Source organism: Pistacia vera, unplaced genomic scaffold (assembly GCF_008641045.1).
Source record: "Pistacia vera cultivar Batoury unplaced genomic scaffold, PisVer_v2 Contig485, whole genome shotgun sequence".
NCBI lineage: Eukaryota > Viridiplantae > Streptophyta > Magnoliopsida > Sapindales > Anacardiaceae > Pistacia > Pistacia vera.
The window spans coordinates 352,130-424,218 of NW_022196318.1; the positions used below are offsets into that span (position 1 = coordinate 352,130).

General features: G+C 36.7%; 2 protein-coding genes, 1 non-coding gene and 1 pseudogene across 3 annotated transcripts; 2 read left to right on the forward strand and 2 right to left on the reverse strand.

The window, feature by feature from the left end:
- Positions 1-11,779: 11,779 nt before the first annotated feature.
- LOC116146931 (tropinone reductase-like 1) lies at positions 11,780-13,143 on the forward strand. Its single transcript, XM_031432357.1, has 2 exons — positions 11,780-11,932; positions 12,195-13,143. Exons 1-2 carry the CDS (start codon positions 11,898-11,900, stop codon positions 12,979-12,981), a joined length of 822 nt encoding a protein of 273 aa, XP_031288217.1. The 5' UTR covers positions 11,780-11,897; the 3' UTR covers positions 12,982-13,143.
- A 3,281-nt stretch (positions 13,144-16,424) lies between these two features.
- LOC116146957 lies at positions 16,425-16,531 on the reverse strand. Its single transcript, XR_004130590.1, has one exon. It is a non-coding gene; the product is annotated as a small nucleolar RNA R71 (small nucleolar RNA).
- A 6,252-nt stretch (positions 16,532-22,783) lies between these two features.
- LOC116146906 (tropinone reductase-like 1) lies at positions 22,784-33,812 on the forward strand. The gene is made up of 5 exons (XM_031432341.1): positions 22,784-22,895; positions 23,014-23,043; positions 23,313-23,315; positions 23,404-23,438; positions 32,946-33,812. The coding sequence occupies exons 1-5, from the start codon at positions 22,784-22,786 to the stop codon at positions 33,810-33,812; spliced, it is 1,047 nt and encodes a 348-aa protein (XP_031288201.1).
- A 930-nt stretch (positions 33,813-34,742) lies between these two features.
- Positions 34,743-36,370, reverse strand: LOC116146908 (annotated as a pseudogene).
- Positions 36,371-72,089: the final 35,719 nt, after the last annotated feature.

Below are 72,089 nucleotides of genomic sequence, written 5' to 3' on the forward strand. Positions count from 1 at the left end.
AACGCATGACCAAATAAGCTTTATCATATGAAACATGACTAGTCTCGTACTTATACACCATACGCATCCGTATCGAATCCGACTACAATGTCTCAGGTCAAAGTCTACATCGTGCACTGATATAACCAAATGATAAATCATTGACTACATACTTTTCCAAGTGATTTGTCGTTATTCGGCCACGTTCGAAAAAAATAGTTCACCAACCGCTAATCCATACCAATGCCCCAATGACAAGACTATCATCGTCATCCGTACTTATATCAACTCATGATATCTTTCAGAAGCACCCAATATGCCTACTATGCAATATGGTTGCCCAAATTATATTGCTTCTGTAGGGAACCTTTTTGATAATTCATTTACCGATTAAATGAATCATCTGGACAATTCATATACGTACTTTATTTTAAATGCATGTCTGAATAAAGGAAGCAATTTATATATATATGAATTGAAGAACTCTTTCTTTTATTATTTATAATATATAGACACAAGACAAAATGCTCTGAAATTGACAACACGAATGGTTCCTAGGGCATACACTAATATACACTAACAAAAGCGCGCTGGTGGTGAGCTTGGGGGAGGCCCAAGTGCAAAGAAGCCCACGATTGCCACTAAGGCATTTGGTGGGAAAAGCATTGCAAAGCCTCGAAAGGGGCCAATGAAGAAGGCATCCGAACCAACTGGAGGTTCAGGAAAAAATAAAGCACCAGAGCAGCAAATTGGCTCGGGCAAAGAGGTCGCCACCCAACCTAATGGCCTTCAAAAGGAAGCGGACAAAGGCTTGGCCAAGAAGAAATCCCCTCCTACTGGCGAGGCAGGTGCTTTTGGGGCAAGCAAACTTGGCCCGTCCTAGCCAAAGAATAAGGAAATCGATGAAGCGGTCCAAGCAGCAGTCGATGGGTTGATCGATCAACTTCCCAACCATATTGGTGTTGGGGCCGCCATGGCCAATGATTATGTCACCCTACGAACATTCACAGCCGCCAAGGACTCGTCTCCCTCCCAGATGTTGGCTTTAACCTACAGCTACGTGGCAAACGTCCTGGTAGTTCGCACCCTTTGTTTTTCTTTTGCAGGTTATTCTTGCTTCTTGCTGATTCCTTGTCTCTTCTTTTTAGGTTGCCATATCGAGCAGGCTTCTGTACGAGGAATGAAATGACACTTTAGAAGCGGACCACTAGTAATAGCATGCTACAGAGATGGTGAAAGAAGATGTTATGGCTAGGGCCGAGCTTATAGAAAAGGAGAAAGAAGCCATGCTTGCTAAGCTTGAGCAGCTGAGGGGGGAAGTTGTGACCTTCCAGGTCAAGGAAAATGAATTCCTTGACAAGCTCAAAGCAAGCGAGGCTATTCAGGCCAAGGCGGAGGCTAAGGCAAAGGTCATGGAGACTTTGGCGCAGCAATGGGGTGCCAATAACAATCTGAACTTTGAGCTATCCTCAGCTCAGAAAGCTTCCACGAGCTAGGAGGCCAAATCCAAAAAGTCTTCGCTTGACCTTGGTCGAGAGGTGGAAGATCGCCAAGAGGCCGAAGCTAAGGCTAGGCAACTCAGGCTTTAGGTTGATGAACTGAACGAGGCCATTACTGCTCGGGCCTAGGAAACATTCGTCTTCCTTGTCCGAAAATTGTGGGAAGCCCATCCTTCAATTGACTTCTCTTTCCTTCCTCGGCTTATCAGAGGAAGTTGAAAGGATGAGGGTTGAAGCTCGGGGGGAGACCTATGTTTGCTAGGACGAGTCTGAGGAAGAGGGTGAGGGTGAGGACCAAGGAGAGGCCGAAGAAGGCCAAACCCCAGCTCTAGGTCGAGGATCCAACTCCCCTGTACATGATGCCACCAACTAAGGTTCTCGATCTTGGAGTGGAAGTCACCGCTTCTCTTGTTGACAAGCCATCTCTTCCTTAGGGTGTCGACCTTCTTGGATAGGTCGACGATGAAGCCCAAGCTCCTCCATCAACCTAAAGAATTCCTTGTTTTGTTTTTGTTTTTGTTCTTTCTTAATAATTGCCTGTTTGTAATCAAGCTTCAATTAATGAAAGAAATTTTTTCATCATTTCTTTTTTGAGCAATGGCTATTATATTTCTGCGAAGTCATTTTATTCGTCCTAGTCAAACTTTGGGATCTGAATTTGCTCCAAGTTGTGCGTAGCTCGTGTCTTTAGGAGCTTTTCGAATTTTTGCAAGAAATTCTTTATGCGACGTTTAGCATCAATTTCAGATTTGTCTTCTTTTTCAGGCTTTCGTTGTTGGCTTAAGGCCGATTTTCCCCGACGTGCTTTTTCTTGGATTTTTCCAAGTTTAACCTCGTCGATTTGGGATTTTTAATCCTGATTTTTGCGAGGAAATCTAATGCGACGATAAACGTCGATCTTAGACTTATTGTCCCTTTCGAGTTCTTTGGTCACTGGCTTAGGGCTGATTTCCTTCGACGTGTATTTTCCTTGAAATTAATCTCAAGTTTAACTTCATTGACTTGGGGATGTTTCACCCTCAATGAGTTGGATTTTGGCGTGGCTTGTTTGAGATAAGCTGCCTTTCCTAGACTCTTGACTCCGAGTTTTTAGAATATCATCGCTTAGGTCGCCATTTAGTAAAACGCTAACGATCTTAAGATGTTAACAATGCATCGAAGAAAATAATTAATAGTACCTAGTTTATTAATCAAGTTTTTTGGCCGTGAATGGCCTTACAGTGAATATTGAACATAAGAACGAGTGAAACCTAAGCTTCTTATTGGTAATACCTTCACAAGTGCTCGGCGCTCTATGCTCGCATTATTGCTTTGCCATTGAGGCATTCTAGGTGGAAGGACCCTGGTGCGAGCTTTTCGGATATCCTGAAGGGACCCTCCCATTTGGGACCGAGTGCCCCCAAGTTCAGGTTTTGAGTACCCTAGACGACCTTTCTAAAGACCAGATCGCCCACTTTAAAGTCTTTGTTTTTGACCTTCGTATTGAAGTATCACTTGAGTCGCTATTGATATGAGGTGAGCCTTAGTTGAGATTTAGCCCGATGTTCTTCGATCAAGTCTAGCTTTAGGCGGAGAAGGTCTTCATTTGCTTCTTCATCAAAGACTTTTTTTCAAAACGAACTGATTCCTACTTCAACTGGGATCATAACCTCACATCTATAAGATAGAAAAATGGGGTTTCACCCGTCGAGCTTCTAGCGATCGTCCTATAGGACTATAAAGCATCTAGCAACTCGTCAGCCTGATTCCCTTTACGGTCGTCGAGCTTCTTCCTTATGGTGTGCTTGACTAATTTGTTCACAGCCTCTACTTGTCAGTTGACTTGAGGCCAATAGACAAGAGCGAAACTCTTCTTGATGCTGAGCTGCTCACAGAAGGTCCTGAAATCTTTGCTATCAAACTGCTTCTCATTGTCAGTTATTATTATGTGGGGAATCCCAAACTGACAAATTATGTTCTTATAGAAAAAATCCTTCAGCCTGCTCGACGTTATTGTTGCCAATGGTTCAGCTTCCGCCCACTTGGTGAAATAATCCACAGCAACTACCGTGAATTTAACGCCCTCTTTTCCCTAAGGTAATGGGCAGATAAGGTCGATACTCTAGATCTCAAATGGCCACAGGCTTGTCAGAGTGGTCAATTCTTATGGTGGAGCTTGTGCAATATCTATAAATCTTTGGCATCTGTCACATCTGCGGATATAATCCGCTACATCATCTTAAATTGTTGGCCAATGGTATCCCTAACGGAGCACCTTGTAAGCTAGAGATCTGCCCCCTGCGTGGTTTTCACAAATTCCCTCTTGTACTTCCCTCATAACATAATTTACATCCTCGTGGTCAATAAATTATAGCAATGGTACATTGAATCTATGCTTGTATAGTCTATCATTGATGAGGGTGTACCAAGCAGCCTTCGCGCAGAGTGCTCTAGCTTCGGTTCTGTCCTCTAGTAGTGTGTCGTTCTTCAAGTAGGCGGTGATTGCATTCATCCAACTATACCTTTAACTTGTGGTCAACATTAGGCCTTGTAGAGCGGGGATGCTTGGTTTTGGGAGGAATTTAACTGGGATCGAATCGGCCCTTTCATTATTCATTGCTGAGGCCAAGCGAGCTAATGCATCTGCCTGCGATTTTTTGTCCCCTAGGATCTGGTGAATGGAAAGGGATTTAAACTGTCCGAGCTCGATCTCTACTTGCTGAAGGTAGGATGCCATCCTATCTTCCTTTGCTTGGTATTCCCTGGTAACTTGATGGACCACGAGCTATGAGTCACTATAGATCTTGATGGACTCTACCCCCATTTCCCCAGCGAGGGATACCTGTGAGCAATGCCCATACTCAGCTTCATTATTGGAGGCATTGAACTCGAAGTATTGCAGCTTTGATTGGGTCTCCCTTTGGGCTTTCGAGTAATAGGCCCGCTCTTACTCCCTTTTTCATTCGAGGAGCCATCTACGTATAGAATTCATAGCCATAAGTCATCACTCTTTAGTTTCCATAGTTCGATCTTTGGCGGGCTTGGCTTGGCCTCTGGTTGATAGGAGAATTCGGATATAAAATTCGTCATAGCCTGGCCTTTGATCGATGTCCTCAGGATATACCTAATGTCGTGCTGACTCATTTCCACTGTCCACTAGATCAATCTAACCGATGCCTCGAGCTTCTGCATTATCTTCTTCAAGGAGAACTTTGTCAACACATGGATAGAGTGTGCCTGAAAATAGGGTTGCAGCTTTCTGGTAACAACAACGAGGGCATAGGCGAGCTTCTCCATCTTTGGATACCTTGTCTCTACGTCGAGTTGTCTCTTACTCACATAATACACTGGCCATTGTATTCCTTCCTTTTTCACGTACTAACGTCGCGCTGACAGCAAACTTTGATACTGACAAGTACAATAGTAGTGGCTCACCCTAGAAGGGTTTTGACAAGTTTGGAGGTGTTTCTTCAGCTCCTGGAAAGCTCTTTCACACTCTTCTGTCCACTTGAAACCTTTCTTCCCCTTTAAGGTCTCAAAGAATGGTAAACACTTGTCCATGGCTCAGGAAATGAACTTGCTAAGCGTAGCCACACGTCTAGTCAGACTTTATACCTGTTTTATGCTAGTTGGGCTTTTCATGTCGAATAGGGCCTGAATCTTCTCTGGGTTAGCTTTTATACCCCATTGATTCACGAGGAAGCCTAGGAATTTCTTGGAGCTCACCCCGAAAGCATATTTCAATGGATTGAGCTTCATTTGATACTTCCTGAGGATGTCGAACATTTCCCCCAAGTGCTCAATATAGCTTTCGACAACCTTTGATTTGACGAGTATGTCGTCAATGTACACATCCATGGAATGGCTGATTTGGTTGGCAAACATCTTGTTCACCAAGCATTGGTAGGTCACCCTTGCGTTCTTGAAATGGCATAATCCTATAACAATAAATTCCATGGTCAGTAATAAATGAAGTATGCTCTTCATTAGGATGGTACATTGGGATCTGGTTATATCCCGAGTATGTGTCCATAAAGCTAAGTAGTACATTTCCCGCTATCGCATCTATTAGTTGGTTGATCTATGGTAGTGAAAAGCTGTCTTTCGAACAGGCTTTGTTCAGATCCTTAAAGTCAACACAAGTCTGCCATTTTTCATTTGGCTTTTTGACTGGGACTGGGTTGGTGAGCCAATCTGGGTACTTGACTTTCTTGATGAAGTTGATTTCTAGGAGTTTGTCGACTTCATCCTTGAGTGCTTGAGAGCACTCTGCATCCATGGCCCTTATTTTCTGTTTTATGGGCCGAGTCTATGGGTCGAGGTTCAACCTATGGCACATCACCTCAAGGCTGATCCCAACCATATATGGGTGCACCCATGTGAATACGTCGAGGTTTTCCTTTAGAAACCTGACCAGACTATCGACCATCTCTTTGGTCAAGCTGCTGCCGATCTTCAGCATGCGAGTTGGATCCTCCTCGCTAACACTTTTTTTCTAGCAGCTTAGCTGGTCCCACCGCGGGCTCTTTTTTGTGGATACGAGGATCTATAATGTCCTCTAGCGGTTCGAGGTTCGGCTTGGATTCTGTGATGATCATTGTTTTTTGGTACGGCCATTTCTGTGCAACGTTTATAGCCGATTGTAGCATTCTCGAGATTCCTTGGTACAACTCTTGATCATCGTGACTCCTCTGGAAGTCAGAAATCTCATCGCTTGGTAGCACACCGATGTGACTGCGCTTAAATAATCCAGGATTGGCTTTCCAAGAATGACATTATACGTGGTCAAGTAGTCCATCACCAGGAATTCAACCATCATAGTTTTGACCTTTGGCTCTGCCCCCAGAATTACAGGAAGGTCGATAGTACCCCTGAGAACCAGACTGTCCCCGGTGAACCCATAGAGCGGCGAAGGACATGCTCGTAAGTTCCTTTCTATGAATCTCATTCCTCGGAAGGCTCCCAAGAAAATGATGTTTGTCGCGCTCCCGTTGTCGACCATAACCCTTAACACCCTTGCATTGCCAATCCTGGTCACGATTACAATCGTGTCATGATTATGATGAGGCGATGTTTCGCACTCATCGACTATGAACCCCACTACCTCGCTTTCCTATTTGGGCTGCTTGGGCAGCTTATGTTCACAACTCATTATTCGAGGAACCGAGTATGTTCTGGCCTCCCGAGCCTAATTGCTCGCGAGCTTGTCTCGAGATTTCCACTATATTCGGTCCTCTATAAATCATATTCACGAAGACCTCATTGGGGTTTGGTAGAGCCTATTGAGCCGGGGTCTGTACCTGACTTAGGACCTGGCTACTTTGCTCGCCAGGATTCTCTCGAGCTGGTTTTACCTTAACAAATTCTTTCAAAAGACCTCTTCTTATCAGGTCCTCGCTGGCATCCTTTAAAGCTCGGCAGTCAATTGCGTAGTGCCTGACATCCTTGTGGTATCGGCAATATTTATGCCGATCTCTTCTACCTGGTGCCCCCCTCATCCTTTCTAGAGCAGGCAGCCTCTTTGCCCCTCGGGATACTTCATAGATGTGGACGATGTCTTGAGTGAGGGGAGTGTACTCTGCATACCACGGGAAAGGTTGTCTGTCTTCGCGGTTATCTACTCTCTATTTCTTTTGAAATCCATTGCGATCTCTGTCACTACGGTCTTGGCCCCCACGCTTATCTGAGGAGCGATTCTATCTTCTATTCCCCTTCCCCACCATTCCCACCACACCCATCGAGCTTCTGGCTAATGTTGCTAACAAGCTCTTTACTCGCTGGTATTTCGCGACCATTTATTAGAATTTGGCCAGGCTAACATGATCTTCACTTTGGAGCTCTTTCCACAACTCCGTCTTAGGTTTGATCCCTGTGATCAGTAAAGTCCGAATGAATTCTTCGAGGGCTTCAGTGACATTTGCTTGCTCATTCTAGAACCTTGTTTAATACGAGGTCAGTGATTCATCCCGCTCTTGGCAAATGTTGCTTAAGTAGCTGAGCAACATTGCAAACTGTCTCTTCATCTGGAATAGTTGTAGGTACATTGTGGAGAATTGTTATCAGGAGTTTATGGAGTTTGCCTTAAGCTACTTATATCACGTCTTGGCATCTCCGACTAATGTGACTGTGAAGCACCGACATTTCGCTAAATCACTGACATGGTGTAGCTCCATCAGATCATTAAAGTTATCGAGGTGATCCTGGGGTCCCCTCTCCCGTCGAACTTGCTTTCTAGCACCCTAAACCCTTGTAGGAGCAAGGCTTGGTAAACTTCCTCTGTAAAGAGGGAACTTACTATCTCCACCGCGAAATTGTTCTTGCGAGCTTTTAGACCGTCGAGCATCTTTTGCATGCAATCTAAGTCTTCACTTTGGTTGTCCTGGTTGGCTCTGTTAAGTTGTACCTCGAGCAAATGAGTTCACAAGTCTATTGCGTGCGAACCTCCTCCGGCATGTGCATTGATACGCAAGGTCGAGTCATGATGGCTGGGTTGGTAGGTGTTATCATGCTCGTTAGTACGTTGCTCACAACGTCGGTCATAACCGAAACGTTGGTCATTCTCAGATTGTCGCACATGGCTCGCTTCATGAGGTTGCAAAGATTGATCTTGTCTTGGGCATGGGTTAAAATCAGCATGTTGACTCTGGGGATACCATTTAGGTTCTCGGTTATGTCTGTCGCTTTCGCTTTCCCTTAGAGGCTGCCTCCTTGGTCGCTTCCTGGGGTTTATTTGCCCGCAAGACACATGCTCGTGTGTGGAGTGCTACCTGCGAGGTTGGAGGTGTTGATCACCCCTTGGCGGCGATGAAGCAGACTATCCACCTGTAGAATTCATACTTGTTGGGGTGGCGTTGGCAAAGCGCGGCTGGTCAAGGTTATGGGCAATTGGTTGTTGGTTGTTGGTTCCTCAGCTTATCCACGTTTTGTTGCACCGCCTTGCAAATATTGTCCTGATCATCTCCATCAGCTGGCTGTTCTCGGGATTTGATGTCCTTGCCCCCTGGTTGTTTGCGGCATGCTAATCTGGCAGCATAGGCGGTCAACATCCAGCGTTCTCCTGTGTGTGTGATTAGTAAAAATCAGCAATGAATATGAACAAAATGAATTAAAAACAAAGGGATTTTTAAAGTGGTTCGGCGAGGTTAACAGCCTATGTCATTGAGTTTTTTGTATTTTCGGTGAGAGCTTACAGTGTCATTCTTATCTAAAAAAATACCCCTTCCTCATCATTCAAGGGGGTTTTTTATACAAGATTAGTACAGAGAAAAAGCGAAATTTAGGGGATTACAATCGATCTAAATCGTAATTTTGATACCCTCATGATTTGGTACTGTGATTGTGCAGTGATTGCTGTTGATTGAGTCATTCCTGTAATATCTAGGATCTGAAATAATCTGAAGGTTGATTGAATGATTTCTTAAACTGTCCGTGACTAGCTTATGCTGGATCGAGCTACAGCTCGACGAGCTGATGCTGGGTCGATTAATCATTGTTGCTGAGCTCATTTTGGGTCGAGCTATATCCTCGTGTTTGTCTAAGCTTGGTGGAAAAACCACACACAACATTACCCTACTTTTTTTACTAATAAAAAATTTTCATATGATCAATGTTGATAATTTTTTTTTTTTCTTACCTACATTAATAATCATAGAGAAGAATATTTCTCGATTATGACATGAAACTACTTAATATTTATTACAGAAGATTATGGGACATGAAACCACTTAGTATCGATTAAGAAGAAAAATCTACGAAAAAAAATTAAAAAACATGCATTTATTAATATTAGACTTGTTATAAGATGCGAATTCAATCTAAATCATGGGCCACGTTTTGGGAAAATTTTCAATTAGTTGAAGCATATTAAAATGACATATTTCTTATTTAATGTAAATGCTCCGTCCAACATTTTACACATAAAATATATTTGCCTAATGATGATGATGTTAATGCTCTAACTGTGACTTCCTGGGAAAAGGAAAATTTTAAATAATGTTATGCTCTAGGACTCAGGAGGCAGTTTAGGAATTATGATGTTGATGGTTGTTTAATCTCTATATAGATGATGGTGATTCAAAGGCATTATTGCAGTGGAGTGAAGGTGTACGAAGGTGCACATAAAAGAGAACTAAGAACAGAAGAATTATAGGAACGTGAAAAACTTAATTAATGATAAAGTCATCTATTAGAATTCAAACACTTTAGAATTTTAAAATGATTAATTAATTATTTAGAGATCCCTATAGGCTATAACCATGAAACAAATTAATGTTTAGTGGGAGAAACAAACCAGAAAAAAAACTCCCCGAAGAGAGTTACAACGTATTAGGGAGATAAAAAGTCCAGTCTAATATTTGATTCACATTTATGGGTAATTAATTAATAATAATGAAAATCTATACTAAGTGTACACCTAATCCAACACATATGGTAAGAATCTGCAGTTGGAGTGGCAAGAGAGGTAGCTGGACCACCGAAGTATACCAGGAAGAAAGCTAGAGAGGTAAGAGAAGCAACTTGGTTGCTGAGTATGCTAAAAAAAAAAAAAAAGAAACAAGACAATAGAGAGAAGGCTTTTGCATATTTTATGTACAATTTGTCTTAATTTATACAAGTAGAAATGTAATTTATAAGGAAACAAATAAAGAGGAATTATAATTAAATAATCAATACATACAACTACAAGGCAATAGTATAATTTCAGCAAATTATACTATAATTTGACCATATCAAATCTTCCATTGATTGCGGCACATCATCACTCTATTCTAATGTCAACACATATTAATGTGTTATACAGACAAATTACATATAAATAAATTAATACGATAGGCATATAGAGTGATGTTATTGGCATCCATTTAATTTCTATAATACACCCATAAAATATTTTTAATAAATCCATCATCTAATCACACTTAACTTACATTGACAATTTGGTACATAAACCAAAGTGTCAAGAGATTAAATCCAAGATTGAAGAGGCAAGAATTAGTCACGAGATTAAAATCCAAGGTTGAAGAGGCAAGAATTAGTCACGAGATTAAAATCCAAGTTCATATATTTAGAGTTAAGACAGATATTAGCTGACTGACAATGACAAAAATTATAAATCTATTATCACCTGGAGGTTTCTCAGTTACTTACATCAAAACACAGGCATTACCAAACCAATTAAATTTCTACATTAAAAAATACATCAATCACGCAACAATATTTATTCTCTTGCCCACCACTTTGAATTAAGAGAAACAAACCTAAAATGTCCTTTTTTCTTGGATTAATATTTTAAAGTTCCTTGTGTGAATTTACAAGAAACAAAATTTAAAAAAACAGTCGAAGAAGGGAAAAACCAGAGAGCTTTTGTTTTCGTTTAACTGACTGATACAAAAGAGTAAAGTGCTTTTATGTTGAAGAAGAAGACTAAAGTTAGTGTAAAACAAAACGGTGTAGTTTTTGGCTATATAATTGAGTCAATTTACAGTTTTAGCCTTTTTGACTCACACCTTGTACATAAGATAGATTTTATGGTTTCAAATTCGTCATCATCAAGACTAGGAAAGTTAAACTAAAATATATTTACAGGACCACAAGTTTAAACCTTAAAATTATTTCCACATTAATATTTTAAATACATAAAACATGAAGAAAGTGTGAGAAAATGAATATCAAAAACCTTAAAAAATTGTGAAACCTTTTGCAAGGCTAAGAAAGTAATTGCAGGGTGTTGGATTATTTTACTATTAAAATAATCAAAATCGAACCATATATTAAAATTACTGTGAAAAATAAAAAAAAAAAAAAAAAAAAAAATAAAAAAAAAAAAAAAAAAAAAAAAAAAAAAAAAAAAAAAAAAAAAAAGGCAAACAGTGCCAGCACTGCCGGCCTCAATTTCGTCCGATGTAGCCAAATCGTTAAGCGCAACTATTAGTGCGTCATCACAAGCACTAGGGCCATCGGCCTCTGATTTTCCATTTCTTTTTCTTTTTTTTTTTTTTTAAATTTAGAATTCTAAAACTAAATTCATATTGAAAAAATAAATAAAAAAACTGCAATTCTTCTATTTTTAAACCAAAAAAAAAAAAAAATTGTTCCCTTGTTTTCCTTTAAGAAGAAATCTATAAAATAAAAATCGTGAAGCATGGATTTGTTCCTAAAGCAATAAGTTGAAAGTTAGGTAGCCAAATTAAACTGGGTTTTTTTCGCACTAACATCGGGGAAAATGGAAATCAACCAATAATCACATAATATTCAACTTGAAATCATGTTTTTAGACGACTCAATTCTCAACTTCCATATTTTTTTCATATAAAAAAAATGATTTTTCTTACTCTATAAATTAGTACCATGTAACACTCTAAGGACTTCAGAACCCAACCCACAAGCCAAACTAGCCTCCTCTTTATTTCTCTAATTCCTCTCTCCCAATTTTCATAAAAGATGAACAGCGGTTCCTCTTCAGCTCCCTGCAAAAGGTAAGTAATATGTTGATATGTTCATTTGTATGATTAAACTAAGATAGCTATGGTTTTTAAAGTATGTTCAGGTGAAATACTGTTGAGTTAATTCAGATGTATTTAAGTATGATTTTGACAAAATTAATATCAGGACATATTAACCAGAGAATTTTTGTATTATACTTCTGTTATGCACTATGCAAGCCTCCATCTAGATTTGTTATGTACAACCTTAACCTAAAAATTTATCTATATATTTTCCATTATCCTTTGATATCAGGTTAGAAGGGAAAGTGGCAATCATCACCGGCGGAGCAAGCGGGATTGGAGCATCCGCCGTCCAAATTTTCCATGAAAATGGAGCCAAGGTTGTTGTAGCTGATGTACAAGACAATCTCGGCCAAGCCCTTGCTGAAAAGCTAGGGGAAAACGTCTGCTACATCCACTGTGATGTATCAAACGAAGATGACGTTATCAATGTTGTCGACACAGCAGTCGCTAAATTCGGAAAGCTCGATATCATGTACAATAATGCAGGAATCATCGACCGTCCCTTCGGGAGCATTTTGGACACTCCAAAGTCTGATCTAGAACGCGTACTTGCTGTTAACACAATCGGAGGTTTCTTGGGAGCCAAACATGCCGCCAGGGTGATGGTACCTCAACAAAAAGGCTGCATATTATTTACAGCCAGTGCCTGCACTGAAATTGCAGGACTTTGTTCTCCGGCTTATGGGATATCAAAATATGGGATTTTGGCAATAGTTAAAAATTTGGCAGCTGAGCTTGGACAGCATGGTATAAGAGTAAATTGTGTCTCGCCTTATGCGGTGATCACCGGAATCTCGTCTCGTCCAGAGGGTATTGATCCAGCTATTATAGAACAACAATTGAGCCAGATGGGAAATCTAAAAGGGCAGACTCTGAAACCTGAGGGCGTTGCAAATGCAGCACTGTATTTGGCTAGTGATGAAGCAAGTTATGTAAGTGGACAAAACCTCGTTGTTGATGGAGGATTCAGCGTTGTGAATCCTACATTTATGAGGGCCTATAAACTTATCAAGTAATTCTGATGAAGCTTGGAAAAATATTAATAATGCTGATTGAGAGTCAGGAAATAAACCCATCGGTACACTGTAACGTGTATTTATGCTTTTTTCTGTTTTCTTTTTCATATGTAATGTGTTTGCTCTTCATGCATTAATCCATAATGTTCTAATTTTACTCTCCTTTGTGCATAATTGCTTTTTTTTTTTTTTTTCTTTTTAATTGAAGTATTTACATTCAAAATTACAGAGTAACTTTGATTGAAAAAGATATAATTACAAAACGATAAACAAGTTGTCTACACAAAAGTAGGATCGACTGAAAGAATAAAAAAAAGGATTAATTTATATAGTTTAAATTGCCTATGAACACTCAGATATGAATGTCAATAGCAATAAATTAATCCAAAAACTCTTACCAATCTAAGTGAATAAAGAAAAAAGATGTATCCTGAAAAACTTTAGAGATTTGAGTCCGAAGAAGCAAGAAAACAAACTTTGTCATTCAAAATTATCGGCCACAAATACAAGGAGGAATCTCGAATCTAAACAACTGCAGCTTAGCTCAACGGGAAGTGTTGGTCAAAGGTTGAAAAGAGAATTAATCAAAGGCTGAGGGACCAATCAGAATTTCTCCTTCTTCTCTTACAAAGACGATGTCATTTTCTTTATACTTTGTAATTGTAACTCACAACTCTTAGCTCACTCAGCTCACTAGGTACAAATATGAGCTAACTGTGTAAAGAACTATCTATCGCCATAACAAATTTTTTTCTCCAAAAGTGTTCTAGATTTTCTTCTTTCATCCCACTATCTCTCATGGCATCAAAGCCAAAGATGAGCGTCAATGGCAAAGACTCCTGGTAACAATAGCTTCAATATGAGCTCAGAGAAGATGTCTAGTAGCTCAACAAGCATTCATTCTTCAATTTTCTCATCTAGTCTTCAAGTAATAATTAGTCCGAAATTGACAAGAGACAATTACCGAGATAATTATCACTTCTGGAGATCACAAGTTCTCTATGCCATAGGAGCTCATGACCTTGAAAAACACTTAACAGGTCAAATTTGGTGTCTCGAACCTCTTATTTCTTTAGACATTGATGTGTTGAATGAATTGGGTGAAATTTGAATTAAAGAAACCCTAGGTAAAGAAAAAATTAATCCAACTTATCTAGCCCAGAAAAAGACAGATAAGTTTCTTGTCACATAGCTCTTAGCATCAATTTCTGAATGCATGTTTAGTAATGTGTCAATTTCTGAATGCATGTTTTCATTCTGGTTTTACTAACAATGGCCAATAGAGTATCTTTGGTACTGGTCAACAGAGTATGTTTGATACTGGTCCTGTTCCTGGCAATTCCAATTCTGGCATTTTTACTAGTGGATAGAATCCTAGTATTTCTAATGGTGGTCAACAGAATATTGGAATGTCCAGTGGTAGCCAACAACACTTTATCCCTTTAGTAACCATTTTGGATCACATTCTCATCAGGATGGGAACATTATAATACAACAACCAACTCAATAGTTCTCTGATCAGCAGCAATAGTAGCAACATTTATCCTTCCCAACTCAGCAGCAAAGGTCAAGAGTCCCTAGTCAACAACTGCATTCTCCTAACAAAGTTTATTTTGCCTCTCATTCACCCTCACCTCTGTCTCATATGCAGCCACCACATACATCAACCATCACGCCAACTACACCTCTTGATCTAGCATGGTACATGGATACAGGTGCCACTGATCATGTCACACCTGATCGACACCAGTTAACAACCAGTAGGAGCTATAATGGTAATGAACAACTACAAGTGGGCAATGGTGAGTCTCTTTATATCTCTCATATTGGCCTTACTTTGTTACCTAGTTCTTTACAATCCAAATGTGTGTATTTGAAAAATGTACTTTGTGTGCCTAGGATTAAAAAAAATTTACTTAACATTTTAAAACTAACTACAGACAATAAGGTTGTTGTTGAATTTGACTTTGATTGTTGCACTGTTAAGGACAAAGCTACTAGAACAGTGTTGCTCAAGGGAGGACTTAAAGCTGGCTTATATCAGTTGCACATCCCCTCTAGTCTGCCATCCTGCCCTGGTGATTTGATTAACCAATCCAATCCACCTGAATCCTTTGCTACAACTTTAGAACATAAGTCTTTTGCAACAGGTCTTAGTCAGCCTAGTTGTTATAATAAACAGGTCATCAAACCTGAGTAGAATAATTGTACTTCAGTCTCACCTGTATTGAATTCATGTACTTCAAGACTTAGGTGTTCAGAGTATCCTAAAACAAGTCTTAGTAAGTCTAGTGGTTTACATAAATAGGTTATCAAACTTGAGCAGAATAATTGTACTTCAAGCTCATCTGACCTAAACTTGTGTACTTATTTTCTGTCTAATTAAAATACTTAATTTCTATCTCATAAAAATACTCAAAATTTACTTTTATCTTGCTGTGATTCAAATGACACCACCAACAAAACATGCCTGCATCATAATCAATTAACCNGTATCTAGGTGAAATCAACACCCTAGCATTTTTTAGCATTGTTTAATTAGTTAAGTTGTTGGGTTTTGCTTTAATTTCATTATCATTCATTTATATTTTGTTAATTTGTATTTAGTTTGTTAATTTTCCATCAATCCAATTTATTGTTGCTTCAATTAGGACTTAAACTAGAGAAATCGGTACTTAGTAACACTATCCTCGTGGGAACGATACTCACTCATCACTTTATTACTTTGTGCGACTAGTGTACTTGCTATTTATGCATGTTGTAGTTAAAACGCATCAAGTTTTTGGTGCCATTGCCGAGGATTTAGTTTTGTGTTAACATTAAAATTTTCTTGTGTTAGCTAGATTGGAGTGTTATTTTTACTTGATTGTTGTTTGTTTAATTTTCGTTATTCTTTTAGGTTGGTGTGATCTCACTCTTTCTATTTGTCTGTGTAGTTTATGCGAAGAGCAAGACGTCAGCCAGTGGTTCCTGTTGATCCTGAGATTGAAAGAACCACCAGAAGACTAAACAGAGAGAGAAGAGAACAAGAAGCCAGAGTTGAACATGAAGTCATAGTTGTAGAGATGGCAGAGAATATAACACTGAGGGAATTCTCAGTTTCGACAGTTGAAGGCCGTGGGTCAAGTATTACTAGACCAGTGGTACAAGCCAACAACTTCGAGATAAAGTCGGCAATCAGCCAGATGATCCAGCAGTCAGTTCAGTTCAGGGGTGATTTGAAGGAAGATCCAAATCTACACATTACAAATTTTTTGGAGATTTGTGATACTTTCAAGTCAAACGGAGTGTCAGATGATGCAATCAGATTGAGACTATTCCCATTTTCATTGAAGGATAAAGCTAAGGGATGGTTACTAGCACTACCATCAGGAACAATCACCACATGGAATGATTTAGCACAGAAGTTCCTGACCAAATTCTTTCCTCCAGCAAAGTCGGCAAAGTTGAGAAATGATATCACATCATTTATTCAAGAAGAGTCAGAATCATTGTATGAGGCTTGGGAGAGATACAAAGAATTATTGAGAAGGTGTCCACATCATGGGTTACCAGTTTGGATGCAAGTCCAAACATTTTATAATGGATTAACAGTGAATGTGCAAACTATGGTGGATGCAACATCGGGAATAGCACTATAAAATAAGACACCAGAAGAAGCTCATAAGTTTCTTGAAGTTCTAGCAAGCAACAATTATCAAAGACCTAATGAGAGGGTGCAACCAAAGAAATCCATGGGTCTTCATGAAGTTAATGCATATACAGCCATCTCAACCTAATTGACAGCACTTCAAAAACAGTTGGGAAGTATGCAGGTAAATTCCATTTAGGCACCTCAACTAACTTGTGAATTTTGCGCAGGTACTCACGTGAGCAGTAAATATCAAGTAGGGAACACATTTGCCTCAGCATCTTCATCATCGGAGCAGGTTAACTACTTAGCCAGAAATCAAAGGCAACCGAACAATCCGTACTCCAACACATATAATCCTAGTTGGAGGAATCACCCGAACCTGTCTTAGGGCAATCAAAACCAACAGAATCAGCAAAACAATCAATGGAATCAACGGGCATTGCTAAACAACCAAACATGGGTGAACAACCAACAAGGAGAGCAAAGGATGACAAAATTGGAGGATATGTTTGGAAAGTTTATGCAAGAGACCACGAGTTTTATGAATGAGACGAGAACAAATTTCATAAATCAGGGGGCGTCCATTCGAAACTTGGAGGTACAAGTGGGTCAGTTGGCTGACAAGCTGAATGAAAGACCACAGGGCTCACTGTTGAGCAACACATTGACTAACCCACATGAGTAAGCAAATGCAATAACTCTGAGAAGTGGGACAATTTTGAAAAAGGTGGAGCAAACAGGGAACAAAGAAAAGCCACCAAATGAAAAGGAAGAAGCCGATGAGGAAGTAGATGAATAGATCATTGCTGAAGAGATGCCATCTATTTCTAGGGAAGAAGAACAGAAACGGGAAGTGAGGCAAAGACAAAGGAAAGAGAAATTGTCATTTCCCGAGATACCACCAGAATTGGCACATCACACTCCACTTGTGTCGTTTCCTCAAAGGCTAAAGAAAAAGAATCAGAATAAGCAGTTTTCCAAATTCATTGAAATATTTAGAAAATTGCATATTAATATTCCTTTTGCAAATGCATTGCAACAGATGCCAAGCTACACGAAATTTCTCAAGGAGATTTTATCAAACAAAAGGAAGTTAGAGGATGAGGAAACAGTGATGTTCACAGAGGAGTGCATCGCTATTCTCCAGAAGAAGTTACCCCCGAAACTTAAAGAACCAGGGAGTCATGTTTTCCTTAGTCTAGAGCAGCTTTTTCATCTTCTTAGTTTAGATTTGACAAATTTGTGTTGAAAAGTTAGAAGATTTGGGATTGAATCTGGTGGATTCTTCAACTAGGGGAGATCTCTTGTCTTTTGTCTCATTTTAATATGTTGAACTTTGTGTTTATTGTTTTTCTTGATTATTGTATTGATTTAGCTATGAACTAACCCATTTTGGGTTAGGGTTTTGATGTAGTTCGGATTCTCATGGATTGAGCAATTGATTTTTATTATTTTCATATGTTATTGCTTGGATTGTGTGGTTATTCTGAATTTATTGCTTTTAATTGATGAACATGATGAGATTGAGAAATGAGTCATGTTAGGCTTCTTGGGTAATTACCATTGTAGTATTAAATGCTAGAGATAGATTTAAGAATCAATGAAATCAATCTAGGATTCTATGTACTTAATGAGCTTAGATCTATTAATCTTCAAATTATTGGGTGCGGAAGTTTAATAGGAAAAAGTAGGAAAATATAGCCTGAGAAGGTATGTTTTACAATTTAGAGAATTCAATTTACAATCAATGCATGTGAATATGGAAATAGCATAATCTGTAGGTTTAATCCATAGAGTCCAAATGAAGTCAAAACCCTACCCGTTTGTTTAAATTGATATTACCTTGTTTGTAATCTTGCGTTCATAATTTAGCTTTGAATATTTAGAAATTTTTGTTTTAGTTTTAAGTTTAATTTTCTCCCATTAATCCAACCAAATTTGATTGCTCCAACTTGAGAAACACCTAGGAAAGTTAGTGCTTAACAAATCAATCCTTGTGGGAATGATACTCACTCATCACTTTATTACTTTGTGCGACTAGTGCACTTGCTATTTATGCATGTTGTAGTTTCAACGCATCAGCCAACGACACTCTATCCCTCTAGTAACCATTTTGGATCACATTCTCATTAGGATGGGAACACTATAATACAGCAACCAACTCAGCAGTTCTCTAATCAACAACAACAAAAACAACATTTATCGTTCCCAATTCAGCAGCAAGGGTCAAGAGTCCCTAGTCAACAACTACATTCTCCTAACCAAGTTTATTTTGCCTCTCATTCAGCCTCACCTCTGTCTCATATGCAGCCACCACATACACCAACCATCACTCCAACTACACCTTCTAATCCAGCATGGTACATGGATTCAGGTGCCACCGATCATGTCACACCTGATCGACACTAGTTAACAACCAGCAGGAGCTATGATGGTAACGAACAACTACAAGTGGGCAATGGTAAGTCTCTTTATATCTCTCATATTGGCCTTACTTTGTTACCTAGTTCTTTACAATCCAAATGTGTGTATTTGAAAAATGTATTTTGTGTGCCTAGGACTACAAAAAATCTACTTAGCAGACAATAAGGTTGTTGTTGAATTTGACTCTGATTATTGCACTGTTAAGGACAAAGCTACCAGAATAGTGTTGCTCAAGGGAGGACTAAAAGCTGGCTTATATCAGTTGCACATCCCCTCTATCTACCATTCTGCCTTGGTGATTTGATCAACCAATCCAGTCCACCTGAATCCTTTGCTATTACTTTAGAACATAAGTCTTTTGCAACAGATCTTAGTCAGCCTAGTTGTTCTAATAAACAGGTCATCAAACCTGAGCAGAATAATTGTACTTCAGCCTCACTTGTATTGAATTCTTGTACTTCAAGACTTAGGTCTTCAGAGTCTCCTAAAACAAGTCTTAGTAAGTCTAGTGGTTTACATAAACAGGTTATCAAACCTAAGCAGAATAATTGTACTTCAGGCTCATCTGACCTAAACTTGTGTACTTTTTTTCTGTCTAATTAAAATACTCCATTTCTATCTCATAAAAATACTCAAAATTTACTTTTATCTTGCTGTGATTCAAATGACACCACCAACAAAACATGCTTGCATCATAATCAATTAACCACTACTTTCATGAGTCCAGATCAAGACAAAAATGCATCATATGCACTTCAAGTCAGTAATAGCAAAGAGAATAAGTTGTCTCTCTGGCATAATAGATTATGCTATCCACACACTGATGCCCTTCAAAAAATCCTGACTCATCTTCATAAAATCGCCACTGAATTAGTTACAACCGAGTATCTATCCTCTTTACCTTTTTGTGATGCCCACAAATTAGGCAAGCTACACAGAAACCATTTTCCTTTATCACAATCTAGAGCAACAAAGCCTTTAGAGATTGTTCATAATGATGTTTGAGGACTAACCCCAATTATCTCCTTAGAAGGTTATAGGTATTACATTCACTTTATTGATGACTATAGTTGATTCACATGGTTGTTTCCCTTAAGAACAAAAGCAGAAGTTCAATTTATTTTCATTGAGTTCCATCACCTTGTTGAAGACAATTCAATTGCAAGCTCAAAGGCTTGCAATTTGATTAAGAAGGAGAATATAAGGGACAAATTTCTTATCTTACAACCGCAGGCATATAATTTAGACACTCTTGTGCATATGTCCATCAATAAAATGGGGGAAGTGAGAGAAAACACACACATTGTCGAAATTGGTCTTATACTATTAGATCATGCATTCATGCTTTTGCATTTTTGGTGGCTTGCATTCAACACAACTGTTTTTATCATTAACTAAATGCCCACTTCACTGTTGCAATTTGTCTCACCTTATCAAGTTTTATTTTGTAGACCACCAATCTATTCTTCTCTTAAAGTCTTTGGATGCTCATATGTTTTCCTTACTTAAGAGATTCACACAAACATAAGCTCGGTTTCCACTCTTCCAAATGTGTATTTGTTGTTTATAGTTTGATTCACAAAGGTTATAGATGCCTCAATTCTGAAGGAAAAATGTTGTCACTCCTAATGTTCATTTTAATGAATTAAAATTTCATTTTCCCAAAGAGTTTGTCTTACTTCTGATAATCCCAAGCAGTCGTCAATTTCTCCTATCATGTTCACCTATGAAGATATTGTCTCTCCAGTTTCCAGTTTTCCCTATAGTATTGTGCAACCAGCAACTGATTCCAGCAGCAAAAAAGTCTCCTTGAGCAAGACTTGTTCTGCAAGTGATTCTCCTTCAACTTCTTCTTTGCAATATCAGAGTTATTCTGACCATAATCCCTTGTCCAACTTTGATTTATGCAACACAAACCTTTATCACAACACCAATTCTCATCAAAAGTCTTTCCCAACAATAATTCATTCTTCTCCTTCTTGCTCCTAGTCTACTCCAAATTCGATTTCAAACTCTAATTCACACCAACTTTGACATCTTCCAAACTCTCAACCATCTTGTTCCCTTGAAATAGACCTTACCTGCTACAAACCAGATTCATCAGTTCCAACCACACTTAGGTCATCAAAACAGACATCTCACCTAAAATCTAAAGAGCAATTGCCTACTTGTCCACTTGTAGTTGATTTAACATCTTCACATCTCTCCAATCCCTCTACTTCCAATTTACCTTCCACATCAATCACTACCACAAATACTCATCCAATAAAAACCAGATCCAAGTTGTTGTTCCTACAAAAACAACAACTCTAATTGTTTCCAAATCACTCCTCATCCAATCTGAACCTAATTCAATCTCTAAAGCCCTTGATAGTGTTGAGTGGAAAGGTATTATGCAAGAGGAATTTGATGCTCTACTAAGAAAAAACACATGGACACTTGTCCCAAAAGAAGCTGATATGAAAGTGGTTGGTAACAAGTGGGTTTATAGGACCAAATTTCATGCTGATAGATCTCTTCAGAAGTATAAGGCTAAATTAGTTGCAAAAGGGTAAGACTACTTTAAGACATCCAACTCTGTCACTAAGCCTTGTAAAATTAGGATTATTTTCACTCTAGCTATCACTTATGGATGGGATATACCACAAATAGATGTTAATAATGCCATTTTGAATGGCACTTTGAGTGAAACAGTTTATATGAGACAACATGAAAGGTTTGAAATTTTTGCATATCCTTCTTATGTTTGTAAACTCTATAAGGCACTCTATGAGCTTAAGCAAGCACCAAGAGCATGGTTTGACAAACTCAAGCAAGCATTACTCAACAAATGGTTTTGCAATTCAGTTTCAGACTTTAGCCTCTTTATTCTCAAAGAATCTTGTCAAGTGCTCTATGTACACATCTATGTAGATGACATATTGCTCACTGGTTCCAGCAATTCTACAAAACTTCAGTTAGTTCAAGACTTGAATAGCCAGTTTGCCTTAAAGACTCTAGGGTTTGTTACATATTTCCTTGGCTTAGAAGCCACCAAAACTGATGAAGGAATTCACTTAAAGTAGACCAAATATATATCGGATCTTCTTGTTAAAACAAAAAATGTAGGATGCCCATTCTTGTCCTACCCCTATGACTGTTGGAACCAAACTCTTTACTTCTCACAGTGGGCTATTTAAAGACCCTAGCCTTTATAGAAGTACCATAGGAGCACTTCAATATTTGACTTTAACTAGGCCAGATATCAGCTTTACTGTCAATAAATTGAGCCAATTTCTTCAAGCTCCAACTGAGCTTCAATGGAAAGCATGTAAACAAGTATTAAGGTACATCAAAGGCACTCAATTTCATGGTCTTCAATTCAAACCAGCAGCCTCTATGTGTGTTGAAAGTTGTGCTGATGTTGATTGGGGCAGCAACTTAGATGATAGAAGGTTCACAAGTAGCTATTGTGTCTATTTAGGCCCCAACTTGATCCAATAGAGTTCTAGAAAACAAAAAGTGGTTGCTCTTTCATCTACAGAGGCTGAATATAGAGCTTTAGCTCAAACAACTACTGAATTGGCTTGGCTAGAATGTTTGTTCTCTAAATTAGGTGTATAATTAAGCTCTTCTCCTATCATTTGGTGTGACAATATTAGTGCTAGAGCTTTAGCAGCTAATTTTTTCTTTCATGCTTGCACAAAACATATTGAAATTGACACACATTATATAAGAGATCAAGTGTTGGCTAAGAAGGTCACTATGGAGTATGTTCCCTTCAAGCTACAAATAGTTGATATCTTGACCAAGGCACTCTCTATTTCTCAGTTTCAAGAATTAAAGCAAAAACTCACTGTTATTGAAGTCAAGTTACGTGCTCTGTTTGAACTCTCTGTCTGAAGACTAAATGTAGTCCAGATTTGTGAAGATAAGTGCTGAGCAAAGTTGTGTAATGGTGTAATCAGAATTGTGTACAGATGTGGTATATGCAGGTTTTCAATTGAGAGATGCAGTTTCAGAAGGTGTGCAGAATTGTTTTTTCAAAAGTGCATTGAGCAGGATTATGTTTTTCAGTTGAGAATTGTGTAAAGATGCAATTTCAGAAGGTATGCAGAATTGTATTTTCAGAAGTACATTGTGTAGGATTATGTTTTTCAGTTGAGAATTGTGTAAAGATGCAGTTTCAGAAGTTGTGCAAAACTGTATTTTCAAGAGTGCATTGTGCAAGATTAGGTTTTTCTTCATTATCTTTTTCATAAATGTATAATGATGTGCATAATGGTGTTATCAGGTGGTATGTAGAATTGAGCTTTTAGAAGTGCATAATGTAATTGTGAGAAAGTTATCTAATAAAAGCTATTTTGCTTGCATTAATTTTGCAGCTCGACTCAAGATATTGTTTGAATCAGATATAAGGGTAACTGATATTTTCAGTTCAAGTTGATTTTCAGTTCTTTAATTGATCAGTTTATTGGTTAAATAATTGTATTGATAAATTCTACTGAAGAAGCTTTTACTAAAGAAGTTCTTGAGTAGTTGAAGAAATACTCTACTGAAGAAGAAGTTCTCTAGTGAAGAAATTGAAATCTTAAGTCAAGTAGGCAAGATTGAAGTTGGCTAAGAGCAATCTAGTTTACGAGGGCATATTGGCCACAAATACAAGGAGGAATCTTGAAGCTAAACAACCGCAGCTTAGCTTAAGGGGTAGTGTTGGTCAAAGGTTGAAAAGAGCATTAATCAAAGGTTGAGGGACCAATCTGTAATTTCTCCTTCTTCTCTTACAAAGACGATGTTGTTTTCTTTATACTTTGTAATTGTAACTCTCGATTCTCAACTCACTAAGTACAAATATGAACTAATTGTGTAAAGAACAATCTATTGCAATAATAGATTTTTTTTTTCCAAAAGTGTTCTAGATTTTCTTCTTTCTTCCAACTGTCTCTCATAATAACAATATTTTCCTCGTGTCTATCTTTCAAAAATTAGTCATTCTTTTTCTTTCCAAATTACCATAAAAGTAGCTAAACATAGCATAACTAATTGACCTTTATCTATCAATTTTATCACAAGCAAAAGTATTACTAATATTAATTATAAGATGAACTTGTGCAGTTTTCTCTCTCTCTCTCTCTCTCTCTCTAAATGAACTTGGTTTCAAATTGTTCAGGGAAAAAAAAGATTAAAACTAGTACGATAATGTTCTAGAAAACTCAAAATTTCCAACTAAAAAGTACATTCATTTTCACATTAGTTTCTTTTATCGTGTGCATTAAGGTCAATATATATCTACCATATAATGTAAATTCATTTTTACTTTGAAGAAAGTTTCTTAGGAGTTGCAAAGTAAACAGAAAGGTAGCAATAAGTTTCACATTAAAAGTTAGTGTGATGTGATATATGTCAAAATGTGATAAAGAGGCAAGAGTGGTAGAGACTAAAAGGAGATGCCTGAGTATGCCAAGAGAGAAAGAAAATGAGAAGAATATTTATTGTATTCTATATTATGTTTCTTACATGTATTATGTCCAATTTATACAAAATATGTAAGTTCAAGAATGAAAAATACCTTATAATGAATGTGCAATTACAGAAACTCAAGAAATTGATAATTGGAGTAAAGGCACAATCTCTGCGTGATCAATCAGGGCATGATTTCAGCACAAGAATCACTCATATGATTGCTGCATTCCATCACTCCCCCTTAAGCTTGTGGTTTGTATATGTCATAAACTCTAAGCTTGTGAAGCATATATGATCGTTGTCTACTGCATAATAGTTTTGTAAAGATATCCACTGGTTGTTCTGAAGTACTAATATGTAGAGTCTTGATTATCCCTTCCTAAATTTTCCCTCTAAAGAAGTGACAATCAATCTTTTTATGTTTTGTTCTCTCATGAAACATTGGACTTGTTTTAATATCATTTGCAGCTTTGTTATCACAGTATAAGTGAACCGGTCTTTTTACTTGTACCTTCAAATCTCCTAGTAGCCCTAGAATCGAGGTAATCTCACATGCAGTTTTGGCCACGGCTCTATATTCAACCTCTGTTGATGAAAGTGATATTGTCAATTGTATTTTTGTTTTCCAAGAGATTCATGTTCCACCAAGTTTTATACAAAACCCAGTGAGAGTTGTCATTGGACATGTGGTCCAATTAGAATCACAGAATGCGGTGATATCTAGACCTCCCTCTTGAGGTAAAAGGAGTCCAAGACTAGGACAACCTTTCAAGTATTTAAGAACCTTCATTTTAAACATCCATGTGAGATTGTTTCAGCCCATGCATAAATTGACTAAGAATATGAACTGCATAACTGATGTATGGTCATGTCATAGTGAGGTAAATGAGACGCCCTACGAGTCTTTGATAATGTGAAGGATCCTCCAGCTAGTGGTGGATTATTTTCTGAAGCCTCATTATCATACTTTTGAGTGGTGATCTTGGTATTTTGTTTGACAAGAATAGCACTTGGTTTCCATACTGATAGCCCAGAATCTGATACAAGTTCTAGGACATACTTATGTTGACTCAGTGAGACACCTACCGAAGATCAAGCAATTTCAATTCCCAGAAAATATTTTGGCTCTCCTAGATCCTTTATTCGGAAATGCTTATTGAGATGACCCTTCAAGGTCTTGATGGCCTTTTCATTGTTTCTTGTGATTACGATATCATCGACATAAATGATGAGGGCAATGAATGAGCTACCTTTGCACCAAAAGAATATGGCGTAGTCATGTTTGGATTGGACAAAACCTATGCCTGTAAGTGCTTCTGTGAATTTCTCATTCCATTGTCAAGATGCTTGTTTTAGACCATAGAGGGATTTCCGCAGACGATGTATTTTATTCTCCCCTGTCTGCAAAGACTAGGAGGAAGATCCATATATATTTCTTCATGGAGATCACCATGGAGAAAGGCGTTATTAACATCCATTTAATGAAGTGACCAGTCTCGAACAGATGCCACTAAAAGGAATGCTCACATAATAACATGTTTGGCGATAGGTGAAAATGTCTCTTGATAATCAAAACCTTCCCGTTGAGTGAAGCCCTTTGCGATTAATCTAGCTTTGTAGTGTTCAATCGAACCATCAGCATGGTGTTTGATTTTGTAGACTAATTTGCAACCAATGGGTTTACAGTGCGGTGGTTGAGGTACCAAGTCCCAGGTATGAATATGAGCTAGAGTAGTAAGTTCATCTACCATAGCTTGTTGCCCGTGAGTGTTTTGGACAGCATCAGAATAATTGGTGGGTTCATGGTCGGCAGAAATCTGGTAGACATAGACTCTGTGTGCAGGAGGGAGACGATCATAACTCACATAGTTTGAGGTGGGATAAGGGGTACCTGATGAAGCCAATAAGGTGGGACAAATGTAGTTTGATGTCCAGATCGGTGGTCAAGTCCTATGGGTGGATCATCGTTGAGGAGGTGCTAGAGGTTGTACAGGAGATTCTGAAGGAGGTATTAATGGAGTGTTAGTCGACTAAGGGGACTTTGCTTGTGGAATAGGAGAAACAGGACTATAAGGTGGTAGCAAATCTTGTGATGGTAAAGGAAGGATAAGTTGGGAAATCATCCTCCAAGAATATAGGCGGCTACTCAGAAGAACTCCAACTATCACCAGTCTTGATAAAAGGAAAATTGAGTATCTGTTTGCCTTCGCAGGGACAGAAGAGAATTAGAAGTGCGGAAGCTAGAAAAGCTCTGACACCATATTAGAATGTGACAAAAAGGCAAGAGTGGTAGAGACTAAAAGGAAATGCCAAAGTATGCCAAGAGAGAAAGAAAACGAGAAGAATACTGTAATTTGTATTATGTTTCTTACATGTATTCTATCCAATTGATACAAAATATGGAAGTACAAGAATGGAAAATATCTTATAATGAATGCACAACTACACAAAGTCAGGAAACTAATAACTGGAGTCAAGGTACAATCTCAGCGTGATCAATCAGGACATGATTTAAGCATAAGAATCACTCGTGATTACTGCATTCCCCCACTAGTGGACTGTCTAATAATCCATTTAGAATGCGATAGTTTTATTTGAGCTCTCAATTTTTTGATGTGAACTGTAAATTTATCTAAATTCAGGTGATTCAACATTTACTTTTTTATTTTCTTCAACTTATATATATATATATATCTATAATATTATAATATATAGTTTTTATTCTTATTATATAGAGTGATGCTATATTGTCCCCCACATTTTATTTTTCTAGATCCCAATTTTAAGTTTGTAAACATGTGTCAATATGTTTATACTAACCTCATCTATTCCAAAATTACCAATTCGTTTATATTTTCACTACCCCGTATTATACATTTCTATTCCATATTTTTTTATATACTTTTCATTTTTTTTTTTTTTTTAAGGTTAATATCATCAAATGTCTTTTAAAATTTATTCAACCACTGAATTTTTTTTTTTTTTTTTTTAAATTTTGGAGAAGTGCGGACGAAGAAAAAGTTAAAGAAAAACTAAAAAGGAATATAATAAAGCAAGTATGCCATCTCCATTGTTTGACAATAAAATTAGGGTTTATGATTACAAGAGAAAATAAAAATTTTAAATTAATAACATAAGGATTTTTCATGGGTGGAGTGTACGTATAACTCTTTTATATATGTCTTATTTAGTAATTTTTATAAGGGATAAAATTGTGATTAAACAACTAATAAGTGAGATCTAAAGAAATAAGATGTGGAGGCCAATAGCATCACTTTAAAATTATTAGAAGGCAAAAATCCAAAAAAAAAATTATTTTTATCTTAATACAAAAGTTTAACCCAGAAACCAAGAGTGGTCTATGTTCCTTTCCATTTCCTCTTCATCAAACAGCCAAGGAGCAGAAGCTGGAATCGTGATTTTACTTTACCGTGAAGAAAATCATGAGTTACCTTTTTCCGAAATCATGGTTAAAAAACTCTATAAATAAATTAAAATCTAAAATTTGAAGTCTTTTATTTCTATTTTAGATTTTGGATAAGAAAATTTTCTTTTCAAGAAAAGAAAAAGTGGGCCGCCAACCTCAAATCAAGACACTTTCCTAGCTTAATTGCCTCTTTTGGCCGAATTCGCCACCCTCCATAACTCAGGCCTGATTTGGGCTGTTCTTGTCACCGTTGGCCTTCCCTGACCCCACCACTGGCATCCCCACCCTCCATTGACCAAAACCTCCAAGGTTCTTGCCTGTCTCCTTGCACCGATCGCCAGCTACCGTTACGTTAGGGTTTTGGATTTCTCAGCCGAATTTCAACCGATTTCGATAGTCAAAACTCCCCCCGCCACCACCCACTGGCATCATTGGCACCTACTCTTTAAAACCCCCATGACTCCACCTCCTAGCAACTCGTCGATCGACGTCCACGACAGCATTGTCTGTCGCCGCATTTGGATTGTTTTTCTTAGTTGTTTTGGCTTCGATTTGACTAGACTTTGGTTTGATTTGGATTTCTGAATTATTGGTGATTGATTGTGGTTGATTTTTTGGGCTGATCTCCTTGCTAGCGATTGTCTTTTGCTTCACCCCTGCCAGTGGATTGATGGTTGATTTGTTGGAGTGGATTTGTTTGTTTGGGATTTTTGGAGTTGATTTTCGAAGTGTTGGGTTTGTCGTTCGGCGATAGTGGTTAGGTGGTGGTGGCAGTGGCAGTGGATAGGTGGTTGGAGATGGGGAGGATGTGAAGGTTGAAGAAGAGGGTTATTGAAATAAATTTGAAAGTAAGATGGTTATTTTTCTAATTCTGTTAATTTAGGGGTTAAAACGTTATTTTTTTATTTTTTTTTATTTTTTGTCAAGAATAATATAGTAATAACATCATTTGTATGTGTCAAAACCTAAAAATCGCTAACTATGTTGGTTTAAGAGTGGAATTCGGAATTTATGAAATGCAGCTAGAAACTTGCCATTTCGCTAGTCTGAGCGTGAATATGTCGTTTACTCTACATTTACAAAGTGTGTATAAAAAAACTTACATACAAAATTACGTAGCATAATATGATTGGATGAAGTCATATAAAAAGTCAATGTAATAAATAAATAATAATTGAGATTGAATGACATGACAATATAAGAATAAAACGGGGACAATTTGTATAAAACACTTTATATACATACTATTACTCATTTGAATATTAAATGTGTTTCATGCATTTGTAAAAAAAACTTAATTATTCCACATTTCGTATTCGTAATATTACTCATATTAGATGTGTTTCATGCGTGTGTAAGTTTCACATTTTATTGCTATTAATTATTAAATTATTTTTTCTTTGCATTAAGTCAAATATACGATAAAGCAAGTAAATTAATCAAAGTTTTAAGTTCCTTGTTTTTACTGTCATGAAGGTTTCCTAGTAAAATGAATTGCAGATTCAACACATTACACATGGTAGCAATAAGTTAGTGATTTCCAAATTCCATTTAAACTTACCATTGGGCTTGCTAAAATTCCATTTAAAATAACATTGTGAGTGCTATCTTTCAAAACAATAATATCATCCAAATTTTATCTTTCACATTGGCAGTGATAATAGACAACAGAGAAAGGCAACTATCACCATGGTATCTCCGATGCGATACTCTTAATCAATGTATGCATGTTATATAACTATTATATTTAATAACTATTAATTATATTTAATATAAAAATAGATTTTTTTTTTTTTAATTTTTTTAATACCTCTATGGAATCGAAATTTTTTTTCTTCGTAAAGAAGTTTTCATCAAAAGTAGGGGACTCAACCATTGGTGTTTTGAGCACTAACTATGAATAGAGACAAATTAGAATACCATAGTAGTACCACTTCAATAAATTGAGCTGGTACCGCAGGCCACAAGAAAATTGATAATTTACTAAATTACATGGCACAAGGACTAACTTAAAATGAATGATTAAATCGAAAATAATCATATATCCAAACTAAAGAAAGCATATGATGCTGAAACAACTTTTTTTCGATTTGAGTTTCAGCTGAATTTTTGGCAAAAGAACCGGAAAACAAAGACGAAATTGTAAGTAGATCGAAAAGTTTGAAAACGAAGATTTAAGTGGCTGGGTGGCTTCGTCGCTGGCGACGAGGAGTGGTCGCATGAACCCCGCACGCTGGTAGCTCAGACAATGGCCTAAGTGGTTGGACTTCACGGCTTGACGCCAACGACCTAGGGCAGGTGGCCTTCACTACCTACTTCACCAGCCACCACTAAATCCACCAAATCCCTCCTACCATAATCCAACACAACCATGGCAACAACCATAACTTCAACAATCACCACCACGAACCAAAAACTATCTGTACAACACGACAAGATAAACAAGAATTGTTTTGTTTCAAATTTGTTTTTTAATTACTTGAATTTATTGGATAACAACAGTTGCTTTAGTTCAACTTTGTTTTTCAATTATTTATATTTTTGTTAGAATTAATTATACTTAATGCGATGAAACCTTGCAAATTGACGATGGTAATAATGGATGGACAGTAAGGGTGTGGAAATCCAATTAATCGAACTAAATTATCCATTTTTTAAATCGAACTGGTTTTTCGGTTTAAGGGATAATCTGAATTGAGATTGGACCGAATTATCTCTTGAGCCGGTTTTTGGCCGAACCGAAGTATCGGTTTGGTTACCAATTAACTGATTTGTGAACATGTTTTTTTTTTTTAAAAAAAAAATCCCTAAATCTAATTCTAAAAATAATTTTTTCCAACTCACCAACCGAAGTTTAAATCAATTTTTCCCAACATCCACATTCAAATCCGCCCATAAGGCCATAACTTTCATATCTAAAACAAATCATATCCAAACACATCTAAAACAAATCAAAGCAATTAAGAAAAGCCTTCCTCTTCAGCTTCTTAGCCTTTGTAAGGTGCTTGTATAAAGTAGGGTGCTCTAATCTCGTTGGGGTGTTATCTCCCATTGGGGATTCAATAATAGGGCGTTTTCAGGTTATTTTTAGAATCGGTTTCCCAGTTTTGTTCGGTTTACATATTATTTTTCATGACCCTAATGGAGAGAAGGAAAGAATGGCAAGTGAGTGGTGAGAGAGATTAATTTTAAGTTTTAAATTTTGAATTATAAAATCAAGATTAAATAGAATTTTTAATAAAATTGACACATGTCAAACGTTTATAGAGTTTATATTTACTGTTTAAATGAATTAGAAGGGGAGGAGACGGTTGGAGTAAATTCATGAGAATCTTTCATTTATTTACAAAGGCACATGATATTCATTTATTATTGTACCAACGTTTGGTAACGGCCATTGACTTTATGAATTATGGCTCCATGTGGTTATTGGTCCTTTTTAAAATAGTATTTTGAAAAAAAATAAAATTAAGTTAAGATGTGTTATCTTTATAAAAAAGATAATTATTAATGTTTTGAATTAAATAAAATAAAATTTAATTTTGAGAATATTGAAACGAACATAATTTTTAGTTTTTAGGATAAAATAATAGAATATGATAAGGTAAAAATAGTGAACCAAAGGGGTCTACAATATCTGAACTTTACAATTAATATAAATAATTGATGAAAAATTATGATGGATAATGCAACTGATGGGTTTGAGGCGAAGTATTGAAGGGGTGAAAAAGGAAGAAAATGGCGAGAAGGGTTTTTGCTGGAAATTCTTTTAAATTCTGGTTACTTTTTAATTCAACCCTCAAATATAATTTTTCAAGTAAGTTTTTCTTCTTTCATTTGAACTTTTGGAAGATAAATATATTGGATAAGTAAAATTGAAAAATAAATTAAAGAGATAATTTTACATAGCGGTTTTTACTTTGTATAGAAAAATTTGCATGCATTTATATTTTATAGTAATATTACTCATTTAATTTATAGAGAATTTATAAAAATCCATAATTGAACTTGTAATGTTATCTATACTGGTGGTGAACAAAAATTTTTGACGTACTTATAAATGTAAAATCAGTTTTTTTCTTTTTGTAATTAAAAAATTTTCTGTTGCCAAGACTTGAACCCGAGTCTCTCAGGTGAGAGCTGAGTATCCTAACCATCTGAACTACAACAAACTCCAATATAAAGCCACTCTTGTTAAATACTTCTCTTCTACAAAATAAATATAAGAAATTTTATTTTTATTATAAATTATAAAATACCAAGAATTGCATAACATTATCAATATTCAATATACTTCTTCTTTTCTTGCCATGAGTTGCAACAGTAAAGGACAACATTTTTTTATTTGGGCCAGGTTATTGATATCGAAATGGACTTAGGATGAGTTTGATGAGCCAATTTCCAGAACAGAATGGCCCGCCCAATTCCTCTTGGACACCAGCTTCAACTTCAGCTGACACGTAATAGAGGGACAAGATTAACTCTTGAACATATTTCAAACAAACTTGATTGAAAAGTTAATCAGACCCACCATGAGTTCTTGCCTGTTTGATTATGTTGTTGATACTCATGAAATGGAAAATCAAAGATGCTTGGAGTTAGTCCAAGTGTGGGCTCTTTGAAGTCATTTAAAATTATTGGCCGGCAACTTTAAGTCAGTCGATATTTTCAATAGAGACAGAAGCCGAGCTGGGAACTACTAATATTGGCTAAATGTAGATTGGATATTTTCTATACAGTTAAAAATTGATATTGTCAACGAAGTTTGATTCCATTTGGGTTAACCATCCATAGGACTCTTTAATTGTTCCATAAATTTCAAGGTCAAGTAAAATAAATGCTTATATAAATTAGACATCTAATCACTTGCCCAACAACATGGTCCAAGAGACATCTCCAACATGAATAGGTATTCTCTCAAAAGCTAATGCATTAATTCATTCAAATTGAGCTTAAGCGTTTTTTAGTTTACATAAGCACTTGATATTCATTATATTACTTCCTTTGACAAAATTTCCCCCCCTTTATTGCTTTAAGAAAAAAAAAAAAAGACGTAAAATTAATTGGTTTAACTTTATCAGGTTAGAAGGAAAGGTGGTAATTATCACTGGCGGTGCCCACGGACTAGGAGCAACGACGGTGCGCCTCTTCCACCAACATGGAGCCAAAGTTGTCATTGCCGACATCCAAGATCACCTTGGCCAGGCCATTACTAAAGAGCTTGGAGAAAATGTTTGCTACATCCATTGTGATGTAACAAATGAAGACGACATCTCCAACCTTGTGGACACCACCATTGCGAAATATGGAAAGCTCGACATCATGTTCAGCAATGCAGGCGTCGTGGACCGTCCATCCGGCAGCATCCTGGACACTCCGAATTCTGATCTTGAACGAGTTATTAATGTCAACACCATTGGAGCGTTTCTTGCAGCGAAACACGCAGCAAGAGTTATGGCGCCGCAACGCAAAGGCTGCATAATTTTCACTGCAAGTCTTTCGACTCCGGCTTGTACATCGATTGCAGGTCTTTCGACTCCGGCTTGTACATCGATTGCAGGTCTTTCGACTCCGGCTTATGCAGTATCGAAATATGGGATATTGGGGCTGGCGAAGAGCTTGGCAGCTGAACTGGGAGGGTGTGGGATAAGGGTAAATTGTGTTTCACCTTATGCGGTTATGAATAGCATTCAAGGTCTCAGTGAAGTAGAAGTAGCAAAAGGTGAAGCGATAATGAGTGCAATAGGGAATCTCAAGGGGCAAGTCCTCCGAGCTGAGGGTGTGGCTCAGGCTGCGCTGTATTTGGCTAGTGATGAAGCAAATTATGTAAGTGGGTTGAATCTTGTTGTGGATGGTGGTTTCAGCATTGTGAATCCCACCCTGATAATGGCTCGTGACATTTGATCTTTACCAATTGTTCTCTTAATTATGCAATATAAGAGCTCTCATCACTAACTCAACAGAGTAAAAGAATTTATCCATCCTTCATCTGTCACATTCTTATTGAGCACAATAAGTGGATGAGTGCTTTGTATTTAATATAGGCAATAGTTTCTTTTCTCGAGAATAAATTCTTACATGAAATTCCCAAGATGTGTTATAGGGGAAAAAATTTCTTAATTGTCGGTACCAAAAATAAAGGATTGGGGTGTTTGTCTAAGCTCATAGCTGGTCAAACTAGCTATTAAGCTTAAAATTAAGCTGACCTGTTTGTTTATTACTTTTTTAAGTTATAGTTGAGCTTATAAGCTAAAAAAAATAAGTTGGGGGGGGGGAGGTACTTTTTTTTTTTTGGTTGTAAGCACTGCTTATAAGCAGTTTGACCAAGTATATTACCACAATATCCTTGTTTATTTTTAAAAATTTCTTAGTATACCATGTTTTAATGTAGTACATTTTTAGTCATTTTATAGTAAAAATATTTATAAGCTACATTTTACAAATACATCAACTACTTATCAGTCACTTATAAGTATTTTAACCAAACACGTAATTGCTTAAAATTTCAAATACTTATAAGCTAAAATTAGCTTATAAGCACTTGACTTATAAGCTAATTTTCATAAGCTCAGACAAACAACCCCTTAGTAGAAGAGAGTTGCAATACGAACTCGGTGTCGTTATGTGAATAAAAAATGGTTCGGTGGTATGTTGACAAATTGGTCCACGCATGAACAAGACTCAAAAGTTAAGGGATCTGAGAACGGAACAAGAAAGAGGCAGACTCAACCGTCTTTTCACAAGAAGATGCAGCTAGTTTGAAAAGAAAATTATCACGCTTGCGAACGTATCTGAACAGGATTAATGTGCGACTTAGTGATACAAACATGAATTTATTCTACACCAACTTTGAAAGAAAGGCAAAATTCTTAATGATAAATACAATCAAGAATCTGGATACTGAAACATCCCAAGTGTGGGATTGACAGTAGTAAAGCCCCGTCTATAAAAAGATTTGTCCATCACATACTTGGCCTCATCACTTGATAGTAAACAGCTGCATTTGCGAAATCTTCTGCTTAAGTTTCACACCCTTCAGGACACCAAGCGAATGCATTAGATTCTCAAGCTCCTCATCGCTAAGCCCCACAAATTTTGTGGCCAAAGGCGTTGCAAGAGCATAGGGCGACAAGCAATTCACTCTAATGCCGAACTGGTCCAAGCTCAACGGCAGCATTTCTCGTTAGCCCCAACACGGCAGTTTTGAAGCACAATAGCATGCGAGGCAGCGGCCGCAACTTTTGAGCTTACGCTCGCAGTTGAAAGGATGCTGCCGAGACGACTGAATCATGACACGAGCTGCATGTTTGATGCCAAGGAAAACTCCGGTGACATTACCCTAAGGACACGCTCAAAATCTGCTTTTCATGTCGATTAGGCGTGGTTTGTTTTCATCGGCTATGCCGGCGTTGTTGAACATTACGTCTAGTTTACCAGAGTTGAAACGGTTTGGTCAATGGCGTTTTTTATTGGGATTCGTCGGTTACGTCGCAATGGACATAAGAAGAGTTTGATGAGCCGATGGGTCGACTACTGAATGGCCAAGTTGATCTTGGTATCGGAATTACAACTTTGGCTCCATGCTTGGCAAAGAGTTTAGCTGTGCATTCACCAATGCCACTGGCTCCTCCTGTGACATGGCCACTTTCCCCTCTAGTCTACACAACACAAATTTTAGATTTATTATGAAAAAACATAAATCCGTTTAGGGAGTACTCTTGGTTAGAAATTATTTCCCAAAATGTACTTTGGATCTGAAACAGAGTAACTATCGAGCACAGAATTACTAGATTAAAATAAAATAAAATAAAAAACTGTTTAAAGTGAAAAATTCTAATATACCAGCTGAGAAAGTCAAGATCAGAACGAATTTCATGAAAAATGAAATTTTATTGAGGCCTAGGTCACCATCAGACATCAGATTGCAGATTTTTGGAGAACATGCTGCCTAAATGAATCGATAAATATTGGAAAATCACTGGAATTTGTGTCAATACTGTACACCACTTTAACTCACTTTTTCTTGGATAGAAATTATTTCCCAAAATGATACTTTGGATCTGAAACGCAGTACTATCGAGCACAGAATACTAGATTAAATAAAAATAAAATAAAAAACTGTTTAAAGTAGAAAATTCATATACCAGCTGAGAAAGTCAAGATCAGACGAACTTTCATGAAAAATGAAATTTTATGAGGCCTAGGTCACATCAGACATCAGATTGCAGATTTCTGGAGAACATGCTTGCCTATGAATCGATAAATATTGGAAAAATCATGAATTTGTGTCAATACTGTACACTACCTTACTCACTTTTTCTTGGAAGAAAATTATTTAAAAATTTACAACAAATTAAAGAAATTCAAACACTGATATAAAGATATGAGGAGATTAAAACTTGATTTGGGTTGTTTGATTTTCTGACCTCTTGTATTGCAGAGAGAACAGATGTTGTTGCCATCGTCAAGAGGAGAAGGAGACCTTGGAAAGTTGAATGAATTATATTTCCAGTATACCTATTTAAATTTGCAAAGCCAATTCGACGTGAAAGGGGGTATTTTATAATATTATAAAGCAGCAGATGCTCAAAATTTGGTATACAGTGGTTGGCTGGCCGAATGCCTGATCTATGTTAAAATGGAACAGCTATAATAATGGCTTTTCATTATCGATAAGTAGAATACTAAATCTTATTGGGGCCAGAACATTATGATAGTTTATATTTATTGTTGTAATGTTTGTATATTAACATTTCAATGCAGACAAAATCACGAGTTTGGAATCACTTGTATTAGGCAAAGGGTATATTTGCAGGATTTAGAGTCATTTCTCACACAACAATTTGATTCCAATATGGGTTAGGGTATCTTTAAGGTAGCTCTTCAAGAGGGTTACTCAGATATTAATTTAACTATTTCAAGCCAAAAGAAAGGGTTATTTAACAATACCTCTTGTGTGATCAACACATGTTGAGGTTCTAATGCCATACACGTGTACAACTAGGAGTCTAGTGGAATATTGTATTTAAATAGATTGTTGAAAGTTGATATTTTATATTATAAGTCTAAAAAGTGGTGCTTATTGAGAATGGTTCCGCAGCTCTTCTTTTAATGTTAAGAGCGTGTTAAAAGTTGGATTTGGATCTCAATGACCCTGCTTTCTCCTTCGTTGATTGCAAAGTTCAAAGTCTCCTCTGAGAGGTTTCTATTAAAGTCTTTGAACTTTATGACAAAGTTGAAATTAATTATATATATATATATATATATATATAGATATATATATATATTATGGCTTCTTTAAGTTGCTTATGGTTCTAATTTATGTGCGTGCGGGGATTACCTTCCCTCAGATATTGGCTCCTTTAAGTTTTGAGTATGTTTATATTTTCTGTTTTATGTTTTAAATTTTATTTTATGTTTAATGTGTGGGTTTTGAGCTATCGTTATCATTTGAGGTGATATTACACATTCAAGAGGTTGAACTTGTGCACATAGAATCTTTTTCAGCTTTATCTACGTTTACTGCTCCCATAAATACTAGCTTATCTAGATCTTCTTCTAAAGTAGATAGTTTGTATGAAATATCTTATATCCTAGAAAATAAAAAAATCCAAGATACTATCCCTCCCATTGTAAATCCTTATACAGTCTTTTCCAAGTCTTCGTCTTCTTTGTCTAAAATCTTTAAGACTGTTGTCAGACCTTCCAAAAAGTTAGTCAAAGAGTATATCCAGACTAGTACTTTTGACAAGTGTCAAATTCCAGCCACAACCCAAGAACAATATGTCACTTTGGAAATCCCTCAAGAATCCATTACTCAATGGATTCACGAAGGATACTCGCATGTACACTTTGGAGCTATCCGGCTGGCTCTGTCTTATCATGGTAGAAAAGGACTTTCAGTCTCTGTCTGAATCGCTTTGTTGGACACCAGATTTGTCCAATATCAACATGCTTGTATAGGGACGGCATAGACAACTTTGAATGCTAGGACAATCATTATGACACTGTTTCCTAATTTCAATATGTCTCTTTTGGATGTTCATTGCTTCAAAGCTCTTAAAGTTCAATTACAGATCATTGGTACATATTTAAATCCAGGAAGTATTACAGCTACTTTGCATTATCAGATGGTTTGGCGAATCCAAGACCATGCTCTTGATCTCACTATCCCTACGACTACTGATGCATTACTCCTTATTGTTGACTCTCAGAATACTCCTCACTGCATCAATATTCCTAGGCAAATTTCCGGAGAGGATTTGATTAAATTGTTACCCGACTCTTGGGTGACAAGTTATGAGTCTCTTAATAAAAAAGAAACTCTGGTGGTTTCTACAGAATCTACCATGCATGATAACAGTGATGGAACAACAACTATCAGATTTAAGTCTCCAGCAACTCCCAATGCTCCACCTTTGAGTTTCGACAAACTCAATTCATGATTACTCCAGTCTTACCAGCTACAGTAGTACAGGAACCTGGACTTTCCATTCATTGATTTCAACAATCTGGTGCTCCAGTCTATCATCAATTTGATCTAGTCTCTGGTCACACTCCATTTGATCTTGACTACCAATGCTCGGCTTTGGGAAATAGATGAGCATTTTCTTTCCAGACGAAATTATTTCAGATGGAAAAAACAGACAGCTTAGTGCAGTAAAAAGGATCTTCACTCCAAATTGAAGACTATGACCCTGAAGTTGGCCTTCTTGGTCAACCATCTGGTAAATTTGACTATTATGTCAAATATTCTCCTACAGCTAGGACAGATCCACCATCCATTAATCCTTCTTGGGAAATCCCTCCAAAACCTAAACCCAAATCACCTTTAAAACTATTCAAATCTACTAAATCACCTTACTTTAAACAACCTTTGCCATGTTATCAGCAGGCTCTCCAGTGGATTGCAAAAGAAAACAAACCAACCCATTCACCCCTGGTTCATACTCCACCTGTCCAGTCCATTATGATGATTCAATCCCTTGAACCTCAAAAGACAGGACAACATTTCAATTATGACACAGACTTTCCTTCTCTTAAGGAAACTGCAACTCAAAACCAAAAGTGGTTCCTTCCAAAGTTATACAGCCTGATGGATCCACGCCAAAACTCTCCCAGGCTGAAGCAGTTCTCAATTGGCAGACTGAAAATGCTTTAGCCCAAAATAAAACCATTACCAGGATTGAACAAAAACTAGATCTGGTAGCTCATCAGGTGGACTCTCAATCTCAAAACCACACTATGCTGATTTCTCGATTACACAAACAGATTGATTATCTCCAAAACCGGATTAATCAGCTCCATCAGGAATTAATGCATATTGTCAGTACCTCTCATGGTTATTCAGCTCAATTTCTCTAGAAGGAAGCAGAAATGAAGTCACTAAAAACCCAAATGGCATCGCTTCAGTAGGAATATCCTAAGCAAAAACTCAAACAACCACAGAATTTCCCTAAAATGTCTTTAGTACCAAATCCTTTTGACTCCTCAACAGCATGACCACAACCCTCTTTTTCACTTTTCCCAAAAATTAGTCAACCTTTGGTCTCACCTCATATATCTTCTAGTGTTGTTCAAGCTTTTGGAAACACTGAACAGTTATATGCCAAACTCCGCAAAGAACGTGATGAAAAGATCAAGCTGGAACAGGAACAAAAGAAGCGAGAAAAATATTATGCTAAACCGCAAACCCCATCTGCTAATATACCTGACTTTTTCTCTTCTAGTCATCAAATCCTCCATCTCCTAAGCCTCATCGTCCTTTATCTAAGGATAAGGCTCCAATGCAAATAATGATGATGGAAGACTGCCAACCTTCTGCTAATCCTAACTCTTCAGAAAATCCTATCTCTTCCAATTTTATGAGCTCTTTTTTGAGAGACATGGCAAAAAGGCAACATCGTGCAGCTTCGGGTATTTCTCAAGATTTTCTATCCATCTTCCAAACATAATCAAAAGCTGATATAGCTTCGACTAATGAATCATTTGACAGTGGCTTTGACTCTGAAAGTTATACTTCTGATCAACATCCTAATGTTTATCCCTAACTGATGACCCATCAACCTGAATCGTCAAGACCACCTGTTGTTTCTGAGGTCGATGATGAGACGCCTAAAGGTGATGATTCCATTCCAGACTCTCCACCTATGTATCGATAATCCCGTCATACTATGGCTGAACGTGACTCTTATACAGCTTCGGCAAAGCTCCACACTTTTACTGTCAATGATCTTCCTCCACACAAATGGAGAACTCGGATGTATGAATTTCAGGCCTAGTTACAAGCTGAGATGCTGAAACCTAATGCCTAAGTCTCTACTGTACTTACACAGTTTACAACTAGATTTGGTGGCATTCTCCGTGATTGATGGATAAGTCTTCAGGAGTATAGGCAAAATTTGTTCATCCAAATGTCAGATATTAACCAAGCTCTGTATCTCCTGTATGATGAATTGTGTGGATTACCTCACCTTTATGAGAACCAGGTCAGAGAAGAATATTTTAATATGCGATTTTGTTCTCTAAAAAAGAAAGATCTTGACAGGCATTACAAAGAGATGGTAAAAAGATATTATATACTTAGGGGAATGGATGATCCTAACATGAAGCAAGCCTTTTTGGCATCTATTCCAGAATCCCTAAGTCATGAAGCAACCAAGCTTATGCAGTCTCAGAACAAACAACTTGGATCCACTTCTCTTGGCGAAATTTATCAGTTTGTTATTCTTGCTCTGGAAGCTTTGTTCTCAAAAACAATTTTTTGACGATTATCTGAAGCGTTCTAAACAGTTGACAAAGGTTTGTCAAAGACTAGACTTGTAGGTCAAATGCAAATCCGATAGCTCATGTTCTTGTCCTACCAAGAAGAAGTTTCATTCCAGACGCATCAAGATTTCTCTACCTAATGCTCCGGCTAGACAAAGATTTCGACATTTCAAGCACCGCAAGTTTCTTCGGAAAAGTAAATACAAAGGCAAACGGTCTAATCGGTGTTATTTGTGCAACCGCCCAGGTCATTTTGCCAAAAATTGTCCAAACAAGCCCAAGCAATCAGCCAAAATGATGTAACAACTTTCTCAGCTCACAGATATAGATTTTTCTAATGATGATGATGATGTTGAAAGTTGGTTTTCAATGGATGAAGAACCCACTTCAGACACTATTTTTCGGTTTGCAGCGACTGATACTGAGTTCTCTAATTTAGATGATTGTCACTATTTCTATCATATCCAACAAGCACCACAATCCTTTCCATCATTAGCCTTCTCATGTCACATACTTACAACAAAAGTTCAGATCTTTCCCACTACATACTCCAATCCCATTTTAGTCATAGCATTTTTTGATACTGGTGCTACTCGTACTATTATCAACCCTAAGATCCTCCCAGCCTATCAGTGGAAACCTCATCAGAAAGTTTTCTACACTGCTAATAGTGACACTTTCATTACTCATTTGATCAGTAAACCCATTAAAATCCAAATTTTTCCAGGATGTTTTACTTTTCATAAAGCTCTTGGCTCTGATTTACCTGGCAAAGATATGGTTCTAGGTTTTGATGTTTATTCTAAACTCAATAAACTCATAATCCTCCGTGATGGTGTTCGGTACAAGATATTTTTCCAATCCTGGACCACTCAGCCTAATTTATTCTAGATTGAAGGCAATCATATTGAGCAGATCAAGACCCAGCTTATTTCTCACTCTTGTACAGATTCCCCTGCAGACTTTCTCATTAAATGTGCTTATCCATTATAGAAGAATTCAGATTTCTTTATCCATCTTTCATTCATCAAGAGCGAAGATATCAATCCCACTAAAGCTAGTCATTCAGGCATGTCACCAGAACATCTCAGCCTAGCCCAACAAGAATGTACTCAGCTTTTATCTCAAGGATTGATCGAACCTACAAACTCTCAATGGGCACGTGAAGCCTTTTATGTCAATAAACGTACAGAACAGGCCAAAGGAAAACTCAGACTTGTTATCACTTATCAACCATTGAATTTCTTTCTCCATGATGATAAATTTCCTCTGCCTTCTAGACAAGTCCTCTTTGCAAATCTCCATAATGCAAAGATGTTTTACAGATTTGATCTCAAAGCTAGATTTTAGCAACTTGGAATTCATCTTGATGATCATCATAAGACTGCTTTCTGCATTCCCAACCAACACTACCAATGGACAGTCATGCCTTTTGGACTTAAGGTTGCTTTTTCCCTGTTTCAGAAAGCCATGACAAAGATTTTTCTTCCCCTTCTGCATACATGTCTCATTTATATCGATGATATCCTTCTCTTTTCAAAAGATGAGGAATCTCATACATGTATTCTTTGTGACTTTGCTGATATCATACACACTTATGGTATTATGCTCTCTGAGAAGAAAATGCAGTTAAGGCAAACAAAGATTGATTTTCTCGGTATGATGATTGCTGACGGCAAGTATGATCTTTAGCCTCATATTGCTAATGAGTTGCAAAAATTCCCAGATGTTCTCACAACCAAGAAAGAAATACAACAATTCTTGGGAATTGCCAATTACATGCGCAATTTTATTCCCAACATTTCTCGTCTCACTACTCCACTTTCTCAGATGCTTAAGAAGAATCCTCTAGAGTGGTCTAAAAAGCAAACATATGCAATCAAGAGTCTTAAGCGCACATCCTTCCATACACAGCCGTTGAAGATTCCTTCTTCTGAGAAACGAATTCTTCAGACGGATGCTAGTGACACTCATTGGGGTGCAGTACTTTTTGAACAAGATGATGACAAGGTACGACATTTGTGTGGATACCAGAGTGGACAATTCAAACCACACCAGTAGCATTATCATTCTACTTTCAAGGAAGTGTTAGTAGTAAAAAATACAATTGAACGATTTGATTTCCATCTTGTTGGACATCACTTCTTTATTGAAACGGATATGAAGTCTTTTGATCAAATGCTTTGATTCAAAAAGAAAAAGGTTCCACATCAACAATTACTTCGATGGGCAGAATGGTTCAGCAAATATTCCTTCACCGTCCAGCACATTAAAGGTCACACCAACACCATTGCAGATTATTTATCCAGACCTAAAACTAAAAAAGTCAGCTTCATGAACCCTAGATCCAAACCTCTTCCCTGATTCATTTTCCAACCAATAACCCAGTCCAGTTCCTGTTCATCATCTTCTTCATCGCACCATACTCCAGACGTACCTCCTGAATTTGATAACCTTGTTTGAACTCGGACCATTGATGAAAATACTACCACCCTCATGTTTTCTTATCAGATTCAATGCATTGAAAAATGTGGACAATCCATGTATGATATGTTAGGTGTCCATCCACATTACCCCTTTTCAAAAATCTTTTGTCTACCTCCAAGTCTTGATATCATATTTTCAGAAGAATTATTATGGTTTTTTGGTATATGTTACACCAGTACCACATTGCCATTCAATTCTCGATCCATCATATGTTGAAAATAATTTCCCAATATCAGTCATCCTCAACCCCTGAATTATGCTCTTTGATGACCTTTCTTAGATTGTTCAAAACCCTCGACAAATGGAAATCTGTGTTTGCTCATCAGCTTACCAGGTACAAAGGTCCTATGTCTACCAAAATGGCATGGTCTATCATGTTTTTCCACAGACATCACTCCATCAGATCCAATGGCCTCTACTTTTCACAACATCAAGTCATATTTCATCGGTCTTATCTATATGACCTCGTTCATAATATGTTTGACCATCCTATTGAGATTAGATCAATTTAAAAAATCCTTTTTGAAAAAAATCAGATTATTCCAAATGAAATATGGCCATCCTTTCACAATGATGCTCCGTGGGAACTCTTTCCTCCAGACTAAACTGAGAAATTACTCCAAGCCAAACAGACATGCTTGCGTTCCATCACTGCTCAATTTGATGCCAATTCAGATTACCCAAAATGGTAGTACCCAGACTCACAGCCAGATACTGTGCAGGAAGAAGAGCTTCAGCAGTCTCATGATTACTATCTCCGTAAATCCAAGCGACAATAGTACATGCATGCACCAGTACCTCTGCAAAACCTATATCGCAGATTCCAGACATTTCTTCGGACACTCATCCAGATACATCTTCCCGATAAATCCTTGCTGACTGGATTCAATCAATGGGTTGTCTTGACTTCCAAGATGAAGACTCGTGGCACGTTACCAACTTGTCAGACGATTAAAGCCCTGCGTGTCCTAAAATAAAAAGTTGTGTCCTTTATGTAAAATAGGGGTGGACTAAATGGCAATTTGCCATCTCAATGTAATATCTCCCGTATCCTTTGTAAAAGTCAAGTATTGTAGGCTTATGTTTTGTCAAGGATTGTAGGCTAATAAATGTATAAAAAAATAAAATAACCAAAAGTCAAAAAGTTTAGTCATGTATTCAATGACTCATTTATGAGTGGTTGTATCCCTTTTATCTATAAATAAAGCCTTTTCCCTTCTCGTGGAGGAGGAGGAACTTTGTAAAATTCTTGTTCATTTCTCTTGCCTAAGAATCCCTCACTTCTCTCTTCTCTCTTCTCTCTTCCATATTTTCTCTACACATCTTCACCATAGTTCTTTCATGTTTCTTTCATATTTCTAAACTTTCCCTCAACCTCAAGGGTGTTGTAATATTCTGATAATGTTACAGATAGCAAAAGATCCCATATATGTTTTAAATTTATGTTCTTTAACATGTTTAATATATATGTTTTTCATTTATGTTCTTGTTCTTCATTTATGTATATGTTCGTCAGTTATATTCTTGTTCTTCATTTATGTTATTGTTTAATATTCACTAGCCGTTTTAGATGATGTTAAAAGCTGTGTGGGTGTACGTGTATGTGAGATAAAAGGAGGGTCTTGACCATGATTTCAACCGATCGTTGTGTTGATTGGTTTCGCTTAGGTCAGCTATAATAGTTTTCCACATGCATAAACTCCACGATCTTTTGACAGGATCTCTAAGGTCTAGTAACCCGTATGTTAGTAAAATTTTATTGTGTATATTCATTTAAATATTCATCAAAAGTTATTAGTCATGATAGTAGTTAGATGGAAAATTTAATCAATTAACCTTTCTTTAAAAAAGTAAATTAAAAAAATAACCAATTTTCTAAAGAAGACCTCTATAAGATTTTTTGACACTTTAACCCTTGTCTTCAACATTTAATCACATTAATACCATTGTTTTCACCAAAATGGAAAAAAAAAAAAAATTTGATTTAAGATTGAAATGTAGAATATTTCGGGTTTTTTGTTGAAAGATATATGAAATGTCAAAAATATATTTAGTGTATAAAAAAAAATTATTGTGTTAACTAAAATTAGGTTGAAAAATGACTTTTCCATAAAACTAATGAACAAATTTGAGCAATTAGATTCTTACAATGCTCAAGTGGGGTATAATGATATTAGTCTCACTTGAGTAGACTTTTTAGATATTTTATATGGGTTAAAATTGATATTTTATATATAATCTATTATTTTATTATCATTATAACCCCTATAAAGTATCAAAAAGACTCATTCGATAGAGGTTAATATTATTATACCTTACTTGTGTGAGACTAGACTCTTGTTGACTTGAGTTTTTGCAATTTTTTTTGGAAATTTCTTTGGATTGCAGGTTTTTCTTCTTTTTCCTTAAATTTGCATTATTTCATTTATGTTAAACACATATAAACATAATATACACCTTTAAACATATGCAAACAATACAAATAACATTAATCTAAAAACATTAAAGAGAAGAAAGAGAAGAGAATGAAGAAGAAGGGTAAAATTGTTCAAATTTTGGATTAAAATCTTACTTACAAAGACAATTAAAAATATGTTCCTTTTTAATTTAACTCTTAAAATACGGTAACATAAGTAGTTATTTTCAATTGGATATATATGTTACGTGAAACGATTGAAAAATATTAATTCAATGATTTGCAAAGATGATTATGAGCTAAAAATTACATGTTAAAACCTTATTCTACAGTAAATTTGTTAGGAATTTTTATTTTTAACAATATATTATCTATGTCCACACTAGTTTTATTAAAAATAAAAATAAAAATTAAGTTACTACAAATTGAAAGCGATATTATAAGGTTTCGTATAAATTTAATTCTTATATGTTGACGATTGATTTTGGATGCCAACGACTCACATGTGAGAAGCGCTAAGCGGACTTAGGAATCACACGTGATGGATCCATAAGATTTGAATATGGAGCTGAGATTATATATTTTGCAGAAAAATAAATAAAAGATTGGCAAGAGGGGTTTTTTATAGTGGTTCGGATGCTCAACAAGCGACTCCTATATCCACTGTTATTTTATTGCTCACTGACTATTTCTATGATTTTGCCCGTAAGGCATGCAAAGATGAAGAAATACAGTGTTTACAGAGAGAGAATGAAAATGAAGCTCAAATCTCAGCCCAACCTCTTTCTTCGGGAAGAGGAGTGCCCATTTATACACCTAAACACTCAATGTAATGAGTGTTTTGCAAGTTGCCTTGACATATGGAAGACTCTCGTCCATTCATTTCTTGAAAGGAGATATGGTTGGTGAGAATATCTTTGCAGATATGGGCTTGGCAGCTGGTACAAGAAGACATTAAATAAGCTGACAGATGCGTGAATTTTTATGCATAACAGAAGCCCCCCAGTTTTTAGAGTTCGTGATCGCGCTTTAGAAACTAAGGTCTTTGATCTGAATGGCTGCAGTCTCGAACTGAAGTCTGTTAGGAGCTCGACCTGAAATCTGTTAGGAAAACGATCTGAAAACAAAACGAGCTCAACTTGAGAGCAAAACGAGCTCAATCTGAGCTAAACGAGCTCAATATACACATAACGAGCATGACCTAAGCACATAACGAGCACGACCAAGGCTGACCTGAGCACATAACGAGCACGATCTAGGCTTGACTTGAGCACATAATGAGTATGACCTAGGCTCGACCTGGACTCGACCTGGACGCATAACGAGCACGACCTAGGCTCAAACTGAGCATATAACAAGCACGACTTGGGCTCGACCTGAACGAGCACGATCTAAGCTCGACCTGAGCATATAACGAGCACGATCTGAGCATGCGATAAGCGATCTGGCCACGTGATCTAGGCGATCTGAACACGTGATCTGAACGGTCTTGAACGTGCGATTTGAGCGTGCGATCAGTGATCTAACCACGCAATTGGAGAATTTTGACATGTGTGATCTGGCCACGCGATCGGAGAACTTTGACACGTGCGATCTGCGATCTGGCCACGCGATCAAAGCTCTAATACGTGCGCTTAGCGATCTGGCCATGCGATTGGAGAGCTAATGCGTGCGATCTACGATCTAGCCACGTGATCGGAGAACTCGGACGCATGCGATCTATGATCTATCCACACGATCGGAGAACTTAGAAGCAAGTTTGAGAATCGGACCTGCATGGGCTACCAAACTGTTGACGCTTGATTTTGGACGCCAACGACTCGCATGTGAGAAACACTAAGCGGACTTAGGAATCACACGTGATGGATCCATGAGATTTGAATATGGAGCCGAGATTATATATTTTGCAGAAAAATAAATAAAAGATTGGCAAAAGGGGGTTTTTATAATGGTTCGGATGCTTAACAAGCGACTCCTACATCCACTGTTATTTTATTGCTCACTGACTATTTCTATGATTTTGCCTGTAAGGCATACAAAGATGAAGAAATACAGTGTTTACAGAGAGAGAATGAAAATGAAGCTCAAATATCAGCCCAGCCTCCTTCTTCGGAAAGAGCACGACCTAGGCTCAACCTGAACAAGCACGACCTGGGCTTGACCTGAGCATATAACGAGCACGACCTAGGTTCGACTTGGGCTCGACTTGAACGAACACGATCTGGGCTCGACCTGAGCATATAACGAGCACGACCTGAGCGTGCAATAAGCGATCTGGCCACGTGATCTGGGCGATCTGAACACGTGATCTGAACGGTCTTGAACGTGCAATCAGCGATTTGACCATGCAATTGGAGAATTCTAACATATGCGATCTGCGATCTGGCCACGCGATTGGAGAACTCTAACATGTGCGATCTGCGATCTAGCCACGTGATCAAAGCTCTAATGCGTGCGATTAGCGAGTTGGCCATGCGATTGGAGAGCTGATGTGTGTGATCTACGATCTAGCCACGTGATCGGAGAACTCGGACGCATGCGATCTATGATCTTTCCAGACGATCGGAGAACTTGGACGCAGGTTTGAGAATCAGACATGCATGAGCCACCAAACTGTTGATGCTTGATTTTGGACGCCAACGACTTGCATGTGAGAAGCGCTAAGCGGACTTAGGAATCACATGTGATGGATCCATGAGATTTGAATATGGAGCTGAGATTATATATTTTGCAGAAAAATAAATAAAAGATTGGCAGAAGGGGGTTTTTATAGTGGTTCGGATGCTCAACAAGCGACTCTTACATCCACTGTTATTTTATTGCTCACTGACTATTTCTATGATTTTGCCCGTAAGGCATACAAAGATGAAGAAATACAGTGTTTACAGAGAGATAATGAAAATGAAGCTCAAATCTTAGCCCAGCCTCCTTCTTTGGGAAGAGGAGTGCCCATTTATACACCTAAACACTCAATGTAATGAGTGTTTTGCAAGTTGCCTTGACACATGGAAGACTCTCGTCCATTCATTTCTTGAAAGGAGATATGGTTGGTGAGAATATCTTTGGAGATATAGGCTTGGCAGCTGGTACAAGAAGACATTAAATGAGCTGACAGAGGCGTGACTTTTTAGGCATAACATTATATTATTAAATATTCGTATAGTTTACACTTATCTTTTAAATTTTAAATTTTTTATTTCTTATGATTTACGGTTATTTATTCATTGTTTCACTATTTTATATATCTTTTTCTATCTCTTTACATATATCTTTCTAAAGTAACTCTTTTATTGCACTCATCGGTAATGATTTTTCCTTTAACTGATTTATGATAATCAATGATTAATATCACTTATTATATACAATTATATTATAACATAAAGAAATTTAAAAAAAATATTATGCATATAAAATTTGGTAATGTTATCAAGAGATAAATTTAATTCCTATAAACAATGTTATTATGAGTCCAAAATTTTGTTCCTTGAAATCACAAAGGATAATTCTATATTAAAACGGGCACCAGTGGGATTATCAATGTGGCCTCTGTGTATTGGTCAAGTGAGAGTAAGCAAGTCAATTTAGGCACTTTGGTTTACGGGAAGATATTGGAGATAAGTATAAGAAAGCAGGGTTGTTTCTACAAAGATTAGAAGTCAATAAGTTGAGCAGGGTTTTTTTTGTAAAAGATGAAAGTTACCACACGGTGCATTTTGTTGCATTTTGTAAACACTTTGTAACTAACTATATAAAGTCAGTTTTATCTGTTTTGTAACTAATTTTTCATTCAGTAAAGAAGATTCTGAAAATTTAGCTAACCTACCTTCTTCTCTCAATTTGTTCACTACTTTGAATTTCTTTTTCAATTCCGTTCAACTTCCTTCATAGTATCAAAGTTGTAGACAAGCGTCAATGGCTCAATCGAATCCTGGTCTCTCTAATTTTGCGTCAAAGTCAAAAGCTGAATCAACTGGAAATGCAAATGCAAATAGCTCAACTGTTCATTCAACACTTCCTACAATTTCAGTAAAGCTTGTGGAGAAAAACTATGGTCACTGGCGGTCGCAAATTTTTCCAGCATTAGCACCTCATGACCTTGAAGGCTTTATCACCGGTGAAAGTATCTATCCACCTATGTTTCTTTTTGAAAAAAATTGTTGATTATGATGAATTAGTGAAGAAGCAAAACTCTTAATTGGAAAAGAACATACTAGTTATTAGTTAGTTGGCTCTTTTCATCAATCTTTGAATCTATGTTCAGACACATAGCTAAATGCGTTAATGCGCATGAAATATAGAGTACTCTAGAGCTACTTTTTCAATCCATTTCAAAGGCTAGGACACTACACTTAAGGAACATGTTATAGACTACCAAAAAGAACTCTTTCAGTATTAATGAGTATGTCCTAAAAATGAAAGAACTAGGGAATGAGTTAGTGGCAAGTGGTGTTAATACTGGAGAAGAAGAATTGCTCTTGTACATTTTGGATGGTCTAGGACCATAATACAAAGCTATAATGGCAAATTTGACCTACCACAATAGTAATGCAAGCATCCAAGAAGTTTAATTCATGCTTCATAAGCATGAAATGAGATTGGAACAACAACACTCTGCTCTGTCAAGTTTTCATGAGCACTTAAATTCTACTCTGTTTGCTTCAAAGCAAGAAAATACCAACTCGCCCACATCAAATCCTTTGAATAACTCATCTGGTCAAAAAATGCCAATACCATTTCATGCTCAAGCTCTTGGCTATGGTTATCCACACAGCTCTAATGTCAGTATTCCTCCAATTTATCCAATAGCAAGTAATATTGACTTTGGACATAATGGTTACCAAGGAACAACTTATGGCAGAACTGGTTATTCACCAAATACACAACAACTCTCTACTAGACATTTTCAGTTCAACAATAATATGGTAAGAGGCAGGGGTAGAGGCTGAGGTTATTTTAAGCCATCAGTAGTGTGTCAAGTATGTGGCAAATCAGGTCATTCTGCCATACAATGCTACCACCGTTTTGATTAAGAGTATCAAGGCTTTGCTGCCTCTTCCTACAGCCCTTAGACATAGCCTAATGCATGTGTGTAATTCAACATGTCCCTCTCAAAATGTCATCACTAAAAGTTTTGTTGAACCTGTACAAGCCTTGATCATAGCAAACTACACACAAAATCCTATCAATAGTTTTCACAATAACTTTGTTGGTTTTAATGATTACTCAGCTCCTCTCATGACAAACTTAAATGTACCACTTACTGCAACTTTCTCCCCTATACCACTTCAACAATACTATCTTGGTACCTCATCTCACAATGGCACCAATCCTGACCATTATGCTGGTTTTTCACCAAGAACAGTTGCTAATGAAGCACCTTAGCAATTAACAACATCTTACCAAGTAGTAGGCTCTCCACAAACTCTGCAAGATTAGTCCTAGTATATGGGCACTAGGGCCTCAAACCATATGATAGCAGATGGATCCAATTTGGTGCTCAAATTTGCCCACTCATGAGGATCAAAGGTACAAGTTGGGAATGGGGAAACCATCCTCATTACTCATACAAGTATGATGCCGGTACCTTCTTATGATGCAACTAGATTGATTCACCTTATGAATATACTATGTATTCCTAAGATTGCAAAGAACTTACTAAGTATTTCTCAAATCACTAAAGATAACAATGTTACTGTGGAGTTTCATTTTGACCATTGTTTGGTAAAGGATAAGTGTAGTAGATCTGTTCTTCGTCAAGGCACAGTCAAGGATGGATTGTACCAACTTGAACTGTCACAGCCTGTTAGCTCATCATCAAATTCAACGTCCTTCTTTCCTGCTACATTTCAGTTTTCAGATGCTTCTCATGTTCCTATCACAGCTATGGTTAATAAGTGTTCGACAGATGATAGTTACTCTACTAAGACTTTAAATGAAACTTCAAATTCAAATTTGTGTTTATTATGGCATGCAAGGTTAGGACATTCTAATGTTAGAATCTTCATGCCATTTTGGATAAGATGAATGTAGCACTCTTTGAGCAACAATAAAAAATTCTTTTGTGAAGCATGTCATTATGGTAAGCTACAGCAGTACTATTTCCCTATCTCTCACTCTCAAGCCAAAGATCCTTTAGAATTAGTTCATTCCTATCTATGGTGACCAGCTCCACTTAACTCTAGGGAAGGCTTCAAGTATTATATCATATTTATGGATGACTTTAGTCGATTTACTTGGATTTACCCTTTGAAACTTAAATCTGAAACTTATGAAGCATTTGTGCAATTTCACTGCTTTATGGAAAAACAATTAGGATACAAACTAAAGAGCCTATAAATTTTTTTTGGGGGGGGTGGGATGGATGGGGTTGAATATAGGCCTTTCAATAGTTATTTACAGCAGAATGGTATCCTATTTAGGCATCCACGTCCATATTTAAACCAACAAAATGGGAGAGTGGAAAGGAAACATAGGTCCATTACAGAGTTTGGGTTATCCCTTCTAGCTTATGTTGGTGTGCCTTTAAAATATTGGTAGGCAGCCTTTAGCACAACCACTTATCTGATAAATATATTACCCACCTCAGTTCTTGAATTTGCCTCACCATATTCTATCTTGTTTAAATAGCAGCCTACCTACACTGATTTGAGGGTTTTTTACTGTAGTTGCTACCCTTACTTGCAGTCATACCACAAACACAAACTCTCCTATCATACTGAGAAATGTGCCTTCCTTAGCTATAGTCTTGCCCACAAAGGATATTTGTGCTTGGCCTCTATAGGCAGATTATANCTTTAATTGAGGGTTTGTTATTTAATGTCTCACCAAATTATTATCTTTGTTAGAATGACATTGTTTGGCATGTTCTTCAACATTCAACCTTAGCATGCATTCTAAACACAATATTAAAAAATGTGCCAGTACATGGCCCAACTAAAACTGATTTCCTCGAGCCTAGAGGAATTGGTGGGTCACCTAGGGGTCCTGTAATAAATATCTTGAGTCTTCAAGTATGGTTGCCTCGTCCTTTGCTCCGTCTTTAAGTACATTACAAATACATCATACTAAATTTACAATAAAAATAATTATATAAAATTCTTTACATCAATAAATTTAGAAACCTCGATTTACATTTGAGGGGAATGAGAAGAGAAGAGAATTTACATTGAGAAGAGGAGAAAGGCAAGACATGCAGGCCCTATTTAATAAATTATACAACCATACATACCCGAAAATATTTTAAAACATTCACCATAGGTCTAAGGCTCATGTACCAGACACCATGCAATATACAAACAAGTACATAGTATACATTTCAAAAACAGTTAATTTTTGAAATTGGTGGGTTAATTATTAATTACCCCCTGATAATTTGTAGATCTGCAATTTGGTCTAAAAGTTTTGAAACTTTACAATCTAGCCCCTACGCACTCGAAAGTATGCTCACTGCGGCGATGAGTTAGATTGCTGTAGCGTGCACTGGTTAACTTGACATTCACTCTCAATGTGCGATCTCGGCGGCGAGTACTGTTTTTGTACAACACTTGTCCTAAGGACGATCGCCGCAGCGATGGTTTATATCTCCATGGTGAGCGCTGTTTTCGTAATCTGCGTGAACGTGAGCAACGCACATTGCAACGATGAGTTATATCACCGCGGTGAGCGTACACAAATCTGTAGCTCTGGATCTATTCATATAGTAACCATATACACACCAAACAAATTTTGCAATCAATCATACACACTGATTTCAACAAAACTCCATCACCCATTATACCAATATTGCAGATCATCAACAAATTAAAATTAATCGATTAATTGATTTCTTAAAACATGCTTTTAAGGCAGATTTTACACAGATTCTTTAAGGCAACATAGTATTATCAAATACATGTTATCAACCATCCACATAAAAATTGTAAAATTTGGTACCCTAGGCTTTGATACCACTATTAGGAAACGATCCATTGAGGCAACGAAAAACAAAAAAAATAATGACAAGGATCATTCCATAGAACCAAGATCAGGGTACAATTTTACAATTTGTATCATAATAAGAATCTGCAGAAAATTAATCTAGAGCTTAAGAAACCGTACGCACGTTTGGAGGCTTCTCCAAGTTGTCTCTGAATGTGTTTTGCTACCAACCTAAGTGTAGGATCGAATCGACATAGTCCACACGAAGACAATCGCAAGGAACTAAGGAGGGATTTGCGAGATCCTCCTTAACCTTAAGAATCAAGAAGAAATGAAGAGTGTTTGATTTCAATCAAAACCAAGTCTGGCACGGGAGAGAGGAAAAGGGGCTGTGCGTTTTTCTCTTTTACAATGAATGAGTGAAAATGAAATCTATTTCCTTTTACAATTAAAACTTTTATTTTTTAGTAATATTTTAATTGCCCTATTCCCATATGGAATAGGCTTGGGCTCCAACCCAAACACCCCTTGTTTCCAAACACTCCCAATTAGATATTTATTTTAATTCATCATTATCTTAATTAAAATCAATTAATATATATTAATATATATATTAACATTTAACAATAATGATAATTTATTTAAATATATGCTAACAAATATTTAAATGTAATTTCACTTATTTATTTTTTTCTAACAAATTAAATAAAAAGGCTACGACCTCAGCAAATTTAATTGCACTGTAAAATTATCAAAATACCCTTTCGCCTAAAAAGATGAAAACGCCCTTCTTACTTCCTGAGTTTTAAATTATCTTCTATGTGTGTGACCCATAGGCTCCTCATCATACCAGTAGTGTATAGTATCGTGATTAACACCAATTAATCGTCTCACTAATACACAGACCAAGATTGGCCCCTAACAAGGCATCATGGCCACCCGATAGATTCGGATTCAGCAAAGTAGCTACTTGTCAACGATATGGTTACCGTACAATTCGATCCTTTCATCATACATTATCTCGACGAGACGAAGACATAGAAATAGTGTCAACCTTCGGTTACTCTCGATATTATGTATTCAGTTTCTGGACCAATGACCTGTATTATAATTTGAATAGAGCAACAACTCAATCCCACTATGCTCACAGTTTCAGTGTCATTGCCATATACTGAATTGCGCCGTGAGATAACTTCTCCTATACCTGGGAGTGATGAATCCTCTATTTATCCACCATAGTCTTGATACACTCTTTGATACAGCCAATCACTACCGTACTGATAGCTCTGAATAGAACTACGTTAGGCTAGTGTCAAACTGCACCAATCGGTGCACAAGGCGCTCCGGTGATCTCAAGTCTGAAGATCACATGCACCACCATTCATTAGAGGATTTGTTTCATAGACACTGGGGTTACCATCCATATGGAATCCTCTGTTGGTCAGTCCAGTGAACTTGATGAGGTGTATTCGCCTACAACAAGCACCCATGTGTTGCACTAGGTTGTCACCAAACAACCTTGACAAGTGAGATCAGTCACTGCCTTTTGAGAGAGTTGTTCAACACTATGATAGTCTTACCATATTATCTGTGCCCTTACTTCAGAATAATACTAAGGCTACGGACGTTTCTAGAATGGCCACCATATGTGCTCATAGGGTTCTTACTATCAAGATTTGAAACACTTGATACCCTCATCATGGTTCTACCATTCTAAGGACATATATCAATACATATTGCAATAATAATAATTTACGCGATATAGAATAAAATGCCTTTTATTGATTAATGAACATTATTACAAAGAGTCAATTCTACAATAATTAATTGGCTTTAGGGCATCTACTCTAACATTTAATCCCACGATGACCTTTTCTAGCAATAGGTAGAGCATTGATAGATGTTCATCAAGGGAAACTAATCTTGAGGGTAGAAGATGAGCAAGTGGAGTTTAATGTTTTTTATGCTATGATGCACTCATCCAACTTAGATACCTGCTTTGAGATTAGTGTCCTTGATAACATAGTGAATAAAAATTTAGAAGAAAAATACCCTAGTTCACACCTAGAAAATTGTTTAGTCAACTCTATGACTATAGATGCCGAAATTGAAAATGAGAGGGTGAATGGTCCATGCTTGAAGCCTTATGAAGATGGTGGACTTGAAGATGAGTGGGTTGCAATTCTCCTTGACAATCCAGACTGAAGATGAAGAAAAGTCAAGCTTATGACTCTAATTAAGCGCTTCTTAGGAAGCAACCCAAGCTCTTTACTTTGATTTTGATTTTTTATTTTGAATTTGTGTTTGTTTGTACTTGAGTCATTCTTATTTTCTACATTTTTTTTACTAGTGATGTTGTGTGAGTTTCTCTAAATTCATGAATTTTAACTAGTGATGTGTGTTGTCGATAAGGTGCACTGAAAGTCACTTTGTTTTGCAGGAATTTGATTTCAAAGATGGAATGAAATGAGAAACATGGTTAAACTTTCACGCTTATTCTCACTTCACTATTGCAAAAAGGGGTAACTTTTCTTTTTCTCTTTTTCCTTTTGTTTACATTTGTACATTGAGGACAATGTAGATTTTAGGTTGGGGGTAAAGGAAGTTTCTTCCCAAAAATTTTGAATTTATGGATTTATGAGAATTTTTTTTTTTTTTTTTTTTTGTGTGTTTTATTTTGAATTTTGGTTCTATTCTTAGATTAATTTATATGTCTGTGATAGGAATGTAATTGCAATAACATGTAACATGTAGAGGACATTAATTTTGCCTTTAATTACGGATGATTGTGAATGTTAATGACATTTAGTTTGAGACCCTAGCGGTTTGTGGATTGAAAGTGGTTAAGTTTACTTACTTAGAGACGTTTTATGTGTGAAGTTTTCATGGATATTTTTATTATCATTGCTAGTTAAACCCTTTGAGCTTTTTAAACACAATTTGGCCTTGTTTTTCTTTCTTTGAACTTAATATTTACCCTGCCCTGATTATGAGCCTGAACCATAATCTTACCCATTTTATCTTTAAGAGACTTAATTGTAATTCAAGCTTATCGAGTGTTGGTGAGGAAGTGTAGTTTTGCCACAACCCAAGTTTTTGTGAAGAAATTGGTTGGGGGTTGTGGAGTGCTTGTAAGATCAAGATGGGGATGTGTGTGTTTTTTCTACTTTCCTTTTATTCTAAAAACTGGAAAAAAAAATTGATGAAAGAAAAAAAGGAAGAAAAGAAAAGTGGGTATTGAAAAGCATTATGAAAATGTGAAAATTATGCAAATGGGCATATTTTAATGTCGCAAAGAAAGAGCTCAATAAATGTTGGGAAGCAATTGAGCAAAAAAGGGAAGTGTTTTTGTATGATAGCAATAAGAATGAATGAAGATTAAGTCTCTTAATTTGATTTTTGTTAAATTCCCTTTCCGTTCTTTCATGATCTCATACCCTAGCTTAACATTAGAACCTATACAAAGACCTATTGTCACAACTGGGGGCTATCCTCTATCTCGCCATCTTCGACTCAAGGGCTTTCCCCGTGCGTTAGACACGTCCAAGGTATTATCTGCTATTGGTCCTTCTGGCCACGCCTCCTTCGGATATAGCCCAATGGTACTCATGTTACTTGGCCAAGGTATAAGTCCAAGGTTCAAGTCATGGGAGAGGCGTTCACAAGGTGGAAAAAAGACCACGAAGCGAAGCAAAGCCGTGAGGGTCCAAAGGAGGAGTGGCCAGAGGACCCATAGCGGACAATACCTTGGACATGTCCGGCATGTGGGTAACGCCCTTAAGCCCGAAAGGTGGCAAGATAGAGGATAGCCCTCGGTCGTGACACCTACTGATCCGAGGTAGTGTGAATTTCTACATTAGTGGAGAGTGGTTTGAAAAGTGGGCCTATGGAGTTTGGTTCCATGATTCACCTGTAAGTCATAACCTGAATACTGAAATAAAAAATTTTGTTCATGAATTTTATGCATAAAACCATCCGGGTTTGTAGACTAATGGTTTGTGGTTGTATGGATGTTCTAGGGTCGATAACGAAAATGGAATTGACTTTTGCATTGTCTGTGAGTTTATGCGATTTTTAATTATTCTATTTGCCTTGTGCATACGTGATTTTTGAGACAACTTTATGAACTGATCAAAGAATTTTTGTTAGTTTTTGTTCTTTTTATGTTTATTTTTATATTTTGGAGTTTAGGTTAGGTTTAGAGTGGATGTTTGTGGGTATCATCTCACGAGACTATAACTCGTACAACTAGGGCCGCCTAAGGGTTTATAGGCTTGTTGCACACGCTAAATGCAATCGTGTCAATCTACGAAAGTGACTTAGAATAGTTTAGATATAGGTTTTAATTGTTTGTTTTATTTTCAAGCTTAAAGACTTGTTTTATCACTTAGTTTGCTAGGGAATAGCAAGAAGTTGGTTGGGGGTTGTAATAAGAACTTGAAAATACATATTTTGTTAGTGATTCAATTGGATTACTTGTGGAAAAATGTGTTTTTATTGTGAAATTTTTAATTATTTCATAAATACCTTTTATGGGATCACGGGGTGTATTTTGAGTATTTTTAGGTTATAAACGATATTTTAATGAAGAAGAATGATGTCGATGGAAATTGTGACTAGTAGGAACAAACAGTACAAGAATCAGAAATGAAATGAGGAAGTTATGATGCGTTGAAGATGAGACTTAAAACCTGAAAATTCTTCAAGATGAGCATGCTTCGATGTTTTGATCATAACTTAAGCTGTAGAAATCAGAATTCGATGATTCTTGTGGAGTTGGAAAGATTATTCAGAGAGCTACAAATTTTTTGTTATGACTTTTCCAAATTCTAAATATTCAAGACTCATGGGATAGAAAGAACTATCACTGCAGCGACTGTTTATGTCGCTGCCGCAATGGATTGCGGGCCTGTTTGGGTTATTTTATTTTCCTAGTCCAAATTTGAATTGTTTAAGGCATTTAATTCTTTCCTCATTAACCACCAAACCCTAGAACTATAAATAAGGTTCTTTATTTAGTTTTTAGAGAGATTAGAGAAGGAGAAAGGGCGTCTACTATTTTGGAGATAAGAATTCTTGCAGTTTTCGTTCAACAATTAGAGAAGTTTTCTATTTTCTTTCTTGAACTCATGTTATTCAATACAATGGTTGTTTTTAGGAAGGCAATTATGAACTAAATTTCTTTTCTAGGGCTGAAGATGTAGCCCAATTTATGAATATGTGTTGATTTTATTGTTGTTAACTTTAATTGAGCATTAATTCTAAGTTTTATTATTGTGTGTAATGCTTTCAATTCTTATGGATCCGAGAGTTGAATGATATCATGGGTTTGGTTGAGATCGAGAGATGAAACCTAATTGGTCTAAGGTAATAAAACCATAGATTGAGCGAACACTAGAGATAGGTTACCACGATCTGTGAGGCTCTGGTAAATTCCATAGAACTTAATGATCTTTTAACTTCTAAATCCAACTTAGAGATATTTTGGGTTGTTGCTTAAGAGTTAATTTGCTAATTGTCAAGAGAAAGTTAGTGAAATATTAGGGAATTTGGTCTTTAGAATAAGCTTAATTAGGTTAGCAATAATTGTCAATCCATAGGATTAAATTGGTGTGAAATTTGTGCCATAGGTTTAGTCATATTGATCTTTTTACCAAAGTATTAATACAATTATCCTTCTGTTTTATTTTAATTTGTTCTGTTTTTCATTAAATCATTCTTAAAATTTTGTTTTATCAAATAGTAATAAAATAGATTAGTTGGGTACTTGGTAAGTAGTTCTCTTGGGATTTGACACTCGTTTACTCGAGCTTTACTACTTGCGCGATTTCGTACACTTTTGAATAGCCTGTCAACAACACCCACCAACCCCCCTCCCCCCCCAAACCCGTTCTCTAGGAATATTTGCCATATTTGGGTTTCACAAATAGAATATTGCTATCTTTTATACTAACTCTTTAACTATGGTTATCTTAACTAAACCTACTAACTAACTATAATTAACTCTGTCTTCAAAGTCAGTAGCTTTTTTCAATCATCATTCATCATCCTCCCTCAAGCTAAGCAAGGCAAAATAGGGAAAAAGCCTTGACTTAGCATGCTTAGCAACTCATCAGTTGTTGGAGCAGACCCAATAGTAGCAGTAGCAGTAGTATAAATCGAATTCAGTAGCAATAGATCAAATTAAAACCAACAACTCAGTAGCAACAACATAGTGGTAATAACAACATCGCAGTAACATCAATATTGCAGTAACATCAGCCACATTTCAACATCAAAAGCTCAACAAAGAAACAAATAGTAGAACATCAGTCATTACCAATAGCATCACAACACCATCAACATCAACATCAACATATCAAAAGCTTAGCATGATACCAGTAGTAGCAAGAAATAGTAGAATATTAGTCATTAGCAACAACATCAACATCAACATCAAACCTAGATATCTTTATTCAACATCTTCCCTCAAGCTAAATACAGGAGAAGCCTTGATTTGCTTGTTGCAAAAAGTGCCAAACTAAGTAACACGAATAGGTTTAGTAAAGATATCAACAAGCTGTTGATCAAAAGAAATATATTGGATTGCCAAAACTTTATTGGTAATCTATTTGTTAGATAAAATGTATATTAATCTCTATATGTTTGGTTCGAGCATGTTGGACAAGATTAGAGGCCAACGAAAAAATACTCACTTTATCACACCAAAGAATCGAGTTGGGATTCATCAAAGAAACACCAATCTCTTGAAATATCTGATGCAACCAAATGACTTCAGTAGCAGCCAGAGCAAGTGAGCGATACTCTTATTCAACTGATGAACATGTGGCAACATGTTTCTTTGAACTCCACTGGATCAAATTTCCACCAAGATAAATGCAATAACCGCTAGTGAAACGACAATCATCAAGCTTGTTCACCCAGTTAACATCTGTGTAGCCTTCAATCATGAGAGGAATCGCAACATTTGAGATATCGAATCAATCTTGCCAATGGAGAAGAGTATGAGCTTGTAAATACTTAATTTATTTACAAAGGTAATATCAGGTCTTGTNGTGGAACCCGAAGTGAAACAAGGATGAGCAATAGTCTCATCATCTTGTTTAGAAGGTGTGTGAAGTTTTTATTGAACAAAGGCAGTGTTTGCTTGTCGAGAATTTGATAGAAAATTTGGCGGAAAATTTTCCATAATTATGATACCATAAAGCAAACTAAAATTCTGATGAAGAAAAAGATTTTATTAATCTTCAACTTGACAATAATAGACATGATATTGTCTTTTTATACAAATTCTTTAACTATGATTATCTTAACTAAAGTTGCAAACTAACTCTAGTTAACCTTTGACTTTAAAGTCAATCATCATTCAATAGTTATAACCCTTTTGATAAACATGAGAGGAAAAACAACAAAAGTTCTACCAATTTCTTTTCTTGAAGAAATTGTTTTGTTAATGGAACACTAAAAATGGTGATGTTGAGACTTGGATAAGCTTGGATGTAAATGATATGTCAAATTTTCAACAAGATCCTAACATTGCTGCTTTTACTTCCCAAGTAGAGTAGCATGATGATAATTAGTCAATATTTTTGTGTTCTAGATGTTGAATTTAACAATTTGTTTTTATCTAGAATATTATTGTATTGTTTTTTCTTTGTATATCAAATATTGTTTTTTCTTTTTTATTAACTATCAATCATAATCTTATTTTGTGTAAATAACTATCAAACCAAATGTTAAGTTCTCATCTCACCTAAAAACTTATTAAGAACTAGATGAGTAAAAAATAAAAATAAAGAATAACAAATAACACACAAAGGCATATGATATTTTACATGGTTCGGCATAACTTGCTTACATCTATGGATGAGAGGGTTTTCATTATAATAATATGAATACGATACAAGTGTTTCATCGCACCATCAACTTTCATTCTGAGCAATCGTTGGACCCTCTAATTCTTCAGCCGAACATCTTTTTCCTATGAGACAAAAGTAGAAGTAACACGATGCGTTTTGTAAAGTCAGTTTTATATGTTTTGTAACTACTTCATTCAATAAAAAGATTCTAAAATTTTAGCCCAACTACCTTCTTCTCTCAATTCCTTCACTGTTTTTAATTTCTTTTTCGAATCTGCTCAACAACCTTCATGGTATCAAAGCTGTAGACAAACGTTAATGGCTCAATCGAATCCCGATTTCTCTAATTTTACGTCAAAATCAGAAGCTGAACAAGCTGGAAGTGCAAATGCAAACAACTCAGCTGTTCATTCAATACTTCCCACAATTTCAATAAAACTTATGGAGAAGAATTATGGCCACTGGTGGTCGCAAATTTTTCTAGCTCTAGCATCCCATGACCTTGAAGGCTTTATCACCAGTGAGAGTCTTTTTCCACTATGTTTCTTTTTGAAAAATCTATGGAATCTGATGAATTAGTGAAAAAGCCAAACCTTAGGTACCTCAATTGGAAAAGAACAAGGATCACTCTATGGAACAGAAGAATTAGGGGATTGAAATGATGGTGGGGGCAATGCAGCGAATGGTTGAGGACCTTGAAGTTATATCAAAGCAATGATAAAAGCAATGATAACATGCATGACAACATGACCAGTTTTCACATAGTTGGCAAATAGGCTTTCCACGACCAGATCAGTTTTAGCACGACCTTTGCCACTTAGAAGCAAACTGATTACCAGAAGATTGAGAACCAATTGTTGAAGACTTCCATGGTGGAAGACTGGTTTGTAGCTACATAGAGAGCTGAAAAAGACACATGGAACTTTAAAGAAATAGAATAAGCTATAGTTTGACGAGCAAGTTTGTTTCTATGCTTGAAGTTCAAATGGAGCTTCTTCTAATGTAAAGATCACACCAAGAAGTAAGAGAAGTCAAATTGACAACCATAACATCAAACTTAGGGCCAAGACCACTGAGAATGTAGAGAATTAACTCATAATTAGACAGATTTGTTTCGAAGCTGAAAGCATATTAGTAGCATCTTTCATTTCTAAATATAGTCACCATAGACATGGAACCTATAGTAGTGGTCTGAAGAAGATGACGCTGATGCATGATTTTGGCTTGGCTTGTCTAAGCTGGTCTAGATCTCAAACACAGTGGAGCACATGACCGCATGCCGCATCATATTTTCAAAAATAGAAGTAAGTAAGCAATTGACTATCAACTGATCAAGGTGACACAAGCAATAAGTGCAGGATAACGTGAGTGAAGGCTTTGAAGCAACCAGAAAGTGATGATTTAGGCAGTGGAGATCGAATCTGGTTGAAAATGCTCCAAACCAAATGCTCGAACAACTAACAGTACTTGTGTTCGCCAATACATAATTTTTCTGCTATAGTTTGATTGTGCTTGGAGTTAAGGTTGTCGGCGATAAAGAGGTTACAACGACATAGCCTGGAATCAACAAAACCAACCAGTTGATGCATGTAAACTACCTCCTGCAAATCGCCATTAAGGAAGGCATTATTTACATCAAGTTGTTGAATATTCCATTGGTGAGTGATAGCCAAGGCAAGGATAACTCTCATGGTAATAGGTTTAACAACAGGGCTGAAAGTTTTAGTAAAATCTAAACCAGGTTGTTGTTGAAACCCTTTAGCAATAAGATCGGCCTTGCATCTTTGGACTACACCATTTGCATTGTACTTAACTTGGAACACCCATTTATTGGAACCAACATGCATATCAAGGAAGTAAGGAACTAAAACCCAAGCCAGATTTTTCTGCAGTGCATCAAATTCAACACTCATGGTAGCCAACCAATGAGGAGAAGCAAGAGCTTCAGAGCCAAAAGTTGGTTCATGTGGATTAATGTAAGTGGAGGGAAAGAGAGCAGCTGCGGAAAAGGAACAAAAAGCAGTTTGAGACCTTGTCTTCATAGCATGAACCTGTTGAACAACAAGAGGGGAAATATTAAGTTCAATATGAAATGGTATTTCTAGAGGAGAAAAGTCACTTGATGGTAGGTCACTAGATGGCGAGGGAGAAACACTTGCAGAAGAAACAAGGGACTCATCAGGGGACGCTTGTGTAGTAATAGTTATAGTGGATGAAGAAGCAGGGGACTCATCAGGTGACATGTGGAGGAATAGATATAGGGGATGGAGAAGTAGAAAGAGGAGTAGTAGATATTAGAGGGACATGTGTGTCTTCATGTGGAAAGGAAGTAAAAATAGGGCAGAAAAAGGTAGATGTAGGACACATTTCAACTGGAGAAGAAGTGTTTTGAAATTGGACTTGGATTAGGGAAGGAATCAGGAAAAGGAAAATAGTGTTCAATAAATGAGACACTTTTGACTATGTAGAATCTTTCAGAAGAATGAAGATATTTATATCCCTTATGAAAAAGACTGTAGCCAATGAAGACAAACCAAGAGGTATGAAAATCAAACTTATGACGATTATAGGGACGAAGATAAGGATAGCAGGCGCACCCAAATACCTTCAAAAAGGAGTAGTTTGGTTTTTGATGAAAGAGTGCCTCAAAAGAAGATAAGTGTATAAGGTGGTAGTAGGTAGACGATTGATAAGAAAAAATGAAGTCTGAAAAGCATTCCACCAATCTTTTAGTGGCATAGAAGCCTGAGCTAGTAATGTTAACCCAATTTAAACAAGACGCTGATGCTTTCTCTCAACCTTGCCATTTTACTGATGTGTGTATAGACAGGACAACTAGAAGAGAATACCACGTTGTTTCAAATATGGAAAAAGAGTCTGATACTCTCCACTAGAATATTATTAAAGACACTTCAAGGGTGTATTGAATTAATGCTCAACCATAAAATGAAATTCCATAAATGCCAACTTTGTCTCAGACTTGGCCTTTAAAGGATAACTCTAGGTAAAGTTACTAAAACATCCACAAAATGTACATAGTATTTATATCCTTCAACAGAGGCAATAGGGGCTAGTCCCCAAACATCCGAATGAACTAAATCTAAAGGAGTTGTACTCTTGTGAAGTGAATTAGGAAAAATAGTTTGACATTGTTTGCCAAACTGACAAGAATCACAAAATGAAGTAGAAGCAGTAGGTGGTTTATCAAATTGAGACAACACTTTATGAAAAATAGCCACATGGGGATGACCTAATCTTTGATGCCACAAATCACCAATTTTATTGCGTTGTAATTGTGAGGAAGATACAAAAGCAGTAGTAGGATTAGAAGTAGTATTACACCCTTTATTATCAGAAAAACAAGGCTATATAGCTGATATACAAGATGAGTTGCAAGACAAAATGGAAAACTAGTAGCTTGTGTCATTAACGATGGAGCTGGGGAAAGAGCTAGGTTTTTATTAGGTGATATTCTGAGGAAATGCAGGAAGTACAACCCATCTTTAAGACATCCTTGTAGAAGAATTTCCTTGGTTCTCTTGGGCTTAATAAGGCAACAACTAGATGAGAATTCAATTATAATAAGATTATCTTGAACAAGACGAGAAACAATAATAAGATTCTTACTAATCCTTGGAACAACTAACACCTTCCATAAGATTAAAGCATCTCTAGAATGTGTGCAAGACAAGATCTTGAACCAATTTCAACAATATCAAGTAAGTGACCATTACCTACAACTAACTTCTCAGAGCCTTTGTAGTTACCATGAACTGAAAGTTGTTGAGCATCAACAATGATATGGTCAAAGGCATTACTGTCTAAGTACCAGGAGTTATCGGCAACAATGGTTGTTGTAGCTCGGAAGACAGAGGAAGGACTAGGCACTTAGTGAGAAGATGTAGAGGCTTGTTGATAAGACTATGGTGCTTGCTGATAAGATTGTGGCGCTTGTTGATAAGTTTGTGAGTATTGTGAAGGATCTTGCTGATAAGTCTGATATACTGGTGAAAATTGTGATGGAAAAGGAGTAGTCATAGAGGGAGTAATAAATGCCTAAGGATCACTCTATGGAACAGAAGAATTAGGTGATTGAAATGATGGTGGGGGCAATGCAGCTCGAATTGGTTGAGGACCTTGAAAGTTATATCAAAGCAATGATAAAAGCAATGATAACACTGCATGACAACATGACCAGTTTTCCACATAGTTGGCAAATAGGCTTTCCACGACCAGATCCAGTTTTAGCACGACCTTTGCCACCATTAGAAGCAAACTGATTACCAGAAGATTGAGAACCAAATTGTTGAAGACTTCCACTGGTGGAAGACTGGTTTGTAGCTACATAGAGAGCTGAAAAAGACACATTGGAACTTTAAAGAAATAGAATAAGCTATAGTTTGACGAGCAAGTTTGTTCTCATATGCTTGAAGTTCAAATGGAGCTTCTTCTAATGTAAAGGATTCACACCAAGAAGTAAGAGAAGTCAAATTGACAACCATAACATCAAACTTAGGGCCAAGACCACTGAGAATGTAGAGAATTAACTCATAATTAGACAGATTTGTTTTCGAAGCTGAAAGCATATTAGTAGCATCTTTCATTTTCTAAATATAGTCACACATAGACATGGAACCTATAGTAGTGGTCTGAAGAAGATGACGCTGATGCATGATTTATGGCTTGGCTTGTCTAAGCTGGTCTAGATCTCAAACACAGTGGAGCACATGACCGCATGCCGCATCATATTTTCAAAAATAGAAGTAAGTAAGCAATTGACTATCAACTGATCAAGGTGACACCAAGCAATAAGTGCAGGATTAACGTGAGTGAAGGCTTTAGAAGCAATCCAGAAAGTGATGATTTCAGGCAGTGGAGATCGAAATCTGGTTAGAAAATGCTCCAAACCAAATGCTCGAACAACTAACAGTACTTGTGTTCGCCAATACATATAATTTTTCTGCTATAGTTTGATTGTGCTTGGAGTTAAGGTTGTCGGCGATAAAGAGGTTACAACGACAATAGCTGAAGTGGAACCCGAAGTGAAACAAGGATGAGCAATAGTCTCATCATCTTGTTTAGAAGGTGTGTGAAGTTTTTATTGAACAAAGGCAGTGTCTGGTTGTCGAGAATTTGATAGAAAATTTGGTGGAAAATTTTCCATAATTATGATACCATAAAGCAAACTAAAATTCTGATGAAAACAAAGATTTTATTAATCTTCAACTTGACAATAATAGACATGATATTGTCTTTTTATACAAATTCTTTAACTATGATTATCTTAACTAAAGTTGCAAACTAACTCTAGCTAACCTTTGACTTTAAAGTCAATCATCATTCAATAGTTATAACCCTTTTGATAAACATGAGAGGAAAAACAACAAAAGTTCTACCAATTTCTTTTCTTGAAGAAATTGTTTTGTTAATGGAACACTAAAAATGGTGATGTTGAGACTTGGATAAGCTTGGATGTAAATGATATGTCAAATTTTCAACAAGATCCTAACATTGCTGCTTTTACTTCCCAAGTAGAGTAGCATGATGATAATTAGTCAATATTTTTGTGTTCTAGATGTTGAATTTAACAATTTGTTTTTATCTAGAATATTATTGTATTGTTTTTTCTTTGTATATCAAATATTGTTTTTTCTTTTTTATTAACTATCAATCATAATCTTATTTTGTGTAAATAACTATCAAACCAAATGTTAAGTTCTCATCTCACCTAAAAACTTATTAAGAACTAGATGAGTAAAAAATAAAAATAAAGAATAACAAATAACACACAAAGGCATATGATATTTTACATGGTTCGGCATAACTTGCTTACATCTACGGATGAGAGGGTTTTCATTATAATAATATGAATACAATACAAGTGTTTCATCGCACCATCAACCTTTATTCTGAGCAATCGTTGGACCCTCTAATTCTTCAGCCGAACATCTTGTTCCTATGAGACAAAAGTAGAAGTAACACGATGCGTTTTGTAAAGTCAGTTTTATATGTTTTGTAACTACTTCATTCAATAAAAAGATTCTAAAATTTTAGCCCAACTACCTTCTTCTCTCAATTCCTTCACTGTTTTTAATTTCTTTTTCGAATCTGCTCAACAACCTTCATGGTATCAAAGCTGTAGACAAATGTTAATGGCTCAATCGAATCCCGATTTCTCTAATTTTACGTCAAAATCAGAAGCTGAACAAGCTGGAAGTGCAAATGCAAACAACTCAGCTGTTCATTCAATACTTCCCACAATTTCAATAAAACTTATGGAGAAGAATTATGGCCACTGGTGGTCGCAAATTTTTCTAGCTCTAGCATCCCATGACCTTGAAGGCTTTATCACCAGTGAGAGTCTTTTTCCACTATGTTTCTTTTTGAAAAATCTATGGAATCTGATGAATTAGTGAAAAAGCCAAACCTTAGGTACCTCAATTGGAAAAGAACATATCAGTTCTTAGTAAGTTGGCTTTTCTCATCAATTTTTGAATCTATGTTCAGACATGTAGTTAAGTGTGTTAGTGCATATGAAATATGGAATACTTTAGAGCTACACTTTCAATCTTTCTCAAAAGCTAGAACACTACACCTAAGGAACATGTTATAGACTACCAAAAAGGACCCCTTAAGTGTCAATGAGTGTGTTCTAAAAATGAAAGAACTAGGGGATGATTTAGTGGCAAGTGGTGTTAACATTGGAGAAGAGGAATTGCTTTTGTATATTCTGGATGGTCTAGGACTAGAATACGATGCTGTAGTAGCAAATCTGACCTATCATAGTAGTAATGCAAGCATCCAAGAAGCTCAATTCATGCTTAACAAGCATGAAATGAGGTTGGAATGACAACACTCTACTTTGTCAAATTTTCATGAGCTCTTAAATTCTACTTTATTTGTTTTAAAGCAAGAAAATACCAACTCATCCACATCAAATTCTCTAAATAGCTCACCTGGTCCAAAAATGTCAATACAATTTCTTGCTCAAGCTCTTGGCTATGGTTATCCACACAACTCTAATATCAGTGTTCCAACTTGTGTTCCAGTCTATCCTACAGCAAGTAATGTTGACTTTGGGCATAATGGTTATCAAGGAACAACCTTTGGTAGAACTGGTTATTCACCTAATACACAACAACTCTCTGCTAGACATTTTTAGTTTAACAATAATATGGTAAGAGGCAAGGGTAGAGACCGAGATTACTTTAAGCCACGATTAGTGTGTCCAGTATGTGGCAAATCAAGTCATTCTACCATACAATGCTACCACTATTTTGATCAAGAGTATCAAGGGTTTGCTGCCTTTTCCTTGGCCATTAAACACAACCTAATTTGTATAATTCAATAGGTCGCTCTGCAAATGTCATTACTAAAAGTCCTGTTGAACCTGCTTAAGCCTTGTTTGCAGCCAATGACACACAAAATCATGTCAATAAATTTTCCAATAACTCTATTGGTTTTCATGATTACTTAGCTCCTCCCATGTTAGTTCCTCCCGTGTCAAAATTAATTGGACCTTTTACTGCATCTCTCTCCCTTCCAACACATCAAACAATATTAATTCCTCTACTGGTTTCACATCAAGAGCAGTGCTAATGAAGTACCTCTGCCCTCAGCAACATCTTAGCAAGTAGTAGTCTCTCCACAACTTTGCAAGATTAGCCCTGGTATATGGACTCTAGGGCCTCAAACCATATGACAGCAAATGGATCAAATTTGTGCTCAAATTTGCTCACTTAGGAGGAATAAGGTACAAGTCGGGAATGGAGAATCCATCTCCATCACTCATACATGTATGCTACTAGCACCTTCTTATGAGCAACTAGATTGATTCATCTTAGGAATATACTATGTGTTCCTAATATTGCAAATAATTTACTAAGTATTTCTCAAATCACTAAAGACAACAAGTCATTGTGGAGTTTCATTCTAACCATTGTTTGGTAAAGGAAAGTGTGTAAAACTCAAGGCACAGTCAATGATGGATTGTACCAGCTTGAACTCTCACAACCTATTAGCTCATCTTCAAATTTTGTCTCCTACTTTCCTACTGCATCAGTCTTCAAATGTTTCTACTATTCCTATCACAGCCCTGGTTAATAAGTGTTCTACAAATGATAGTTACTCTATTAAGGATTTAAATAAAACGACAAATTAGATTTGTGTTTGTTGTGGCATGCAAGGTTAGGACATCCTAATGTTAGAACTCTTATGCTATTTTGGACAAGTTGAATGTAAGCACTCTTTGAGCACAATAATTTTATTTTGTGAGCATGTCAATATGGTAAGCTACAACAATGCTATCCCTATCTCTTACTCTAGGGCTAAAGTTCCTAGAATTGGTTCATTATGATCTACGGGGCCAGCCCCAGTTAATTATAGGGAAGGCTTCAAGTTACATTATATTTGTTGATGACTTAGCCGATTTACTTGGATTTACCTGAAGCTTAAATTAAAGCCTATGAAGCATTTGTGCAATTTCACTGCTTTGTAGAAAAACAATTAGGGTACAAACTAAATAGCCTACAAATTGATTGGGGAGGAGAATATGGCCCTTTAGTGGTTATTTACAAAAGAATGGTTCTATTTAGGCATCCCTGTCTACATTTACACTAACAAAATGGGAGAGTGGAAATGAAGCATAGGTCCATTACAGGTTTGGGTTTCCTTCTAGCTCATGTTGGTATGTTAGCACAACCAATTATTTGATAAATAGATTGCCCACCTCAGTTTTTGACTTTGCCTCACCCAACTTTGTCGTATTTAAACAGCAACCCAACTACACTGATTTGAGGGTTTTGGATGTAGCTGCCCCCTACTTACGGCCATACATAAACACAAACTTTCCTATCATACTGAGAAATGTGCCTTCCTTGGCTATAGCCTAGCTCACAAAGGATACATTTGTTTTGTTCCTATAGGTAGAATATATATTGCTAAGCAAGTTAAATTCAATGAGATAGATTCCTTTTAAAAACAGCTTTGGTCTCCTGCATCTCATGTTTACCTCTCAGAATGATCTTGATCTTAGTATTTCTAACAGCATGGATCTTACCACACACTTCTCTATTTTTCCACAACCTACACACATGTTGTTTCCCCACATCACACCTATTGTTGTGATCAATCAGAGAGGACAATATATCTTCTAGTCCTACTCCTCTAAAACAAAACACTCTAGTCATAATCTGCCTCCTCTTACTACTATCTATGGTCCACTCTACCCTCTCAATGTTCAACCTACTTGGCATAAACTGGAAGTAATTATCCCTGTACTTCTACTTTAGCTTTAAACACACATTCCAGATGACTAGGTCCAAAATAGCCTTCTATTCCAGCCTTGGTTCAACTGCTTACCAAGCCAAGGTAACTCACACTGCCATTCTTCCAAAACCTAAGTCTATCATTGAAGCATTACATAGTCTTGAGTGAAAATAGGCTATGGACTCTGAATATCAAGCTTTAATGAGAAATAACATATGAGAACTTGCCTATGAAGAAGGGATGAATGTGTAGGAAGTAAATGGTTTTTAGAACAAAACTAAATTTAGAGGGACTCTTCAAAATTAAAAGCCAGGTTGGTAGCCAAAGGCTTCCAACAAATCTTGGCTTAGATATTTTGACACTTTTCTTCGGTAGTCAAAGTAGGAAGAATTAGAGTAATGTTACCTTTGCAGTCCACCAAATTTGGGAAATCTAGCAGGTGGATGTCAACAATGATTCTTGAAGGAGAGCCGACTGAGACAGTTTTTATGCCCCTCCTAAAGGCTATTATGGAGCTACAATAAATAAGAAAATCCTAGTAGGTTGTAGGCTCCATAAACTAATATGGCCTTAAACAAGCTCCCAGAGCTTGGTTTGATAAACTCAAGGCGCTTTGATTAGTTGGGGTTTTGAAATACTACAGATGTTGGTTATTTTTTTACAAAAAGATTCCAAGCTAATGTAATCTAATGATATGTGATGATATTCTTGTAACAGGGAGTGATTCTCAGGTTCTATCAACTTGGTTGTTGATTTGAATAGCAAATTTGCATTAAAAGCTCTTGGGGTAGTGCATAACTTAGGATTTGAGGTGAAGCGAAATGGTTTATGTTGCTATTGTCTTGGACCAAATATGCACATGATCTTCTCTAGAAAACAAAAGGTAGTCTACTTATCCTCACTAGGCTGAGGTGATCTCTTAGACAAACGCATGAAATTGTTTGGATTCAGAATTTATTCAAAGAACTTGGCATTCATATTAAAAACACTCTAATCATATGGTGTGACAATTAAGTGCAAGACATTATCCTCAAATCCTGTTTTCATGCCAGGACAAGACAATTGAATTGATGTGCACTTTTTAGGGAATTAGTACAAGAAAGTTGTTGAATGTGCAATACATTTCCTCTGAAATCAAATAGTTGATATCTTAACTAAAGCTCTCTCTAGTTCCAAGTTTGCCATGTTAGAGAGAAGGTAAATGTTACATCTGAACTTCCAATCAGTGCTTACAGTGGCTAGGAGGTATATATCCCTCTTACTATTATGAGTAGAGGTGCTTCAGCATGAGCATAAGTTTCTTACTATATGAGCAGAGGTTCTTCAGCATGAGCAGAAGTTCTTTACCAATGAGTGTTCCACTGCATAAACAGAGGTGTTTTACTGAATAAGCTAAAGTTGTCCCCTGCTTGGGGTTTTTCATACAGATGAAGAAATATGTTGGAGTACAGATAAAGAACTGCAGAA

What these genes read in the sequence shown, in the direction of transcription:
- LOC116146906 (XM_031432341.1), top strand. Translation starts at nt 22,784, where the DNA reads ATGGAGTATGTTCCCTTCAAGCTACAAATAGTTGATATCTTGACCAAG. An exon ending in TGTTATTGAAGTCAAGTTAC is followed by an intron (nt 22,896 to 23,013) that starts GTGCTCTGTTTG and finishes TGGTATATGCAG; the next exon opens with GTTTTCAATTGAGAGATGCA. An exon ending in TGTTTGAATCAGATATAAGG is followed by an intron (nt 23,439 to 32,945) that starts GTAACTGATATT and finishes TATTGCTTTAAG; the next exon opens with AAAAAAAAAAAAAGACGTAA.
- LOC116146931 (XM_031432357.1), top strand. Translation starts at nt 11,898, where the DNA reads ATGAACAGCGGTTCCTCTTCAGCTCCCTGCAAAAG. An exon ending in TCTTCAGCTCCCTGCAAAAG is followed by an intron (nt 11,933 to 12,194) that starts GTAAGTAATATG and finishes CTTTGATATCAG; the next exon opens with GTTAGAAGGGAAAGTGGCAA.